The sequence below is a fragment of the Eubalaena glacialis genome, chromosome 7 (assembly GCF_028564815.1).
Source record: "Eubalaena glacialis isolate mEubGla1 chromosome 7, mEubGla1.1.hap2.+ XY, whole genome shotgun sequence".
Lineage (NCBI taxonomy): Eukaryota > Metazoa > Chordata > Mammalia > Artiodactyla > Balaenidae > Eubalaena > Eubalaena glacialis.
The window spans coordinates 82,682,070-82,754,158 of NC_083722.1; the positions used below are offsets into that span (position 1 = coordinate 82,682,070).

General features: G+C 41.2%; 1 non-coding gene across 1 annotated transcript; it reads right to left on the reverse strand.

The window, feature by feature from the left end:
- Positions 1-18,539: 18,539 nt before the first annotated feature.
- Positions 18,540-18,749, reverse strand: LOC133095836 (small nucleolar RNA U3). The gene has a single exon (XR_009701695.1). It is a non-coding gene; the product is annotated as a small nucleolar RNA U3 (small nucleolar RNA).
- Between the last annotated feature and the right edge of the window lie 53,340 nt (positions 18,750-72,089).

Sequence of the window (72,089 nt, forward strand, 5' to 3'; positions counted from 1 at the left end):
AAGAAATGGATTCATGAAACTTAGTTTGGTGGAGCGGAAAGAAAAACACAGGAAAGAAATAGAGTGGTGCACATAGCTGTCACACCCATGTCAGAAATCTAGATGAGAAAGGTAAATGTCAGTGGCTCAAAGACTTTCCAGGGAAGAGCAAGGCTGCTGTAGTACGTCAAGCAGCTGACACAGGAGCAGAGCTTGACAAGTCATTTTGATGCTGGTCTGGAAAACTCCTTGGAAATAAACACATTGTTCAGAAAGGCCCCAAATCCAAACCAATACAGAGAAGAGAGGTGAGGGAATGAGTAAAAATAAGTCAGTGAGCGATAATGACTGCTCCTGCCCCCACTCCTGGTCATAACCAGGATCCCGGCAAGTACAGATATTTGATTTGGTCAGTTGACAGGCTGAGTGGTGCAGGGGAAATGTGGCCTGAAGAGTCAGGCAGACCTGAGATAAAACCCAGCGCTGTGGACTTAGGATCTTGGGCAAGTGACTTGTCTCTGCTCATAGGGAAATTCTCAGCTGGTTCCGTTCTGTAGCACTAACTCTGTGTTTGGGTTTATCTGTAATGTAGAGATAACAGTATCTTCCCTGTGATATCATTTGAGGGTTGAATGAGATAGTGCCTATGAAGTGCTAGTCCGCAGACAGTGTTTAATGAATGCTCGTTACTAATTCTCTGGAGCCTGTCCTCTGTCCCAAAGCTCTCAGAAGTAGAGCACTCTGGCACCTTACCTTGACCTCCCACGTCCTCCTGTTTCTCCTTTCCTCCTTCTTCTTCTTCTGTTCTGTAAGGATGGTGAAGCCCTGAGCTGGCAGATAAATTGGGTTCCAGCTTGGGTGAAGCAGAGAGAATTCTTGATGTATTTGTCCTGCACCTGAGGAAGCAAGCTGCATTTGTGCTCCTGGTTTCCATTACGGAGCTGGTCATATTTTATCTTCTCTTAAGTGGCAGCTAGATCTGTCCTGGTCAGGTCAACACAGACTCTGACTACAGGAGAGAGAAGCAGGTACTAAAGCCGGTCAGAGGTATTTATTTCTCCTATCTTACTGTGTTACCTGAAAGAGTCACTAAGATCTTCAAACCTGAGCTTGGGAGTTGCAGTTCTCCATTTGCGATGCCCTTCAATTTTGGGCCTGTTTTCACCCAGGTGTGTGATGCTGCCAGAAGTGTTCCTTTGCACAGCTTTCATCATGGTGCCCACCTTCTCAAAGGCATCATTAACTCCCTATTGCCCGTTAGATAAATCCCAAACTCCTTACCTTGGCATCTAGTGCCCTCTACTCTCTCACTCCAATTACTCTCCATTTTATTTCCCGCCGTTCCTAAGCATGAAAAGCAGTCCCAAACTAAAATATTCACTGTTTCCCTCACGCTCCCTGCATTTTCCTGCCTCTGCTCCTTTTTGATATTCTTTCTGTGCCTGGAATACTCCTTTCTCCTCCTCCTCCCTCCATGGTCAAGTCATATCTGTTACACAAAGCCCAGCTCAACTGCTGGCCCCTCCATAAAGCTTTACTTGTGCACCTTCTAGCTGGAGTCAATCTTGCCCTTCTCCAAACTCTTTTGGCTTTTTCTCCAAGCAGAGATGTCTGATGCTTAGAACGCTCGCTTCTGCAGTACAAGCCTTTTGAAGTAGTCTCCTTCCCTAATAGAATGTTGGCCCCTTGAAAGTAAAATTTATGCATAACCTCTATCTCTTTTTCCCACAGTGTCTAATACACATTAGGTGACTAGATGAATGAATTTGAAGGCAGTAGTTGAGCTGTTGTATGTATATATAATTGCTGATGATGTACAATTTGATACAGCAGCTATGGCAAATTCCTCTCATACATGCCCTCATTGTCCTTCTGGTGCCTGTGGCGAAATTCTACTCATATGCCAACCCCAATCAGCAAGTGGGTGTCTAGAGAAGTAGGTTGAAAAAGATTCTAAGGTCGTGTCTTGCGCCAATAGGATGGAGTGCTGTGATTGATTAGTGATGTCTCCCATTACCCTGTATCAGAATTGATAGAAAGGTGGAATCTTTGTCACATCACATCTAATGTTTCCATATTGGTAGAAAGTTGTAATAAATGGCATGGATGTACTTGCAATGAAAACTGACTCTCCTAAAATTATAATCACATCAATATATGAAGAATTTACAAAAATAACACAAGATTGGAGTCACCAGGCCTATCACTTTGGCCTCTTCCACTTGCAAGCTAGTAGCAAATTACTTAATCTCCCTTTATCCACATGTACGATGAGTTAGTAATACCCATTTTACCTATTTCACAGCCAAATAAGAGGATAATTTTCCTGCTTATGAGGACAAAATTTTATATGTATATGTAAAAGCATATATATAATATATGTATACATATATATTTATATAGTATATGTATTTATATATGTTTATAGGTAATGATTAAAATTCATAAATAACTTTTATTATTTCTCACTTTGAAAGTCTCTCAAGTTCTTCAAATTAAAAAAAAAATACAGAGAAGGAAAGAGAAACGCACTAATTCTTCTTGAACAGAGACAATCACTAGTAACAACTTAGTATTTATCCTTGCAGATCCTTTTCAATGAGGTGTATAGCCTTTAAAATTCTTTTGAGACTTGTATTCTTTTTTTTAATCAGTACAGAGTGAAAATTTTTGGATGCCACTAAATATTATTCTATAACATTGCTTGCATGTTAAATAGTATTTTATTATATTTTAATAACATGTTGTCCACTGTGAAGTACAACACAAATGCAATGTTGATTTGATATTTATATGATGAGCACAAGCAAGGGGGGACCCAGAAATAGACAAAACTTGTTGCCTTGTAGTTTGCTTGGAAGAGTGGGTTTTCAGGTAGTGCTGTGGTCTCTTATCCAGGAATCTCTATGGCAATGGTAATTGTGAGGTGTGTTGATCTGTAGTGAAGGTTAGTACATTGGATTTGATGGGGCTCAAAGGACAAATAAGGAGTTGAGGTTGAACTTTCCTCAAGCAGTGTTTACGTGCTCATTGGATTTAGAGTCAGTTTTGCAAATGTTCCTACAGGAATGGATTCATTTTTGAAAAGCTGTAATCAGCAAGAAACAAAGGGCAGGGATTTTTTGAACTCAAATTTTTGTAGGGCTCTTTGTTCCCCTTTTGTTAAAAAAAAGAAGCAGAAATTGAGTAAATTTAGAAAAGTACAACAAGCACTATGCTTGTTTCTACTGACTTAAAAGAAATACTCCTTCCTTGAATATAGGAGTCTTTTTTGATCTGGAGTACAGGACTAGATTTCTGAAAACATTAGAAACATGAGAAAATTTTCAAATTTAGGATTCTGTAGTGTTATTGTAAAATGTATATCCCTCTAAATGGCCACTCTATAAGGAACATTTTTGGGGCTTTTTAAAAGAATTCTAGGGACATGTGTTTGCAGTAGGGTGTAGTAAAGACACGTAGGCTTTGGAATTGTGAAAGATCTGACTTAAGGTTCATTTCTGCCATTTACTAGCAGCATGATCTTGAACAAATTACCCAACCTCTTTCAGCTCCAGTTAACTTGATGACAGTACCTGTATCACAGGATAGTTTTGAGAGTTAGATGAAATCATGTCTTTAAATTTCTTGGCATAGTATAGGTACTCACTGAGTGTTGATCACCCATCTGTATAGTAGGCTCTAAAGAGGTCATGGAGGTAGACAAGTTGGCTAACTCTCTCTCCTCAGGAACCTGATGGCTGAGCCACCAGAACACTTTATTTTCTTGGCTGCAAGAATTATTTGTTACAACATAAGTAAAAGAACTGATAAGCACAGTCTGTAAGAAGGTTCTGAGAAATTAGAATATTGATCAAAGCAAGAATGAAAAGAAAAGAACTTACACATTTTAAGATGTCCTTGGTTGCTTTCCAATATTTTCTCTTACTATCAGTTTATTTTATCTTAATTCTAATTACTTTCCTTTTGGCCTAGAGACTTCCTGATTCTCCATGTCCAGCCATGCCCATGCTTATCTCTTTTTGTGGCATCTCATCTCAGGCGTAGCTTTAAGCCATCTGGGATCAAAGCCTTCTGCTTAGGGGATGCTGCATTTAACTAAGGATAGATACTTTGCAGTGTTTTACCATACTTAGTTTAATACCCAACCCATTTGCTTTGACTTTTTTACCCAGTTAGAGAGGAAGAGGCTTATGAGGACAGAGCAAAGTCCTCAATTGTACATTACTTCTTCCCTCTGTTTACTCCTTAACCTATTACAAAAAAATTATTCCTCAAAAAGATCACCTTTTCTCTTAAACATCACAACATATCTCAATATAAATGAAATTATTTTGAAAAGTAACATTAGATTATGTACAGTTTCTGTCCAATGTGATTTCCAACACTGATATGTTGTTAAATTCTATGTACTGAAGAAGCTATTTGGAAATACACTACATATATCCACTTGGTTCATCACATTTATATCACTCTCTCCTTTAAGGCCTCAGAGATAACTCTAAATATTGACTCTTTTAAATATTAAACCTCTTTTATTGAATCAATCTCAGCTGCTTAAACTTTAAGTGAAAATCAAGGCACTAAAAATGAGCCCAACATTTAAATTCCATTATAATTACCCCTGGGTGGCCAAAGGAGTGGACCTTTAGGTATTGAGCTTTCATTACATGAAATCTAGTTGGGCTTTCCTGATCTGGACTGGGAAATCACCTCAGTGCTTTGGGCCTGAGGCTAAAATGGACTGTTTCCCACTAAGAAACATAAATTTAATCAAAAGATTGGCGTTCTGGAAAATTTCCTACCCTCTACCCCAACCCAAGGCCATAGAGGAAAATAAAATAGCAAGAGAAAAAACTTCATGAAATAGCAAGAATGCTAATGAACACTGGTTACCTAAGGTATTAAATGAAGGAAATCTGCATGGGGAAAGCAAGCTTCAGACATAAGAGAAATTTCAGGAGGCAGTGGATTTCCCAGTTATTTAAAGCCTGGGCCATTTTCACCAGCCAGGTGGTGTACCTGCTGGCAAGTTGCCTCATGCTGCTATGCAGAGAGGTTTGGTTGGCATTAAAGATTTCTGACAGGCATTTGTCACCATCAGAATATACACTACTTTGTGGTTTGGAAGAATTATTTGATTGGCTGCTTTAGTGATTATAATATTGATTTTTTCCTTATGTCACATTTGTTACCTCTGTGGTAGCATCCCAGGGAAAACAATGCAGTTTTGACTTGTTACCTATTTTTTGGCATAAAAACTAGCTAGTTTCACATTTGTTTGTTTGTTTATTTTTCCTTTACCAAGCAAAGCTGTTACCCAATAATTAACTAGACATTGGACTTAGGAAGGAAACAAAGCACTTGATTTTTTTTTTTTTTTTTTTGACTCCTGTACTATGTGAAAGAAATTCATGGGAGGGCAGGGAGAGAAGACATTTCAAGAAATTGCTATACAATATGGTTAAGAAATGTCTCTGTGATGATAAAATCATAAAAGAATAATTGGATGGAGATGCCACCTGATTTTCCTGGGGGACTCTAATGACATTTCTGAGAGCCGAGAAGGCCCTCTACATGAATCTCTGAAACATTCTGCAATTTTTTTCCTCTTCTCTCTTCAGCTCAATGGGTTCCTGGCCAACCCCCAGGACCAGGAGCTGAGGGAGGGGCTGAGCTGAGGCCCATCACTATCAAGATGAAGTGAAAGGCCAGACATGCTGAAACTCCTGTCTGAAATCTCCAGGGAAGTTTAAAAAACTTCAGAGCTGTCTACTCTGTGAACAAAATTCTAAATTAACCATTTCAGGGTAGTTTCTGACCAACTCTTCAGTCTTTTCCTCTTGTGACATGGTTGAGAAATCCAGTTCCAGCCCATGTGGGTTGAGTCGAGAAGGTACATGAGGGTTTTGGTGGGAGGGGAGTCACATTTCAACTGCAAAGCTGAAAATCTGCACAGCATGAAAAAGAGAGAACCATTGTCCACAGGAGAAGTGTCTTCATTAGTCTTAACTAAAATATTGACATTTCAATTGGATATTTGGTGGTAATTGCTCTGTTGCACCAATACGGAATGTCCAGCTTGGCCAGCACTTAGAACACCTGTCCTACATGCTTAAGAATAACTAACAAAAATTGGATGGCTTGAAACGTGGCGGAAAGTCAAACATTTGAGAGAAAAGAGGCAATGATGGTAGAGAAGCTCTTTTTCCTTTTGGTACCGTTGTTCCCTCTTTGTTTTTTTAACAATGGTTCTGAAATGGCTAGCATTCGTGAAGTCCATTGGGTATGTAAGGGCTTCCCATGCATTATGCCACTCAGTCCTGTGAGCTTACTTGTTTACAGGTGTCAGTTTGTAGATAAGGAGTCTGAAGTTCAGGAAGGCTTTGTGGTTTGCCCAAGGGAACGCATTTTGTAGGAGGTCAAATGCAAATGCTGACACATGATTTGTGAGCAACCTTCCTGGTATTCTTAATTCTGATTATATATACATCAGGATCTCCTGTGAAGTTTGTTAAAATGCAGATTCCTGGGTTTTACCTCAAAACCTCTAGGTAGGAGGTTGGGAAACACTGGCTTGTTACTTTGTATCTTCAGCTCTCTGCAAATTTCTGAGGTACAACTTTTGAGAGCCATGCCACAGTCCAGGATGAGTAGGCTATGCATGATGATGGGCTATGACTGAAGGCGAAAGCCAGGGAATCAGCGAAAGAGCCTCCATTTGGCGCTTGAGGTGAAGAGGGGCAATGTACGTGCACATGGTCAGCCCTGTCACCTCACCATCAACAAGGACACTGCACAGCCCCTGCTCTTTGCTTTTCAGGGATTTGTTTTTCAAGCTTTGTCCCTGCTTCTCGTCCCTAGCACAGTACCTCACATAGAGTAGATACTCCAACATGTTTGTGAAATGACCATGTAAACGCTTTATTCTTGACGTAGCACAGAACACAGCCTGGCTGGTTAGCTGCAGGTAAGGGGCAGAGCTTGAGGAGCAGACTGAAAAGGTGTAATGTCTGGATGGCGGGACTCTGTAGTTAATGGGAGGTGGGGAAGGCACAGCATGGGCTGAATGCCTTGGACACCTAAGGTCCTTTTGTGAGTCATTTCATTACTCCTCGTAACTTTCCTCGCAAGTAACTTCCATTACACACACTGAACAGATGAGCAGCTGAGCCTCAGAAAATTTAAGGATCCTGCTCGTGGCCATGTGGCTAGTGCCAGGAAGGCCAGAATCCCAACCTATCTATCTGACTCAGAACCTACGCCCTTTTCACTTTATCCTACATCTCCTAAGTAGAGAAGTGTCTTGGTGTAGAGCTGCACTGTTCAACAGAAATATAAGGAAAGCTATAAGTGTGAACCACATATGTCATTTAAAATTTTCCAGTACCCACATTTAAGCTGATTTTAATAATGTACTTTATTTAACCTAATGTATCTAAAATATTATCATTTTAACATGCAATGAATAAAAAAAATCTCAGTGAGGTATTTTATATTCTTTTCTTCATACTAAGTTTTCACAGTCTGTTGTGCATTTTATACTTACAACATATCTCAGTTAGAACTGGCCACATTTCCAGTACTCAGTATCCACATGTGGCTGATGGCTGCCATGTTGGATGGGGCAGATATAGACAATCAGTAGTGTTAACAGGACATTTAACTGGGTTGATGCGGGAGAACTCAGTATTGGGAAACCCAGGAGGAGATGATACTCTGAAGGGTAACTAGGTCAGGCAACTTGACATACAGGAAGTGTATCATTCACTCATTCATTCATTCAACATGTATTAGTGAGTACCTCCTAAGCATCAGATACTGTTCTAGGTGCTAAGCTAGAGAGGCAAACAAGATTAAGTGCTTTCACTAGTGGAATCTACACCCTAGGAGGTGAGATAGACAATAAGCAAATAAGCATATAATTTAAGTGATTTGAATAAAAGTACAGCCAGCAAGAAGATAGAGGGTAGCAGGGACTATTTTTGATGAGGTAATGAGGAGAGGCCTTTCTGAAGAAAAGTCATTTGAGCAGAGACTGAAGCCAGGCATAGGAAAGCCTGGCTAAACTGTGTTCTAAGCAGAGGGAATACTGAGATGGCAACATGCTGAACAGGGTCTGGGAATAGCAAGGCCAGTGTTTGGAGGGGAGGGGGTGTGGTAGGAAGTGAGGCCTGAGAGTGAGACTGCGGTCAGCTCGTGCAAGGCCTCATAGGGTGTGGTAAGGACTTCCCCAAGTGTGATGGGAAGTCTTCATAGGGTTTTGAGTCAGAGAGCAGAGTTCTCTGAACTCACATACCTTTATAAAGGATATGCTGGCTATGATATGGAGAAGACACTGGAGGTGGGGGAGTGAGTAGCAGATTGTTATTGCAGGTAGTGAGTAGAGCTATGAGGAATAAGTCTCACTTCATCGGGATGGGGATGAGCAAACACTGGATAGGATTCTATTCTCAGGCAATGGGTGTTACTAAATGCTATTTTATATATTGCATAAGCATATGTTGATTAAATTAGAGAGCATTTCTTCAAATTGCACAACTGAATGATATTAAATGGCTTACCCAGACAGGGACTCAGACAATTAGGTCATGATCTATTGCCAAAACTGGGGTAGGACGGATGAGTGTGGTTGACATTAGAGGGTAATTTGGTCAGGAACACCAGAAATGCCAGAATCTGCCTGAGCCCAGCCAATCCTCTTCTCTGAGAGGGTCCCAAGGAATACTGAATTACAAGAAATAATGACCCACACAAAATAAGAGTATCACTGTACTGTAAGCTGACCTTGTGTTTAAAACTCCAGTGTACAGTTACTCGGTTAAAAAATTTGCACAAGGGGCATGAAATGGACTCTAAAGGTGGGAGGGTTCCTCTCTTAGGTTCATGCTGAGATGTTGAAATCTTATCACTAGGGATGAGAGCACCCCCTCAATAGAATGTGAGCTTCTGTTGGGAATCCTATACCTGGGATCCTATTGACCTTCTACTGGGAATCCAATAGACTGGGGTCCTACCTTACTTACAGCCATATCCCAAGAGATAGAAGCTGGCATCTAATAAGTGCTCAATATTTGTTGCATCCATTCACCCACTCATCCTATGACTCCTTCATCTAATGAATATCTTTGCTGCGCACTGGGATATAGCAGGGAGGAGACATAGCCATTGCATTCTGCATTCACAGGCCACCATCAGAAACAGAACTCATCTCTGCCTTATGATGAGTTCTTTGGGGAGGAAGGACAGTTCACTATGGGAGCTCACGTGAGGGTTCGCAAATTCAGGGCAAGAGAGGGTGGAGAGCCTTCCTGGAGGCAATGGTGCCTGCAGAGATCCTTCTTGGGCTTAGAATGAGGATGTAAGCATTTGTAAACAGTAAAGATACACTCTGTTGGTGGACTTGCTAGTAGTATCAAGGTCGCTTGAATGCAGAACTGTATTTTCAGAATAATAGCCTGTAGTTGGCTGGCAAATTTAAATGATGATAGAGCCTTATTAATATGTATGACCTACACCTTTCCTAAATTTGGTAGAATGAAAAGCTGGAGTATATGATAATTTTTAAAAATCTACATTCATTCCATTCATTTGGGTAATCTGGCGTATAATACCTGATTATCATAATTTTACCTAAATAATGAATAAACTAGACAAAGGAAAATTAAAATCTTTCACATTAGATGTAATTATAATTTTTTTACAGTAACATTCACAGTTAAATTCTTAATTAAGTCTTTATGCCTCTTTTACAAAAGTGTATTTTGTTGATATAGTTAATTTTTTAACATCTGCATTAATGAGAGGAAAAACAGCATAGATAATTCCCCAAAACCAAAGCTTAAAATCCATCTTCACTGGGCTGTGCGATAAAGTCTGTCCTGTGCAATGCCTGATATTTGCTTTCCTGATGATGTACTTTGTGGAATAATATTAACATGCGTTTGCATTTCCTGAAAAGAAAAAAATGGCTGATATAAATCAGGGAAGAGAATATGGCAGGGACTGAGGGATGGGGAAGTCTGTTTGGAATTGACATTTTTCCAGTGACAATAGGTATATAGATAACTGACTAGCCCATATGTCATAAATTGAAAGAGAAGATGTTTCTTTCCTTCCTTCCTTCCTTCCTTCCTTCCTTCCTTCCTTCCTTCCTTCTTCCTTCCTTCCTTTCTTCCTCCCTCCCTCCACCCCCCTCCTTCTTTCCTTCCTCCCTTATCTAATCTCAATTCACTTATTATATTTTCAGAAGTATTCAATGCCAACAAAAACACACAAACCCATTCAAGTTCAGGTAAAACCTTAACAAGAAGCAACTTATCAACATGATCACCTCCATGGGAACTAACTACTTCTGCCCATTTCTAGCTTAAGACCCTCTAGGCACATGGTCGTAAACCTGAGAGGGATATACTGTGCATATGCTGTGCATATGTTGCTGCTCCTGCTGTGCATGTGTTGATACCCAATACGATATTTTCTGAAAAATCACAAAGAATTCAGCAAGCATCTTCAGTGGTAGGGCATTTTTCAGTATTTGTTGCTGCCATCGTAATAAAGATTACAAATGATCTCCCTGCTGCTCAGGGTACATCTTCTAGGGTCAGACATCAAAGCAAAGATGGCAGAAATGCATTCAGAGTCCCGCTTTGTGAATTTACTTTGCTTATTGCATTTCTTTTCTTGGGAATGTGATTGCTTTGGAATTACTGGGATCACGGAGAAAAGCACGCCATCAAGAGAGTAAGCTATAGAGTGGGGAAATGTGATAAAGTCAATTTAAGTTTAATAGAAATCTTGGGGGTTTTTGATCCACAACTTCGAGGTAACTGCTTCAACTTTTGCAAAGTCGGAGGAAATATTTTTATCCATTTCTGTTGTTGTTATTGTTGAACATGCTCACAAAAGGGCAGACCTGGGGTGCTACCTGAAGCTTGACAGCAGTTTGGAATACTATGCCGTCTCCAAAAGCATGTCCAATGATGCAATTATCACAGAAATGTAGTTGCGTTGATTTTTGGTTGTGAAAAAAAAGATAAGCAGAACAATGAAACAGTGTATCAAATACTAAATGGACATCAGATTAAGCCAAACTTCTCATTCATTTCAACAGGAGCAGTCTTAAACCCCTATTTAAATTCTCATGTAAAATTTTTTAGCATATTATTTTTAATAATTATACAAGGTGTCACGTACGAGAAATAAAAATTGCAAAGCATCTTCTTTCTTTTTTTTTTTAAAGCACAGCAGGATTATATTTTAATACACAACCAAAATACAAAACACCATAGTAAATTGATGGCAATAAAATATGGTATTTCATTTGCACTGCATGACAAATGGTTAACATCCTTAATCATAAATGAGTTTTTAGAAACCAGTAACAAAGACATTGATATATCAAGGGAATGGAAAAAAAACAAACAAAAGAAAATGAAATAACGCAAGTGACTAGTAAGGATTAAGCATATATGAAGATGACAGAGCTGAAGAATAACAGAAGAAAAGCAGTTTCTTTGTAATACCACATTACCAAAGATTGAAAATGTAACATTGGGACAGTTTTAGGAAATAATACCCACATAAACACTGGGGGACAAGATTGATGAGGTCCTGTCTATATAGTAGGGAAAACTAGTTTGGATTTGAAACTATAAATTTTGGATATCCTTAGTTCTAGCAGTTCCAATTCATTGGAATTATTTCAACAAATTAGTTGGATAAATTCACAAGTTATATATAAACCATGTTTACTGCATAGAAAATTTGTAGCTAGTATATAGACCCCCCCAAAAAATGACTTGCGTGTTAATTTATCAATACACCCAAAAGGATGTGCACAAAATTTCATTAATAGTAGATAACATAGATAGAGGTGGCAGAATTAGAGGAGGAAAAAAGGCATTTAAGAAGTAAAATATTATACTTCACAATTTCCATGTCCTTTGAAATCGTGAAAAAGATGGTTTTTTATGAGTCAATTTTAAATTTCCCTGTGATAAGTGAAAATTTTAAAAATGTGCACTTGATACTTACGGGAGCACTGTAATTAAGCCTTGAAATTACACCATCCTTAGCTTCTCTGTGTAATAATGCCTCCATCATTCATTTTCTCTTGGACATGTGATCTGAACTTTTAAGAGTAAGAGCACATTCATGTGCACACATGTGCACGTGCGCACACACACACACACACACACACACACTGGGACTCTCATCACTCATTCTTTGGGTACCAATGTACATGCAAAGACACAGACTTAGTTGGGTTTCAAGCTATGTTTTTTGGATTGCAAGTAACCAAAATGGATTTTGGCTAAGTTAACTAAGGAGAAATTTGTTGGAAGGGATGGGACTACTTATAAAATCAGTGGGAGGCTGAAGAAGCAAGCTTAGAGATGGACATGAACCAAGGCAGTCTACTTGGCAGGAATTGTTCTGTAGCACCAGAGTGCTGAGGCTCACTGAATAAGCCCCGACCTTTTTTCGTTCTGTTCTTCTCTTGGTTGAAATTGAGATTCCTGGAAGGGAACAGGCATTCGATTGGCCTATTTGCTCACATGCTCACCCTTGGAAGGAGAGAGTAGAGTACTTCCATCAACTGTCCCACGAGACTGTATCTAATGGGGGAAGGGTGGATGTTTAAAAGGATGGATGCTGGGCAGCCCAAAGCAGCAAGCAAACAGTCCAGGGTGTGAGGGTGAAGAGGTGTTACTCCTTGGAGAGATGTTCCTAACCCTGAGTAGAGACTGTCAGGGTTGGACCTGTCTCCTCTTGGACCATTTCAAAGCAGAGCACAGCATGGGACGATGTAGTGAGTTCCTGGTATGGAGTCTGAAGATCTGGGCCTCATACAGCTTAGTTCTGTGACTTCTTGCAATTTTCTTATCTTCTTTGCCTCCTAGTTTCCTCGTCTTGCCTATCTCACAGAGTTATTATGGACGTATAAGAACAGTGTACATTAATATATGTGAAAGCACTTTCTAAAACTGGTAAGTGGTTTCCAAATGTTCCTATAAGTTTGAGAATCTTCTGTTAGTGCCTGCAAGAGCCCAAAGAGCAGCACAAAGGCCCAGCAGCATGTGCTAGATCCTGCACGTGCCCTAGATACTGAGATCAGTGTCACTTCATGAATATGCCCTTGACAGGTTAGATGGGTGAAAAGACTATCATGAAACTTAATTTTAGATGAAGTCTGGCATCCACCAGACATAGGCTATACCTCGTAAAGCAAAATCTTCACTTTCTTCTTTCTAGAACAATCTGTTCCATGATGCTCGTTCCCAGAATCCTTAGGTTTCAGGCATCTGTCTGGATTTTGATTTCTTACATTATAAATAAAAAAACATACACAGAGAGGTTGTACTTCATTTGAAGGCTATGTCCCTGGAGTCCTTGCATAATTCAAAATTCACCTATTTCAAGGCAAATACCAACAAAAGGTAGGAGGGAGCTTTGTTTACCAAATAAAATGAGTATCCACATGAAGCCCTAGTATAAACTCAGTTTACAGTTCACTTGCCTCCTTCAGCTCTGAGATTAAATTGTGTGATTGTCAACAAACTTTATTTTGGGGGAGGGTTAGTGTTGCATTATTTTAAATTTTGCACATACAGAGAATCTCAACATATTTTATGTCACATTATACTGAATTCACATAACTCAAATCTGCACTCAATGTGGTGGCTCTATAATTTGGTACACTACTCTATAATGACTACACCTTCTGTAACGCTCCAAATTTCGGGAGCACATTTGGTTTAAATCAGTAACACATCCACTGTCGAATATATCCTATTTTGCGAATGCATAAGGAGAAGCCAAGTAAAACTAGAATACTGTAGTGTACATTTCTTCTTGACCCATCTATGGAAAATTCTGATTTTAAGAAACCTAGGCACTTGTGTCTGATGACTGTGTCTTGCTTTCCCATGGGCCAGCTTCAAGGAATTGCATGAAGAGTTTTATTTTCGTGCTAGGCCAATTTCTCAGTTGTGAAATGAGTTTCTCTGGTTTTGGTGAGGGGTGGGTGACCCAAGTCAAGGGAGTAAACCTCACCCCATCAAGAGATTGGTTTGCTTGTTAATTTCATGGAAGGCTTTGTATTGAGGTAAGCAAAAGGCCGATGGGGAAACCTTGCAACCACCTGTAAGAATTTGGGCCACTCACAGCAAACCTTTGAATTCCTCATGCTCACATTTGCCATTTAACAGATGCAGCAACTGAGGCCTCAGAAAGTCCACTCACCTTCCCAAAGTCACGTAGTGGTGAAGAGGTGAGGCCTGGCCAACTGTAGAGCTGAGTTCCCATCCACAAACAACCCACTTCTCCCTTCAAAGAGAAGCCTTTAAACTGTTTTGTAAAGGAGCCCCTGAAACCTCGCCTCTTGTTTTCTCTGATTCTCGTTCCCTACCCATAGCTTCTTTTTTTAAAGTTGTTTATTTATTTATTTATTCATTTTTGGCCACACTGTGTGACTTACAGGATCTTAGCTCCCCAACCAGGGACTGAACCCGGGTCTTCGGCAGTGAAAGCACGGAGTCCTAACCACTGGACCACCAGGGAATTCCCTCCTACCCATATCTTTTAATGTTGCTTTCAACAGTTTTCTGGGCTATACCTACGAAATTCATTTTTTAAAAAATTAATGATTAGGTATTTTGTCAAACAAACAAACCCATAGGCCTTTGAATGAGGTATAGGAAAGTGATACATTTCAAAAAGGTGGCTAAGCACAATAAACTAAAATTTTTAAAAAAGAACAATAGGAAAATTCTTGGATGAACTTACAGCTTTCAAGTGGAACACTTTCTAGTATGGAATTACATGAGCATGGCATAGATGAATCATGTAGTCATTTTCTAATTTCCCTGCCTGTATCTTTGGTTGTAGTTGGAATGTCTCCTCCAAGTTTGTTCACCTCTATTCTTTTTTTGTGTGTGTATAGGTTTCAGTGTCACTTTGCCTAACATGGCACTGGGGGTGCTTAATAAATGAAGCTACTGCTTCTTATTCTTGATTATTCATGATATTGCAGACCTGGGTCTTATCAATTCTTAAAATAAAAATCATCTCTTGCAACGGTCTGGAGCCTCATAGACTGCAAAGTACATTCTGCCTATCTGATTCCACTCAACCCTCACAGTTGTCTTCTGGCTTAGACAGATGGATAAGTAGCTTGAACTGCAAGCTACTTTGCAGCTTGCTAGGGCAGGAGAGCTGGAATCCATCCCACGTCACTTGATTCTCTGCTCTTTGTTCTTTCCCTTTGGCCGCACAGCTTCTCCCTAGGGTCACTCATCAGGCACCATGCACTTCTCCCTGCTTGGGGTCTGTACTGAGGGCCTTGCACATCCACATAAGGATGTGATCTGTAGTAGCCTTTCAGCAACTACCATCACAGGCAATGCCTGCTCTTCCCCTAACAGTGTAATTATTCATGCCTCAGTTATCTTCTCCGACCCAAGCCTAGTGTCTAAATGGTGACTCATTTAAATCTAGGCCTCAGGGACAGTCAGTAGGATGGGCACTATCTTGCCATAGTGCCTCCACCTCTTTCAACTTGTTAACTCACTGCTCTAGCAGAGCGGCCTTGTACCGCCTCCTTCCCAGAACCAACTGCCAGCAACACACGCAGGCTCTGCCGTAATTAAGTATTGATTTCACGTAATGTGTTTGTATGGCGGAAGCTCATCTCATTTGGGGGCTGCTGTTATCTGTCAGTAGAACAAAATGTGTGATTATCAGTGGGTATCCTATGGCTATCTATGACGAACTGTAGCCTCTAATCCATCTAACTGTAGTGACATTATGGTACGCCATGCAAGAGTGGATTGTTTTTCTTAACGTGACGTCTGCTGCTGTTGGCCTGCTTTTGTGCCCAGAAATAGCTGCACAGATTCTTCATTGCAGCTCCTTCTTAGTTCCAATTTGGTCCCGCTGGAAAGGAGACCAGCAAAGTCCATTTACTATAATGTAACGTAGCTGTGACTTCAAATAAATGGAGCACCAGGTATTATTTGTTTTCTGCTTTCTCTGTAGCAGTCATACCTCCTGGCATTTTTTTGGTAACCTTGCTATTCTCTGGAGAACAAGACAAGAAATTTTGGTTGGAAACAAACTTCACATCATTAACATCTTCAGGAGATGCTGTTGGGTTCTTGAGTCCCCCATCACCTTTACGTGGCACTCATGGACCCCGGGCTGAGTTGAGATTGCTCTGTTTTGTAAGTTTGATGAGGCAGGTATATTGCAGGGAGAACCCCTTATGCTCACTGCAGGAATGAGAGGCTGAAGAGCTAGGATCTAAGTCTCTCTTCATTGTGTGATTTCTCTTTCCATTTGACAGCTTCATCTCCACCGAGCCACTGGCTGTCTTGATTAGGAGTTTTTTCCCAACAGTGGAACAGAAGTTTCTAAATAAAGATATGAGCTGCTTGTGTAGGTGTCTTTGCCTGTTTGGAGTTTTCCATCATGAGGTGGGAGATTGGATGGAATAGCCTACGTAGGTAGTGACTTTGTTTTCCATCCTTGCTCAGAATATTGGCCTGGAGTATCAGGAGACGAGCCAATTAAAAATTGTTGTTTCTAGTGCTAGTCTTCTCTCCTTTAGCAGCAGTTTTATCTCCTGCCTTCTGCTACCTAAAGTTACTTCCATTAGGTGTTTCTTTCTTGCTGCCGTATAAAGCGATTATAAATAACATTGTAGACAGACTGGTGTTAGAGGGAAACGTTTCCAATCCTATGCACCATTGTGGGTTATGTCTTTGAAGCTCACACTGAGCTCCTCAAGCTCCATTTTAAGTGTCACATTATCACAGCCCAGTCGCCTGGGCAAGTTAAGAGTACTAAGCTAGGGAATGCACATAAATGCCAATCATGCTGTAGAGGTGTCAACTGCATCTTAAATATGTCACTCAGAAATCTGGTGAATGAGCCAGAAACAAAAGTATAAAATATGATAACTTTCTTTGAATGTCCTCCTCTCATACATTTCAGCATTTAGGGATCATATTGACAATAATATTGCACAAATCATGAATGCTACTTTTGGTAGTTTTAGGTAGGGAATGGAGGAGAAGATTTGGGCTTTGGGGTCAGAGGGATCTGGGTTCTGATTTCACAGCTTTTTGATACTGAACAAATATACCCTCAGAGCTTCCATCTTTTCATCTAAATAGGGTGAACATAACAAGGATCTTGCAGGTCATGGGGACTGAGTAGGCAGTACCACAAAATCAGCTAGCTCAGTGCCTGACGCGTAGTAGGCAGAGGCATCCTGCCATCCATCACGTCACCTAGTCCACTGGGCACATGTCATTCGGAGTTAATTATAGCTCTGACTATATAGACCTTTTTCCAAAGTTCAGTTGTGTTTCTTTCATACAACCATTTGAACTGTCTACAGAGTGTTTCTAAGACAATACTAGACCATACCTGGAGTATTAGAAAATGTCCTGAGTGATAGTTCGAAAGGGCCCATCCAGAGGTGAGTGATGAGGTTGGTGAGAAGGCTTAAGAATCATCTGGGCACACGCTAAATGTGGGCAGATTCTAGGGCCCCACTCCTTAGAATCTGATTCACTAGGTTTGAATGAGGGGTCCCTGCAATTTGCTTGGTTAATGTGCTCCTCAGACGATGATAATGTTTGGACCACACTTAAAGGAATACTTCTGCAAACATGTCAACAGAAGAACCAGTGGACATCTGAGATTGTCAGCTGGGAAAGGACCACTCAAGGGGGATGAGACAGCAGCCTTCCAATTGCCAAATATGTGTTATGGACGTGATGTGATTTGTTCTGGAGCCCCAAGGGTCACAACAGAACCTCATGGGTAGAAATTCCAGGGAAGAAAATTTCAGCTTAATATAGCTATTTTCTAAAGATTAAAGCTATGTAAGGGTGGAATATATAGCCTCCAGGAGTAATGAGCCCTCTAGCTCTGGAGGAATTCAAGTTTGTCTATCTGCATGGCCTCTGGGAATTTTACATAGAAGAAATTAGCTCATGCTCTTATTCTCAATGGTACTTAATTACTTGTATTGTAATTGTTTACCTGTGGGTCTAGTGCACTGAACTCTCACAAGTGTTTATTAACCATCTACCTGGTGCCTGATTCTGTGAAGATGAAGCACAAAAGTGCTGCATGAATCCAGGTGAAGGCGTCATCTTAGCAGATGCTATTGTCAGGAAAGGAGAAGGAGCTGGGTTTCCATTTTTGTATGGGAGAAGGTAATAGGCATACTGGCAATGAGAAGGCGGTGGTGAGGGTGAGATTACCCATTGGGAAAAGCGGGGAGGGGTAGTTTTGCTTTGAGAAGAAAGGTTCTTTCACACCAGCATTTAACACATTAATTAAGTAAAGCTTTCATTTTCTTCCAAATGGGTATCCATTTTTCTACCTTTCTCTTCAGAACTATGACGTTCCAGTTGTCTCCTGGAGATAAACAGAGTTGTTAAACACTTATTTTTCTTGGCTCCACGTGTGTCTTTCCTTCTCCCTTTAAATTTGTGGTCACCATTAATGTATATAAGATGCACTCCCCCTTTTTTTCAGAAACTGTTCAGACAATGTCCTCTTCCTCATACTCTCCCAAGAGGAGAAAAGAACGATCCTTAATGGCAAATGGCCGGTGCAGTGAAGTAACACCAAGAGCTGGCTTCACACTCAGGAGAGAACCCTGCCCCTCCTCCTTGTGGAATATGTCCCCCTTTTGATTTTCTACAAACTTGTATGAGGAACTGTTGGTTTTTTAAAAGTATATTTATTTATTTTCCTTATTTTTTTTGGCTGCGTCGGGTCTTAGTTGCGGCACACACGATTTTTGTTGAGGCATGCAGGATCTTTTCGTTATGGCGCGCGGTCTGCTCGGGTTTCTCTCTAGTTGTGGCGCGCAGGCTCCAGGGCGCGTGGGCTCTGTAGTTTGCAGCATGCGGGCTCTCTCGTTGAGGCGCGCGAGCTCAGTAGTTGTGGTGCACGGGCTTAGTTGCTCCGCGGCATGTGGGATCTTAGTTCCCCAACCAGGGATCGCACCCATGTCCCCTGCACTGGAAGGCAGATTCTTTACCACTGGACCACCAGGGAAGTCCCAGGAATTGTTGTTTGAATCAAGCAGGAGACACTGAATAGTTTCTCCCTTTCTAGGATTTCAAAATAATAGCACCATATTCTGGAGTCTAGACTCCGTTTCTATTTTAAAGCTAGGAGCCAATTACTGACACCAAGATGGCATTAGATGTTTTGAGAATCGGGTCATCTAGGTGACATTTTGTTAAAAGTGTATGTACATGGGCCAATTATTAGACCTACCGAGTTTTATGATTAGCTGCCCTTAGAAACCTTGTTAAACCACATGTGCAGGTTCATGTGAAGTGGTTACTCAATTTGATTGTTCTTTGTTGTACCTCCTGTCCCTCCTTCCTTGATAGCTGATATTTATTTGGTATTTTAAAATATTTCCTCTTTTTGACTTATAGATCCATCTACCAAAAAGTCATAACGATACCTTGATCTATAAATGTTCAGAGTTTCTTAAAATCCTAATACAGAATGAGACTGTCTAAAAGTTCTAGTTTTGGAAGTTACCATCAGCAGCAGATTTTGCTGACTAGTGCTCTATGTGTTTAATAATAAGGTTTTCTTTTTCTATAAACTACTTCTTGTGGAACTGTTCTCTCCGATGCTGAGGTTACAGAAAAATATCATTTTTCTGTCACTGTTGGTGTTCTTCAGGCCCTCACTTTAAAATGGATGTGCTTTTAGAAACCTAGGTGGTTATCTACATCAGAAAAACACCTTATCCTGGGCCCCATCGGGTGATTTGGACAAAGCAATGCAATTTAGATGGGGGAAATGGTATGTATTACATTTTATAAGAGCCAGCTTCCAGTAATAACCATCTGACCCTTGTGATCCTATGTTTTCAATTTTCCTGTTAAAGAATGCAACAAGCAAAGTTGCCAAAGCATATTTTTCTGTCAGGTGTTCACTGATTTGTGAGTTGCTGGGCAGATCTTCCATTTTCAGTGTTAGAAGACAGGAACATCAAACACTTACTTTTCTCTTAAAGTAACTTCTCATGCAACTGTCTCATAGCATATACTAAACTCTGGGTTTGTATTTGAAAAGAAAGCCCCTATGTATGAGTGCAGAGAAATAGGGGCATGATTTTAACCTTGATTCTAGGCTTTTGTTTTGCTTTGGTCTTTTTGATTTGGTTATGAGCTCAGTATCTTCTAATTAAAAGAATAAAAATAGCAACCTATTGCTAATACCAAAATACATTTATTGAGTGCCTACCTTGTATATATTCCTTTGCTAGGCTTTATTCTGGGACATCTTATACAACATATCTTATTTAAAAGACTGATTAATGAAGTAGCAGTTTGGAAATCCCTGGTGGGAAGTAGCTGTGGTGTTCAGTATAGCTTCCCCAACTGCCATGCATGGCATCAACCTGAGGATGTCTGTGTATTAAGATGAGTAATACAAAAATCATTTCTAGGAAATGCCCTGTATCTTTGTACAATTTCCTGGCCTCCAGGGAAAGAAGTCCAGATAACTTGAATGTTACTTGGCTTGGTAAAAATGTTGAAGTGAATCATGATCACTATTCCTGCCTTCTCTTCCTTTTCTTTTCTCTAAATCAAAAAGCAGTTTAACATTAGCATAGTTGTATTAGCTGTCTGTCGTTGCATAACAAGTTATCCCCAAACTTAGCAGCTTAAAACAACCAACATTTATTATCTCCTAGTTTCTGAGGGCCAGGGATTCAGGAGTGGCATGGCTTGGTAGTTCTGGCTCAGGGTCTCTCATCAGGTTATGGTTAGGAGGGCAGTAGGGCTGCAGTGATCTGAAGGCCAACAACTGGAAAGACTGAAAGACTTTGAAAGATCTGAAAGACTAGGACTAGAAGATGCCCTTCCAAGAAGGCTCACTTACTTGGCTCTTGGCAGGAGACCTCAGTTCCTTTCTATATGAGCCTTTCTACAATGTCCTTGGGATGAGGCAGCTGGCTGTCCCCAGAGTGAGTGATCTGAGAGTGAGAGCGAGAGAGAGAGCGAGAGAGCGAGAGAGAGAGAGAGAGAGAGAGAGAGAACAAACAGGAAACCACAGTGGTGGGTTTTTTTTAACATTTTATTTTATATTGGAGTATTGGAATATAGTTGATTAACAATGTTGTGTTAGTTTCAGGTGTACAGCAAAGTGATTCAGTTATACATATACATGTATCAATTCTTTTTCAAATTCTTTTCCCATTTAGGTTGTTACATAATATTGAGCAGAGTTCCCTGTGCTGTACAGTAGGTCCTTGTTGGATATGTCATTGTAGTTTGGATTTGCATTTCTCTAATAATCAGGGATGTTGAACATCTTTTCATGTGCCTCTTGGCCATCTTTATGTCTTCTTTGGAAAAATGTGTATTTAGGTCTTCTGCCCATTTTCGGATTGGGTTGTTTGTTTTTATGGTATTAAGGCACATGAGCTGTTTGTAAATTTTGGAGACTAATCCCTTGTTGGTTGCACTGTTTGCAAATATTTTCTCCCATTCTGTGGGTTGTCTTTTCGTTCTGTTTATGGTTTCCTTTGCTATGCAAAAGCTTTTGAGTTTAATTGGGTCCCATTTGCTTATTTTTGTTTTTGTTTCCATTATTCTGGGAGACAGATCGAAAAAGATATTGCTACGATTTATGTCAGAGTGTTCTGCCTATGTTTTCCTCTAAGAGTTTTATAGTGTCCAGTCTTACATTTAGGTATTTAATCAATTTTGAGTTTATTTTTGAGTATGGTGTTAGAGTGTTCTAATTTCATTTTTTTTACATGTAGCTGTCCAGTTTGCCCAGCACCATTTATTGAAGAGACTGTCTTTCCCCCGTTGTATAGTTTTGCCTCCTTTGTCATGGATTAATTGACCATAGGTGCGTGGGTTTACTTGTGAGCTTTCTGTACTGTTCCATTGATCTATAGTTTTGTTTTTGTGCCAGTACCATACTGTTTTAATGACTATACCTTTGTAGTATAGTCTGAAGTCAGGGAGCCTGATTCCTTTCTTTCTCAGGATTGCTTTGGCTATTCGGGGTCTTTTATGTCTCCATACAAATTTTAAGATTTTTTGTTCTAGTTCTGTGAAAAATGCCATTGGTAATTTGATAGGGATTGCATTGAATCTGTAGATTGCCTTGGGTAGTATAGTCATTTTGACAATATTGATTCTTTAAATCCAAGAACATGGTATATCTTTCCATCTGTTTGTGTCATCTTTGGTTTCTTTCATCAGCATCATATAGTTTTTGAAGTACATTCTATACACTAACAACAAAAGATCAGAAAGAAAAATTAAAGAAACAGTCCCATTTACCATCGCATCAAAAAGAATAAAATACCTAGGAATAAACCCACAGTGACTTTTATGAATTAGTCTCCAAAGTCACTCAACTGTCACTTTCTCTTTATTCTATCTGTTAGAAGTGAGTCACTAATTCCATCGCACATTCAAGGGGAGGAGAATTACACTCCAACTCTTAAAGGGAAGAGTATCAAAGAATTTGGGAAAATGCATTCAAACTACCACAGTTATACTTGTCATTTAAAGTTTACAAAGAGTTTCCAAACATTGTTCCTTCAAAAGAGTTCACAGTGGCAGTAGTGCCTTTCTCGCCTATCACTAAGGTGCAGGGCCTCTTGCTCTAGAAGAGCTGTAATATATTATCAGGCTTTTGCATAACTCTCTGCTTCTAACTACTATCCTATGGCATTCTGGCCAGAATTTGTATTAGCCAGTGGAGAAATGATAATGTGCTGAGACATTTTGCTGTGCTCAAACAGAGCACTTCCCTGTGGTTTTAAGATTTTCCATCATCCTATTTTCCTTATCATGAGGATGGTATCACTGAAGAGCCAGTATGAGTGGACTGACTGATTCATTTCATGAGCACTGAGGAGAGAGAGGAGCATCTCTCTTAATTTGTGGTTCTCCTTGGTAAGACAAATTTAAATAAATCACATGTTCATAAAGAAAGTTTAGAAAAGACCATCACAGTATACTGGAGTAGATTTTATATTTATTAATAGTAATAAAGCCATTTTTATATTCACCTCTTGAGAAACATTAAGTGTTCTAAGATACTAACTTAGGGACCTGTTAATGAGAAAGGTGCTGGTTTGGAAAGGTTTTTTGTTGTTGTTGTTGTTCTTTTTAATCTTTTATATTAACATAAAGTAAAATAACCAGTTTTGGTATGCATATCTATGAATTATAACACATGTATAAATCCTTATAACCACTACCACAATCAAAATGCCATACAATTCCATCACCCCCCCAAAATCTCCCTCTTGCTATCCCTTCATATTCATATCTAACTTCACCCATAAATTATTTCAATCTCTGACCTTTTCTCCGTCACCATAGTTTTGTCTGAAAGTGCCACGTAAATGGATTCATATAGTATCTGATCTTTGAGACTAAGTTCTTTCATTCAACACAGTGCTTTTGCAATTAATCCAAGGTGCTGTCTCAATAGTTTATTCCTTCTATTGTTAAGTGGTATTCCATGGTATGGATGTACCAGTTTGTTTATACATTCATCTGCTGAAGGACATTTGAGTTATTTCTGGCTTTTGGCAATTATGAATATGCATTTATGTACAAGTGTTTTAGTGGACATAAATTTTCATTTCCCTAGGGTAAATACGTAGGAGTGGGATTAGTGCATGACGTGATAATTGAATATGTAATTTTACAAAAACTGTCAAACTATTTTCAAGAGTAGTTGTACCATTTTGCATTCCCACCAGCAATGTATGAGAATTCCAGCTGCTTCACATGATCACCATCACTTGGAATTATCTGAATTTTTATTTTAGTCATTCTGTTAACTGTATAGTGGTATCTCATTAAGTTTTTTTTAATTTGCATTTCCCTAATGGCTAATGATAGTGAACATCTTTTCAATAAAAGATGTTTGTCCTCTGCATATCCTCTTGATGAAGTGTCTGTTCAAGTCTTGTTTATTTTTAAATGGGTTATTTTCTTACTGTTGAGTTTTGTGAGTTCTTTTTATATTGTATTCTTGTTATATCTAATAATCCTTCACCTAAATCCAGGTCAAGAATATTTTTCCTATGCTTTCTTTTAAAAGTTGTATATTTTGCATTTAGAACTATGATACATTTTAGTTAAATTTTGCATAATATGTGAGGTTTAGATTGGAGATTATCCTTATCTATCTATCTATCTATCTATCTTATGTATAATGAATTGTCCCAACACCATTTGTTGAAAAGACTATGCTTTCTCCATTGAACTGCCTGTGCACCTTTGCCAAAAATCAACTGGCCATATTTATGTTGGTCTATTTTTGGACTCTCAATTCCGTTGAGATTTTTTTCTGGTTCTTCATATGCTGAGTAATATTGTATCACATCCTGGGCATTTTGAATCTAATGTTATGAGACCATGGGTCTCGTTTAAACCCTATAAAGAATACTGATAGGTTTTATTCTAGCGGGCTTTTGAACTGGTTAGGTTCAGGTCACTCATTTCAACCAGCCTTCTAGATATTGTGGTTTCAATGCTGAGTGCATTTTTGAAGACTTTGTAATGATCTGGATGGAACCACCCAGCAGACCATTCGATACCTGGATGGTTGACTGTGATATATTGTCTAGGGTCAGATCTATGCATGAGCTGCTTGGGTAAGTCCGGAATTCAAAAACAGCTTCATGGGTTTATTCTCCCAAGCTCCTTTTCCGTACATGTTCTCCCAGTATTTTATTGTTCCATAAAACTTCCTCTCATCTGTGGTCAATCAGTGGTACAGATCATATAGGAAAGGCAAGATAAACATCTGAATCTTTCCCTTTATTTGCTAGTTTTCAAAATAATGGATTAGTCTACCAGTATCCTCCAATGATGACCTATTAGAGTTTTTCTTTCTTTTTAAAGAATCATTTTGATCTCATGGATTTAAACATATTTGATCTGTTTAGATCCATTGCAATTATTAACCTTATTGATGAGTACAAATTTAGTAGAGAACTCTTTTTGATCATTTGACTGCCTTGATAAACCATGCATTTGGCCAAGTCACTTGTCTGAATTATAGTGGGAACAGATGATGATAAATCAGTAAGACTCCCAGAAGACTGATCTTTCCCTTAAGGACCCATTACCATTACTGGCCAGCAAGTATTCAGGAATGAAGTACAATGTCATCCATCCATTCATCTTTAATTATTTGCTCACTCATTGAACCAACAAACATTTATTGAATGCATACCATGTGCCAGCCTCTGTGTTAGGCACAGCGATCTCAATAGCAAGTAGAAATAGGCATGTTCCCTGCCCTCAGGGAGATTACATTCTAGTCAGGGAAATAGAGACATTGGTGAAATAATTGCACAAACACACGTTAAATTGTAATGTGTCAGGAACTAAAAAAGATAACTTTGAAGAGGAGGTATGAAAGTGAGCAGTAGAGTCGGTCTCTTCTGGAAGGTCAGGGAAGGTCTCCCTTAGAGAAGATAACTTGTCTGACATCTGAGGGAGGGGAAGAGGCTGACCAAGCAAAAGGAGGAGGGGGTGACAGTAAATGTAATCTTGAATACTTATATATCATAATCTCTCCCTGTTGTTCCTGTTTATATGTTATAATCCGGCCCCATGCAAACTGTAATCCTCCTAAGCCTAGATTGAAAAAAACATATATTTTGAAGGCTTCCATTGCTGTTTAAACAAATTTTTGTCCCTCACTTACATTTCCCTTCTCCAACAAATCCCACTAACCTCTTCTGGTCATCAAGTTGAGCATACACAATAGGCTATTTGGACAAATAAACAAACATAGATTTTCTATTCACTCCCTATGAAAGAAAACTCCATCTAGAGGATCTTATAAAGATTCCTTGTCCTTTCCCTGATTTTTCTTTGGAAAACGGTTGATTTCCTTCAAGAAGAGTTCAGGAGCACTTAATTATCTGCAGGACAAGTTGAATCACATCTCCAAACTCAGTTTTGATTCTAGCTGAGCCCACTAAGCAGTGGGCCCCCATGGGGCTTGCTTCAGCTGCTTGCATCTGCATTGGTTACTGCTGGTAACCAGACCTTGACATAAAGGAAGAGAAAGCTTGGATGGTGGCTAAAGAAATTGCCCCATACCTGCCTGTTTACCCTGGGAATCATCCCCTTAGAGGTAGGCCTGGCCTTTACAGTGAGTGGAGAGGCTTGACACAGACAGAGGGCAAGGGAGAGCAAAAAAATGGATGAGCAGAGTGGCCTTCTACCTTCAATTAGGAGGTTTGATCCTGACAAGTGCTCTAGGCACCCCTCTGTTGCTCACAACAGTAAGGTGTACTCTGAGAGTGCTGTGAACCCAGCACTGCAATCTTTTCATTTTATTCCTTGTTTCCCAATCTCGTCTTTTGCCAGCTGCTTGCAGGTGAAGGGGGGTCCTGCCCCTGGGCCTGATACGAATGTGCTCTTAGCCAGAGTGGCAAGTTGCCATTCTATGGATGCTCATGGTTTACTGCAGGAGAAGAGCCTTATTAGGAGCAGAGCCCTCCCTCTGGTTCAAGGACTCTCCTCCCCAGGTCAGGCACTGTTGACCCCACAGTAGCAACCACCAAAAATCCTTGGTTTGCTGCCCAAGGCTCTCATGTTACAGTTAAAGACCTGCAAATGTCCATAGAGTCTTGGCCAGAAATATCTGGCTAGCATTACAATTTCAAGGAAGAAATATTTCATTGGTGACTCTTTTTCCAAACTCAAGTGAGCTAAAGCCAAAGAGGATTTTATTGCTCTTACAGCAGAATATTCCCTGGGAAGATATGGCTTTAGGCCTAAGATGTTTCTAACGATGTCAGGAGCCCTTGATGTCTTTCCTAAGCTATAAAAAAATTGGTGTACTGTTACCAAAAGAAGAAAAAATGTTGTTGGATTGCCACAAAATAACAAATATCCGTTTTAGTTATTTTAACATACATAGTATGCTTGGATAGGATTATATTTTTTTCTCTCTCCTCCCTTTTTCTGGAGCCTGGCACTTGTCATGGATAAAGAAATGGAGGGGGATGTTTGTAATGCAACTCCAAGAAAAGATGGAGATAACAAGGTATACAAGATAGTCTGTCAGGAAGTTTACATTTACAGGGCAAGATGGCAAATTATTTCTTTAAAATAATCCACCCAGAGCTCAGCCACTATAGAGGTGTCTTCTCCACCCACTATGCCTACTTTCATCCTCATGATTTGAAGCCCCCATCTTCTTAGAAGTAGAACTGGGTAGAAAATGGAATGACTGCCAACACACAAAGAGGAGGTGGTATCTGGGTGGAGGAAAGAAGGAGATGAAAGAGGGAGGGAGGTTGTGAGATGGGCAGGGAATGTGAAGGAGAAGGTCTGTAGCTAAAGTGCTGGCCCTGTGGGGATGCTCTAAAATCTCTAGTGAGGCTAAGAGCCATCTACAAAATTCATGGAGACAAGTTACAGAGCCTGGACATTACTGCCAAAGCCTGACCATCCTTTGAACTCAGTAGAGGTAGAAGCAAAGAATTTATGGAACACTCTTTGGGGTTCTGGTGTGCGCGCACGCGTGCGCGCGCGCGCGTGTGTGTGTGTGTGTGTGTGTGTGTGTGTGTGTATTAGCCTGGTTGAAGGAGGGAAGTACCAACAGGTGCCTGGATCTCCCCTCCCAGAAGTCGGGAGATGAGCAGAGCCCACAGGATGGACCAACCAGCTGATGAGTTTCTTCTTTCTTTGTAAATGATTGTCCTACTCACTCTCCTCCAAGATCAGCGTTACATATACCACTCAGTGGCTATCTTGTGAAGGGTTAATGTCTCTATAGAAAGGCAATGTACCCGAGTAGTTACACTCATAGCTTTGGGGTCAGACAATCCTGGGCTGAGTCCCTTCTCCACCATGTGCTACCCATGTGACCTTGTACTACCTGTGTGACCGTGAGCATGTTATTTCTTCTCACATTTAGTAAGCTCTCAATAATTGGGAGAGACAATGATGATGCAGATCCCTATTATCTTTACTGAGTTTGCCTGTGTGGGATTTTCAAACTTGAGCCTGAGGGTCAGATTGGAAAAAAAAAAACAAAACTTACTGAAATAGCGGTTTAAATGTTTGGGATGAGAGCCTCAGCTTTGCTATTGCCTGAGTATGAGACCGCAGGAGCCACTTCACTGGGCTGGGCTTTGCCTCCTATATCTACACAGCGTGTTTGTACGTGGAGGGGAGGAGTGATCAAAACAAGTGACGCTCCCCATCTCACGGGATTATGTTGGAACCTGGGTTGGATCTTGCTTTATAAATTTTTGCTGGGAAAAATGGAAGAGGTGGGGAGCCAGAGGACAGGGTGTGGCAGGGGGAAAGAGGGGGGAAGGGAGAAGGAGGGCTGGCTCCAACTACTAGGTGTTACGAGTAATGTTGCCTGTCCCTTTCCTGGGGCTGTTCAGGATGAGAGCCGAGGGGCATCTCAGCCTCCCCGTGTGGGACATCTATCCCGACCTCCGTGTTTTCCCTTGGGAGCTGAGACCTGCCAGCACAGCCAGCTTCTCTCCTCAGCCCAGCTCAGAACTTTATGCAGGCCAATGTATTTATATTCATCTGTTCCGATTCTGAGTAGTGAAAAATCATTTTATGTGCTCCAAGCTGAGAGGGAAGAAAAACTTTGTACATTGTTTCCTTGCGGTCTAGGGAGTCATGGGATGGCTTCTATAATTCTAGAAATTATGACAAGGCATCCATAAAGATGAGGCAGAATCCCCATGCAGCAGTTCCGGTAGCTCAATGGAACATTATTTAATACCCATTCGTGGCAGTGTGGCAGCATTGAAAGACTTCATTTAATTCCTTCATCACAGTTAGAGGATGAGCAGACAGCAGGCTGGGCATGTGGAGGCCCAGAAGCTCCTCTGGCTCCCCGAGACTGAGGCCCAGGGATTTGTGGCTGTTTGGGCTTTGTCCATTGTTATTTTGTGCACTTCTAAAAAGTGATTGTCTGTTTAATTTACATTTAGAGCTCTCTCAACTTAAAGCCAGGTCCTACCAAAAACATTCTGGGTTAATTCAGTTCCATTCCATTCAAATTAATTCAATCAAAGGAACATTTGTGGAGCAACTAGTTGCTGCTATGCTAGACCTGTGGGGGGCATAAAAATGAACCGGGCCAGGCCCCTGCTTCCCCAAAGCTAGGTGGATGTTCAGCAGTTGCTACTTAAAGCTCCATAAATTGTAGGATGAAGGCAGTATTGGAAATTGAACACAGTTCAAGCCTCTCACTGACCAGATTGGCCAGTTCTTTTCCATTTTCCATTGTTTTCACCCTCATGTGCTTCCTTTACCTAATAAAGAACACAACTATTAGTTCAGCAAATATTAAGGACCTAAGTGTATGCCCAGCATAGAGGCAGTGTGGGAGGAAAACTAATTGTTCTCATTCGTTTACCAGCTTATTGGATAGTATCAGGAACCCACACTAGAGAGCCAGTTGGTCAGGTTGTGAACAAGGGCAAGTTGACGACCTCTCTAAGCTCTATTTCCTCATCTGCACGTGGAAATGATAATAACACGCACCCTCATGGCTGTGAGAACTAAAGGAGCTAATGTGTATACAAAATTCAGCATATTTCCTAGTGCATGGTAGGTGCTCAAGAGCTGCTTTCTATCATCATCATCGTTGCCTATTTTAGAACAGAAATTCCTAAGGGTCAGTGATAGTTGCATTTTATGGATGACAAACAGCCTCCGGGACCTGTTAACAAGTGATCAATAATTAATAAATACTAATAAAATACTAAACGTTAAGTGTTTTAAATCTCTCCCCCATGCCTCTGTCAGTAACGAAGACTGTACTGAGTTAGCTCCAATAGTCTCATCCTTTGCAGCACTGAATCTGGGCCTGGTAAACGGGAAAATGAAGGAAGCGAGAGGCTAAGTGGGGTTACATGATAAGGAGCTGAGACAGAGCCAGCATGGAGAGAGACCAGGGAGGGTTCTGCAGACCTGGTTTGGGATAGAACATGGGGGAAACCTTGAGAGGGAGAGGCCAAAGACTTGGGGATAGGTCCCTTCTGTTTGAGAGAGAGAGAGATGAACGAATGGATGAATGGATGGATGGATGGATGAATGACTGAAAGAAAGAAAAGCCCTTAAGGCAACACAGGCCTCCACAGGTTTCAGAAGGGCTCTGCTGTCACCCTCTGGAAATGTTTAATAATTTGTCAACAAGGGGCCCCAGATTTTCATTTTGCACTGGGCTCTGCAAATTGTGTAGCTGGTCCTACCTTAGGGAAAAATTTGTTACAGTTTCACTGTGTGAAATGAATGGAATCCCTTTTTAGCGTTTTCTTGACATTTAAACAGCTTTCGGTTATTGGGGGTGGGGTGGGTCAATTGCGGATCCTTTGACTAAAACTCTGGACTAGGCTGGGCCTCAAGCTGGTTCCGCTTTACCCAGATTCCATAACAGAAGAGCACTCTTCCCTCTATTCTGCTGTAGGCATCCTCCTGCACCCGTCCCAGCCCAAATGCATTTGCAAGATCCTTGGGAAGTCTGCGGGCAGCCTCCAATGTGTGCTCACTCCATCAGCCCCTGGGGAAACCCAGTACAACACTCTACTCTCCATTCCATTATCCTGGCAAAATGCTGAAAGAACAGGCCGCAGGTGTTCCTTGGGGGGTTCAGATAAAGGAAGCAGTGTCCCTAGACGTGCTGTGTAGGACACGGGGAAGTTCTCACTCCTGGGGTTCAACCGGGAAGGTGCGCACTCCTGCTTCTGTGTGGATGTTGCGCGGGGCCGCTTTCTTGTCCTGCCTTACATTCTGACAGAAAGGCACCGTGTAGAGAGGATAAGGTACTGTGAGTTCAGCCCATTATCTACTGGTTTCAAGGGTCATTTTGATCTTGTCAGGATCAGCAGGCCTCCTTTCAGCCTACCTAGAAAGGCTGACAGAAACAATAAATGGACAATTTTGAAACTCTTTGTCTGAGTTATACTCTGGGGACAAATTCTGCTGTAAATACTGATCTCTAGCCCCCTCTCCACTTGCCAGCCCACCATTTTCAGAGATGATTGCCCCCGTCTCTGACCACCACGTGGTCGTCAGCTTATCTTGCCAGCATTGTGTCAGCGAGCGATTTGCTGTCGCTTCTCTGTCTGCCCAGTAGTGCTTACACCACAAAGAGCCCAACGTGATGTATACTGCACAGCACGCTTTCGTCTCTAATTTAGTGCCTACATAGCTGTAATAGCTGTATTGAACTGAAGCTGAGAAAAATCATCCTTGCCACCCTCCATCTTTAGGGAGTCTGTGATAGGTTGGAGGATTAACCTATTGATCACTAGTCGGAAATCTTTACCTCTCACCCCCTTCTGCCTCGTCAATAAATGGCACCGAATTTCAATTCCAGGAGACACATTCAAAGCAGGGGTGTCTAGAGCTGTGCATAGAACTATAAATAGGGTGGAATCTAAAGGAAAGCATTTAAACCCAAGAGACAGATTACAGGTTACACCACACCCTATAAAGGACTTAGACTTCTAAGAATATTAACATTTCTTCTGTAACAGATTGTTCCGCTCATGGAAATTACAATTACTGTCATTTTTTTGATACTGACAATGAAAACTACATATATTTTCTTCAGACATGGTATTGTAACTAAGTAGTGAAATAAAGAAGCAAGTAACTGTAAATGGATTTCAAAGACTGTATCACCTGAACTGTCTAGATCTGTATGTTTTTATGAAAAGTTTCTCATGCCTTGTTTAAGTGCCCCAACTCTAGAGATGAGCCAGATCTAGTTGGCCTGAAATACCATCAGACTCCTAAGAATAAGGTCAATTTGGCATGAAAAACTGGCTGTAAAGAGCACTTTATAAAACAGTAAAAATCTATCCTACAAATGTTATAGTGGGACCAACAAACGTCAAATTAAATTTGGTGGAGTGGACACAGAAATCCACGAAAAGTGGATGCTTCTCATTTGAACTAAAGACATTAGTGTGAGCCAGGGTTTCTATGTTTGGTAGAATGTTTGCTTCACAGAATCTTAATAGGAATTACGTTAAAAAGAAAAAAAAAAGAGCTCTGTGGTAAGGTAGACTTAAGATTCTCTGAGCTAAACAAAGCCCAGAGGGATTTCTTATTGTAAGAATTCTCACTGCTTTTAATTTGCTTTAACTGCCGTGTGAATGGGCAAGGGCGGAGGGAGAACCTGGGACAGAACACTCCCCAAACTTGCTGGAACTTAGAAAGTTTTTCTGAGAAATATTTCAAGGGATTAGAGTTCTGGGACCCCCTTGGGAAAACGTGTGTTTCGGTCCTGGGGGCACGTTTGGAGGGGAAGGTGTCGAGTGGGCCTGTGTGTAGGCCACAGTGTTGGAGTACTCAGTGATCTAGGGTCCTGTGGCCGCCTGGGCTGGCACCTGAGCGAACCACTACGTTCCCCTCTCCTCATAGGGCTCCTTTATGAAATTCAGATAACCATCCAGAGCGATTTGACAGGAGGAAACATAGGCTACAGCTCCAAAATATCAGGTTAATTTGCTTGTGTTCTTTGAAGTTTGAAATCTTTGAAGTTTTGTTTTCCCTTAAGAGGTGAAGATCAGAAAACAAATGCCAAAGGTGTTTATACACTGCGGAAAGAAAGTACAATTAAGAACCATTCAGTGCTCCCCAAATGCCTTGGCCAGAGTGCTGGAGCTCTAGTCTTCACAAACTTTGACTCTACTGGAGTTTTAATGGGGTGATAGTCCCCGGGGATCCAGGAATGCTGGAATCATGCCTTGCCAATCACTTTCCCTGTGCCCTCCCCTGTGAGGTTCTGAAGAGTGTATATACCTAAGGAACAAGAATATGCTTGAAGCTATCACTTTATTTACAGTGACTTGACTTTGAGCTCTGGTAAAGACATCTAAGTGGGGTCCTCTGGTTCTATTCTTTTTCACAGATCTGAATTTCAGTATCTACCACTGTCCAGCCACCAGGAGAAGTTGAGGAGGGAGGGGCTGCAAGGCAGCTGGAGAATAAGCCTGGCTCAGTGCTCTTACCAGCTGCCAGCCTGGGGAAGCTGGAAGAGCAGGAGGGGAGGTTGACAGTTCAGCATCAAACCTGTAAGGAATAGGCCCTGACAATAAGTCCCATCCCATCAGATGTACTAAGAGGAGGATTGTCTTAGTCCAGTCTGGCTGCTATAACACAATACCACACCCTGTGTAGCTTTAAACAACAAAAATGTATTTCTCACAGTTCTGGGTGCTGGAAGTCCAAGATCAGTGTGCCAGTATGGTCGGGTTCCGGTGAGAACGCTCTTCCAGGTCACGGACTGCTGACTTCTGTCTCTGTCTTCACTTGGTGGAAGGAGCCAAGGGAGCTCTGTTGGGCCTCTTTTATTTTATTTATATATATATATATTTTTTTTTAATTTTTTGAATTTTATTTTATTTATTTTTTATATAGCAGGTTGTTATTAGTCATCCATTTTATACACATCAGTGTATACATGTCAATCCCAATCTCCCAATTCATCCCACCACCACCACCCCCCACCCCCTGTGGCTTTCCCCCCTTGGTGTCCGTAACTTTGTTCTCTACATCTGTGTCTCTATTTCTGCCCTGCAAACCGGTTCATCTGTACCATTTTTCTAGGATCCACATATATGTGTTAATATATGATATTTGTTTTTCTCTTTCTGACTTACTTCACTCTGTATGACAGTCTCTAGATCCATCCATGTCTGTACAAATGACCCAACTTCATTCCGTTTTATGGCTGAGTAATATTCCATTGTATATATGTACCACTTCTTCTTTATCCATTCGTCTGTTGATGGGCATTTAGGTTGTTTCCATGACCTGTCTATTGTAAGTAGTGCTGCAATGAACATTGGGGTGCATATGTCTTTTTGAATTACGGTTTTCTCTGGGTATATGCCCAGTAGTGGGATTGCTGGGTCATATGGTAGTTCTATTTTTAGTTTTTTAAGGAACCTCCATACTGTTCTCCATAGTGGCTGTATCACTTTACATTCCCACCAACAGTGCAAGAGGGTTCTCTTTTCTCCACACCCTCTCCAGCATTTGTTATTTGTAGATTTTCTGATGATGCCCATTCTAACTGGTGTGAGGTGATACCTCATTGTAGTTTTGATTTGCATTTCTCTAATAATTAGTGATGTTGGGCAGCTTTTCATGTGCTTCATGGCCATCTGTATGTCTTCTTTGGAGAAATGTCTATTTAGGTCTTCTGCCCATTTTTGGATTGGGTTGTTTGCTTTTTTAATGTTGAGCTGCATGAGCTGTTTATATATTTTGGAGATTAATCCTTTGTCCATTGATTCATGTGCAAATATTTTCTCCCATTCTGAGGGTTGTCTTTTCATCTTGTTTATGGTTTCCTTTGCTGTGCAAAAGCTTTGAAATTTCATTAGGTCCCATTTGTTATTTTTGTTTTTATTTCCATTACTCTAGGAGGTGGATCATAAAAGATCTTGCTGTGATTTATGTAAAAGAGTGTTCTTCCTATGTTTTCGTCTAAGAGTTTTATAGTGTCCGGTCTTACATTTAGGTCTCTAATCCATTTTGAGTTTATTTTTGTGTATGGTGTTAGGGAGTGTTCTAATTTCATTCTTTTCCATGTAGCTGTCCAGTTTTCCCAGCACCACTTATTGAAGAGACTGTCTTTTCTCCATTGTATATCCTTGCCTCCTTTGTCACAAATTAGTTGACCATAGGTGCGTGGGTTTATCTCTGGGCTTTCAATCTTGTTCCATTGATCTATATTTCTGTTTTTGTGCCAGTACCATACTGTCTGGATTACTGTAGCTTTGTAGTACAGTCTGAAGTCAGGGAGTCTGATTCCTCCCGCTCCACTTTTTTTCCTCAAGACTGCTTTGGCTATCTAGGGTCTTTTGTGTCTCCATACAAATTTTAAGATTTTTTTGTTCTGGTTCTCTAAAAAATGCCATTGGTAATTTGATAGGGATTGCATTGAATCTGTAGATTGCTTTGGGTTCCAGTCATTTTCACAATGTTGATTCTTCCAATCCAAGAACATGGTATATCTCTCCATCTGTTGGTATCATCTTTAATTTCTTTCATCAGTGTCTTATAGTTTTCTGCATACAAGTCTTTGGTCTCCCTAGGTAGGTTTATTCCTAGGTATTTTATTCTTTTGTTGCAATGGTAAATGGGAGTGTTTCCTTAATTTCTCTTTCAGATTTTTCATCATTAGCATATAGGAATGCAAGAGATTTCTGTGCATTAATTTTGTATCCTGCAACACTACCAAATTCATTGATTAGCTCTAGCAGTTTTCTGGTGGCATCTTTAGGATTCTCTATGTACAGTGTCATGTCATCTGCAGACAGTGACAGTTTTACTTCTTCTTTTCTGATTTGTATTCCTTTTATTTTTTTTCTTCTCTGATTGCCATGCTAGGACTTCCAAAACTATGTTGAATAATAGTGGTGAGAGTGGGCATGCTTGTCTTGTTCCTGATCTTAGAGGAAATGCTTTCAGTTTTTCACCGTTGAGAATGATGTTTGCTGTGGGTTTGTCATATATGGCCTTTATTATTTTGAAGTAGGTTCCCTCTATGCCCACTTTCTGGAGAGTTTTTATCATAAATGGGTGTTGAATTTTGTCAAAAGCTTTTTTCTGCATCTATTGAGATGATCATATGGTTTTTATTCTTTAATTTGTTAATATGGTGTATCACATTGATTGATTTGTGTATGTTGAAGAATCCTTGCAGCCCTGGGATAAATCCCACTTGAGCATGGTGTATGATCCTTTCATTGTGTTGTTGGATTCTGTTTGCTAGTATTTTGTTGAGGATTATTGCATGTATGTTCATCAGTGATATTGGTCTGTAATTTTCTTTTTTTGCAGGATCTTTGTTTGGTTTTGGTATCAGGGTGATGGTGGGCTCGTAGAATGAGTTTGGGAGTTTTCCTTCCTCTGCAATTTTTGGAAGAGTTTGAGAAGGATGGGTATTAGCTATTCTCTAAATGTTTGATAGAATTCACCTGTGAAGCCATCTGGTCCTAGACTTTTGTTTGTTGGAAGATTTTTAATCACAGTTTCAATTTCATTACTTGTGATTGGTCTGTTCACGTATTCTGTTTCTTCCTGGTTCAGTCTTGGAAGGTTATACCTTTCTAAGAATTTGTCCATTTCTTCCAGGTTGTCCATTTTATTGGCATAGAGTTGCTTGCAGTAGTCTCTTAGGATGCTTTGTATTTCTGCGGGGTCCATTGTTAACTTCTCCTTTTTCATTTCTAATTTTATTGATTTGAGTCCTCGCCCTTTTTTTCTTGATGAGTCTGGCTAAAGGTTTATCAATTTTATCTTCTCAAAGAACCAGCTTTTAGTTTTATTGATCTTTGCTATTGTTTACTTTGTTTCTATTTCATTTATTTCTGCTCTGATCTTTATGATTTATTTCCTTCTACTAACTTTGGGTTTTGTTTGTTCTTCTTTCTCTAACCCCTTTATGTGTAAGGTTAGATTATTTATTTGATATTTTTCTTGTTTCTTGAGGTAGGCTTGTATTGCTATAAACTTCCCTCTTAGAACTGCTTTTGCTGCATCCCATAGGTTTTGGATCATCATGTTTTCATTGTCATTTGTCTCTAGGTATTTTTTTATTTCCTCTTTGATTTCTTCAGTGATCTCTTGGTTATTTAGTAACGTATTGTTTAGCATCCATGTGTTTGTGTTTTTTACGTTATTTTCCCTGTAATTGATTTCTAATCTCATGGCATTTTGGTCAGAAAAGATGCTTGATATGATTTCAATTTTCTTAAATTTACTGAGGCTTGATTTGTGACCTGAGATGTGATCTATCCTGGAGAATGTTCCATGTGCACTTGAGAAGAAAGTGTGATCTGCTGTTTTTGGATGGAATGTCCTATAAATATCAATTCAATCTATCTGGTCTATTGTGTCATTTACTGCTTGTGTTTCCTTATTAATTTTCTGTCTGGGTGATCTGTCCATTGGTGTAAGTGAGGTGTTAAAAGTCCCCACTATTATCGTGTTACCGTGGATTTCCTCTTTTATAGCTGTTAGTAGTTGCCTTATGTATTGAAGTGTGCCTATATTGGGTGCATATATATTTATAATTGTTATATCTCCTTCTTGGATTGATCCCTTGATCATTATGTAGTGTCCTTCCTTGTCTCTTTGTAACATTGTTTCTTTTAAAGTCTATTTTCTCTGATATGAGTATTGCTACTCCAGCTTTCTTTTGATTTCCATTTGCATGGAATCTCTTTTTCCATCCCCTCACTTTCAGTCTGTATGTGTCCCTAGGTCTGAAGTGGGTGTCTTGTAGACAGCATATATATGGGTCTTGTTTTTGTATTCATTCAGCAAGCCTGTGTCTTTTGGTTGGAGCATTTAATCCATTCATGTTTAAGGTAATTATCGATATGTATGTTCCTGTTACCATTTTATCAATTGTTTTGGGTTTGTTTTTGTAGGTCCTTTTCTTCTCTGTGTTTCCCACTTAGAGAAGTTCCTTTAGCATTTGTTGTAGAGCTGGTTTGGTGGTGCTGAATTCTCTTAGCTTTTGCTTGTCTGTAAAGCTTTTGATTTCTCCATAGAATCTGAATGAGATCCTTGCCGGGTAGAGTAATCTTGGTTGTAGGTTCTTCCCTTTCATCACTTTAAGTATATCATGCCACTCCCTTCTGGCTTGTAGAGTTTCTTCTGAGAAATCAGCTGTTAACCTTATGGGAGTTCCCTTTTATGTTATTTGTCATTTTTCCCTTGCTGCTTTCAATAATTTTTCTTTGTGTTATTTTTTGCCAATTTGATTACTATGTGTCTCAGCGTGTTTCTCCTTGGGTTTATCCTGCCTGGGACTCTCTGCACTTCCTGGACTTGGGTGACTATTTCCTTTACCATGTTAGGGAAGTTTTCAACCATAATCTCTTCAAATATTTTCTCGGGTCCTTTCTCTCTCTCTTCTCCTTCTGGGACCCCTATAATGTGAATGTTGGTGTGCTTAATGTTGTCCCAGAGGTCTCTTAGGCTGTCTTCATTTCTTTTCATTCTTTTTTCTTTATTCTGTTCCGCAGCAGTGAATTCCACCATTCTGTCTTCCAGGTCACTTATCCGTTCTTCTGCCTCAGTTATTCTGCTATTGATTCCTTCTAGTGTATTTTTCATTTCAGTTATTGTATTGTTCATCTCTCTTTGTTTGTTCTTTAATTCTTCTACGTCTTAAACTTTTCTTGCATCTTCTCGATCTTTGCCTCCATTCTTTTTCCGGGGTCCTGGATCATCTTCACTATCCTTATTCTGAATTCTTCTTCTGGAAGGTTGCCTATCTCCAATTCATTTAGTTGTTTTTCTGGGGTGTTATCTTGTTCCTTCATCTGGTACATAGCCCTTTACCTTTTCATCTTGTCTGTCTTTCTGTCAATGTGGTTTTTGTTCCACAGGCTGCAGGATTGTAGTTCTTCTTGCTTCTGCTGTCTGCCCTCTGGTGGATGAGGCTATCTAAGAGGCTTGTGCAAGTTTCCTGATGGGAGGGACTGGTGGTGGGTAGAGCTGGCTGTTGCTCTGGTGGGCAGAGGTCAGTAAAACTTTAATCCGCTTGACTGCTGATGGGTGGGGCTGGGTTCCCTCCCTGTTGGTTGTTTGGCCTGAGGCAACCCAACACTGGAGCCTACCTGGGCTTTTTGGTGGGACTCATGGCGGACTCTGGGAGGGCTCACGCCAAGGAGTACTTTCCAGAACTTCTGCTGCCAGTGTCTTTGTCTTCCTGGTGAGAGAGATCCACCCCCCGCCTCTGCAGGAGACCTTCCAACACTAGCAGGTAGGTCTGGTTCAGTCTCCTATGGCGTCACTGCTCCTTCCCCTGGGTCTCGATGTGCATGCTACTTTGTGTGTGCCCTCCAAGAGTGGGGTCTCTGTTTCCCCCAGTCCTGTTGAAGTCCTGCAATCAAATCCCTCTAACGTTCAAAATCTGATTCTCTAGGAATTCCTTCTCCCGTTGCCGTACCCCTAGGTTCAGAAGCCTGATGTGGGGCTCAGAACCTTCACTCCAGTGGGTGGACGTCTGTGGTATAAGTGTTCTCCAGTTTGTGAGTCACCCACCCAGCAGTTATGGGGTTTGATTTTATTGTGATTGCGCCCCGCCTACCATCTCATTGTGGCTTCTCCTCTGTCTTTGGATGTGTGGTATCTTTTTTGGTGTGTTCCAGTGTCTTCCTGTACATGGTTGTTCAGCAGTTAGTTGTGATTCCGGTGTTCTTGCAAGAGGGAGTGAGAGCACATCCTTCCACTTTGCCATCTTGAACCAATCTCTGGGCCTCTTTTATTAGGGCATTAATCTCATTCCTGAGGGCTCTGCCCTCATGACCTAATTACCTCCGAAAGGCCCACCTCCTAATACAATCACATTGGGCATTAGAATTTCAACATATGAATTTGGAGGCAGCAAAACATTCAGACCATGGTACAGGTTGGCCTCTGATGATGAAGAAAGAGAGAAATAAGAATCAGCAGATTTAGCCCTAGTCTTAGTCTGCTCGATTGGATTATTATTCAGACCTGATTCCACGCCTGGCTTCCCCTCTTCACGCAAGCACCTGAAGCCTTCGTAAGGTCCAAGCCAACATCCCGATGGTAACCATCAACATCACATCAATTACCAGGTTCCATCTGTGTGGACCATAAAAGCATCTTGCCTTGGGACCAAGACTGGGAGATGTGGAGGAGATGGGATTGGGGCCACTGCCACCTTCTTTGCTTATGAAATGACCCACATAGATATCTTGGTCCCCATCCTTTAAAGGAGTTGAGTATACAATTTGACCCCAGTAGATGGATCAGAGAAGATTAGAATGAACCATTTCCCTCACTTCTTTCCTTCTCTGGGTAACTTGAGTCCCATCTGGGTTTCTGTTTCTGAGCCTGGTTTGATTCTGATCCTGACCCTGGGATCATAGACTCCGTATTAAATAGCATTCTGAAAAGTCAGCTGGCCTACTTATGCATCCTCAGGCACATTGAGTCTGCCGCAGAGACACAGAGTTCTTCTATTTTTTAACAACTCTTTTGCTATTAAGAAATGTTTCCTTATATGTAACCTCATGCTCTTGTACTGCACTTTGTGGAGGCAAAAAAACAACTGGATATTATCTGTGGTTGAGTCTTCTGTGTGCTCAAAGATTCTTGGTCTTACTTGTTCTGGGTTGAAAAATCCAATCTTAACCTCTTTTTTATAATTCTTATTTTCCTTCTTTTCACCATATTGTGAATGTTCCAAGAAAAAGCTTCCTTAAATTTGTTAATCATTAGAATCAGCTGGAGACCTTTCTAAACATACCAAATTGCACATCATTCTCCAGGCTTCCTGTATAAGAATTACAGGGACTGGGGTGGTTTGGAGCTTGGGCAGGAATTACCATTCTTAAATAGGACAAATAAATTATTGGGATCTTTTTGAAGTGTGTGCCCAAATTACAGTTCTCCCTTTCTCAGGGAATGGCACCCATTCTTCAAATGTGGGTGCCTGGCATCCAGGTTGGCACTAGCATCATGGATGGAGGGACATCTGGTTCAAACAAGGCCAAAGAGTGTCTTTTTCCCAGAATTTGGAAATGGCACTTAGAGACAGGAGGTCAGTCTCTGAGGGCGATTAGAAGTATGACATGAAAAAAATGGAGAAACCAAATTATGACCTGAAGATAGAGAGCAGAGAAAGATGGTCTGCAGAGATGAAGTAGAGTGAAGCAGCTCTCTGAGATATTCAAGAGAAAAAAGCAAAGCATTCCAATGGCTCTGGGCTCTGGTTCCGGTCTCAGCACTCCTTCCCCAAGAGTTCCATGAGACGGTCTCCATCCTATGTGGGTGACCTTCCCTTCTTGCCTAACCTAGCTAAAGCAGATTTTCATTACCAGCCACCAAAAGGGGCCTATCAAATATGGAACTAATGGCTCCACCAGGATTGGTGATAAGCTCACAGCCTATGTCTTCTTTTCCTGTTGACTATGGAACTCTCTATTTTGCTTTCCTGAGAGGACACATGCCTCTTGACTTTGAAAGAATATTTCATTGACATTATCTGACTAGGCAATTTTAATACTCCCCAAACTTTGAATGATTACCATTGAACAATTTTCTCAATTTTTCTAATAGGAAAAAACCCACTAATATTTACTAACTGATGCATTCACCCTGAACCTGTAAAGGCAATACTATTATTGGCCCACTTTGCATGTGAGGATATTGAGGAATAGAAGGGGTAAATAACTTTCCTTAGGTCACAGAGCTGGTAAATGGTGGGTCCAGCGCTTGAACCCAGATGTGACCACAGACTCTAAAATTTCAACTGCTTTGATATACTTGGATTGAAACCAAAATTCAGTGGATGAGAGAAAAACTCTTTTTAAAAAAAAAAATTATTTATTTATTTATTTATTTTTGGCTGTGTTGGGTCTTCGTTTCTGTGCGAGGGCTTTCTCTAGTTGTGGCAAGCGGGGACCACTCTTCATCACAGTGCGCGGGTCTCTCACTGTCGCGGCCTCTCTTGTTGCAGAGCACAGGCTCCAGACGCGCAGGCTCAGTAATTGTGGCTCACGGGCCTAGTTGCTCCGCGGCATGTGGGATCTTCCCAGACCAGGGCTCGAACCCGTGTCCCCTGCATTGGCAGGCAGATTCTCAACCACTGCACCACCAGGGAAGCCCCGAGAAAAACTTTTGATGCTGCCTGAGAAGTAATGTGCAAATACTCGTTTCTGTACTAAGAGAACATTCCAGTTTGGACTCAATAGGAAGAAGCAAACAAGGTGGGTTAGGGGGCTCTGGTAGTTTTCATAGATGAGTCAGGACTTGAATTGAGGCCAGAGAGAGGTGGGGATAGAGAGTGTTGCCATCTTACCACCCATTTCCTCCTTTAAACAGATCTCTGATTTTATTCATATATCCATCCCTTGCGCAAGTGACCCATGTGCTAGGGATAGGCTGTCCTCCAGGAAAATGCCTTATTTTCTATGGGTAAACCCATCCCCCTTGCCAGTAATTGGGCATGTGACCCAACTTAGGCCAGTGAGAAGCTGAGAGAGGTTTTCTGGGGAGTTTATGAGACAACTTTGTCTGAATCTTATGGGAAAAATTTCAGAAGAGATTCTCTCTTCTGATCTGGGTGTTATTCTATCAGTTAGCTATTGCCACAAAAATATGCATGGCAAAATCCCATACAATCTCAGTACCAGAGAGCGATAAGCATCTATTTAGTGACCTAGGCCTTGCTTGTTGCAATTCAGTTCTCCTGACACTGGCTGGGCTCACTAATTAGAGTCTGGGGATCAGTTGAGCTAGCTTGTGTTCTACACCAAAGTCTCCCATTCCATCCCAGGACCGGTAAGCTAGCCTACACGTGTTCTTCTCAAGACAGTGGCACCGGTGTAAGAGCACCAGTGGAAATACACAAGCATGTCTCAAGCCTAGGCTCCATCACATCTACCAACGTTTCACTGGCTAAAGAAAATCACATGGTTAAGCTTAGTATCAAGTCCACCCTTCCTGGGAGTGATGGGGAGGGTGTTATATATTTCTGAGAAACAGTTTAATCTACCACAGGGCCGTGCATGGATATGAGACCCAGGAGAATGACAGCCCCCCTCCTTTTCAGCCTGAAGATAAAGCCAACACACATGGAGAAAAGGGGATCCGAGAGAACCCCAGGAAAGCAGAGCTGGAAGCACTAGATCAAATCAACCTGAAGTTTTAGTCGACATCTGGACTTTTGGTAATGTTGGCCAAGTTTGACATTATTTAAGCAAGTTTGAGGTAGATTTTCTGTTACTTGCAGCTGAAACTCTCCCAATTCAGAGTTTTCCTTGCAACGTTTAGAAACAAAGGCCCAGAGATGTGAATAAACAGCACATAGGGAAAAAGCAATGCAAAGAGCCTGGAGAGACTATATATATGCACACACACCTATATATTGGCCAAGTGTTTTGTCCTTGAAAACCCAACCATACTTTTCTTTTATCACCCACACAACTTGCAGCAGATCTATTCCTTCTTGATTTTGTGTAATTTGATTCATTCACAGATGTTTGTTCATCTGGCCTTCCAGTTGGTATGGTAACAACCTGACTGAACTGTGGCATTTATTATTCACTACATGCTCTTGTCAAGTCAGTAAGAAGCAGGTTTGCTTTTTTTCAAGCAATCCAGGGGACTGAGTCATTTAGGAGAAAATGTGGCCCTATACCTCCTCTGATGCTGATGCTTGAAATTCTCCTGTTAAAACTCTACCACTTTCCTCTGCTCACATTGACTGAGGTGCTTCCTTCCTTTTGGTAGAGCTCTTGTTTCCTAGCTATGGAAGGCAACATTTATTTCCACCTTCCACCCCCATCATGTTACAGTAATAACAGGACATAAATTGAGTGGGCAGTTAGTCAAAGGATTTGTAAAAGTCACATTAAAAAAATACTGGAAAGGAGCGAAGGGTAATATCTCAGAGTAAGAATCAATCATTTAAAATAATACTTATCAAGGCTTACTGTGTGCTTATAACTCAACTAAGAATTTCTTGGCACCCTAGAAGGTAAAACATTGAGTAAGAACATGGCTAGTTTTCACTGGAAACCTACTATGTGCTGGGCACTATATGGGGCCCACCATACACATTATTCGTTCAGTCTTCACAATGACCCTGGAAAATAACTATGCCTTTCCCCATTTTAGGAAGAAAATGATTAACTTTTCCAAGGTCGCACAGTTAGCATGTGGGGGAGTTAGAATTTGAATTTGGACTTGTGAGTCCATTTTATTTACACTACACTGTACTTCCTTGAACAAAAGAGACATAGTTCAGTGATTACGGTTATAGATTTGCCTATGGGAATAGTAAAATCTGGCCCAGCTGTCTGCTAGTTGTATGACTTTGGCCAAAACATTTAACCTTTCTGTGCCTCGGTTTCCTCATTTAAAATGGGGATAATCCTATTATTACCGTCTGAGTATAGTTCTCAGAATTAAATGAGATAATGTACATAAAACACTTGGCACAATGCATCTCAAACGAAGTTTAATTTTATTATGTAGTGAATGCCTGGCACAGTGCTGTCCATTAGAAGGTTCTGTGATGATGAAAATGTTCTGTATCTGCATTATCTAATGCTGTAGCCTCTAGCCACCTGTGGCTACTGAGAACTTAAAATGTGGCTACTGCAAGTGAGGAACTGAATTTTTATTTCATTTCATTTTTTTTTACATTTTAAAATTATTTAATTATTTATTTTTTAACATCTTTATTGGAGTATAATTGCTTTACAATGGTGTGTTAGTTTCTGCTTTATAACAAAGTGAATCAGTTATACATATACATATGTTCCCATATCTCTTCCCTCTTGCGTCTCCCTCCCTCCCACCCTCCCTATCCCACCCCTCTAGGTGGTCACAAAGCACCGAGCTGATCTCCCTGTGCTATGCGGCTGCTTCCCACTAGCTACCTATTTTACATTTGGTAGTGTATATATGTGCATGCCACTCTCTCACTTCGTCCCAGCTTACCCTTCCCCCTCCCCATATCCTCAAGTCCATTCTCTACGTCTGCGTCTTTATTCCTGTCCTGCCCCTAGGCTCTTCAGAACCATTTTTTTTTTTTTTTTTAGATTCCATATATATGTGTTAGCATACGGTATTTGTTTTTCTCTTTCTGTCTTACTTCACTCTGTCTGACAGACTCTAGGTCCATCCCATTTCATTTTCATTAACAACAATTTAAATAGCCACACATATCTAGTGACTACCATATTGGACAGCTCAGGTGTAGCATGTGCCAGATACAATATGTACAAAAAAGAATAAGATGCAATTCTCATTCATGGGAAGCTTATGGTTTAATGGAAGCTGATAAGCAAATGATGAGTAGGCATGGTGATAAGTATTACAGTGCAGCTATAGACAAAATACTATGGAATTCAAAGGAGCTTTTCCTGGGGGTCAGGAAAAGCTTTTAAGAGGTAATGACAGTTGAGCAAGGCCTTGAAGGGTGAGTAAAGATTCAGTTCATTCATTCCGCAGATATATGTTGAGTGCCTTCTCTGAGTCAGGCACCAAAGTTTGAGAGAGTATGTGATTGTCAAGGGAGAGATAAAGGTAAGGGTTCAGAGGTGACATCTGTATTGATTAGACTGTTCAGGAAGGTCTTGTAAAAGGTAGAACTTGAACTGACCCTTGAATCACAGGTAAAATTTGGATGATGCCGGGAGCTAAGGGGGAACATTCCAGGTAAAGAGAACAGCATGAGTAAAGGCGGGAAGTTGAGAAGAAGTGACAACCATTAGACCATCCTAACTGAAGCAGAGAATATGATTTGAGGAGAGCTATGGTGCAGTCCTTCTGGGGATGTGCATAAAGTGGGGAGGGCATGAAGCAAGCTTTGAATGGTGGTTAACGCAGTTTTACCTTTATACCACTGGAGCCACCTGTTGTAAGGCCTGTAAAGTCGTCTGACAGGTGGGCTCAAAGTGCACTTGAAAAACAAAGGCAGAAGTTTCATTTGGAAAGAGTGGCCCACACAGGGGAAGTTCAGTGTTTAAAACATTTCCTGGTATTCTGACTGCCAGCACCCACTCCCTTCCCATAGCCTTCCCCCTCTTGCCCATATCCCTATGAGAAAGGGTCACCGCTCCATTGAATGTCTGGTTCTGGCGATCTCTCTAGTGTCTACTTCCCACTGCACTGCCTCAAACGTTCGGTGCCAGGGAGGGGACAGCTGGAGGTTAGAGCGTCACCTTTGCAGTGTGGCAGGAACAGCAGTGCAGGGGCAGCATGTCCTGACCAGACTGTGGCAGCATGACTGTAGCCCTGGTTGTCAAGTCTCCTTTGACTCCTGCCTGTTCTCAGAGGCTGACCTTTCTCCTCCTGCAATTCTGAGATACTTGCATGAAATCTCCTTTCACTTAAGATCATTAGGGTCAGTTTCTGTGGCTAACAGTCAAGAACCTTGGCTGATACATTTGAAAATAATAAACTTGGGAGTGAAAATGCTTGGTAGTGGCCCTAACTCTGCTCTAACCTGTCATCTCAGGAAAGTCTTCCATCCCACGGGCCTCACTTTTCCTGTATCTCTAACAAGGGATCGGCACTAGTGATTTCTAAGGGAGCTTTTGAGAAAATGTGGGCTTCAGGCCATGGCTTGATTTCAGCACAAGGCAGTGGAAACAGAAGGAAAGGGTGGCTGTAGGAAATATTTTACAAACACGTAAGACATGGTGGCTGATTGCACAGAGAAGGCAAAGAAGTAGAGTGAATAAAAGATGGTTCAGATGGAATATTTGTCTTAAAATCACCCAAAACTACTTTTGCCATTCTGTTAGTTATTGTCTCCATTTGGCCAAAGAATCAGGGTTTGCAAACACCCCTCAACCCACCCTCCTTTACGATTCCCCTGTGAACAAGCTTTGTCCATAACCATCTAAATCCATCAGAAGATTTGTAACTCACTGGTAATGGAGTCATTACTGTAATCTGGACTTTAAAGCTGAAGTAAAGGGCACCTGGTGACAAACAGTCCCTGTAGGGCTTGGGAATGTGTCTGGATAGATGCAGCCAGTGACGGTCTACTCCAGTCTGCTACTTCTCTATTCCTCACATACAACAAACCTTGGCTCAGCTGAGGACTAATCCATCCTGTAAATACAAGTTCACACTGCTCACTGAGTAAACGTGCGTTGAGCCGGGCTCCCTGCTAGGTACCAGGGGTGCAAAGGTGGAAAGACACGGTGCCCAGTCTCAAGGGACTCCCAGCAGCTGGGCCTTGAGTGTTGTCCCCAGACTCCCACCTTGTCATTCATTTTGCCTATAGATGCACTGTGGGCCATTTCTTGACAACGGGCACTTTTTCTGCATTCTTCACGATGACTGTGTGCCCAGAGTGGGTGTTCAGGTGAATTCACTGAGAACCCCTCTTTGCTTTGTTTGGAGTAAAAGCCTTACTGTATAGTAGCTAAGAGAGCAGGCCATGGGGTTATACAGATTGGGTTCAAATTCCCCCTCCAAACCTGGCTCTGGATTTATTAAGAGGGTGACTGAGGCAAGCTATTTACCTCTGTGGCCCGGCCTCAGTTTTCTCATCTGTAAAATGGAGCATAGTAATATGCTCCATTATTTGGAGTTTAAGCAATACGCTGCAAGTGGCATATAGAATGGCCTCACCGTACGTGGCTGCTGTGTCGTTTTAACTATTGGAGAGCTTCAGTGATGCCGTGTATAATTCAGAGCGACGGGGACAGCGGCCTGCCTGCCTCCTTTCTTTCCCTTGTTCTTTCTTTTATCTGTCCTTTCTCACTCTTCCTTTCCTTCATTTTTTTCTTTTTCTCTCTACATCTCTCTATGCCTCTGTCTCTCCCATTCTCTTTCTCTCTTTCTCCCCTCCCTCTCTATCAGAATAAGGGAAGCTATTAGTTATAAATTATATTTAAATGCCAAAAAAAATATTAAGCAGACAGGCTCGGTGAATTAAATTCAGATTGTGTCCTGTTTCCTAAGAAGACAGACCTTATTTTTTTCTTCTCATGATGATGCGGCCCAAGCATCTCTTGTGCAGCCAATTTACTCAAAATTCCCCACCACTACAGACACACTTAGGAAACGACCCAGTAGGAAAGGAAAGACTGCAAAGCACAAATACCTTTTCTTTTCTTTTCTCCAGAATTGCTAACTGATTTTCTGACAGTAGCATGCTGGTTTTCCGGAAAAAAAAAAAAAGCCTCAAGTGCTTGCCACTTTCTGTGGCGTAATTACTCCTACCATGGTCGAATTCAAGCTTTCAGCATAAACTCACAGAACACAGAGTTGGGCGAGGTGTGCACGGCACGCTTCAAGAGCTGCCCTGTGTGTGCCAGCTCAGTCAGGAAACACTGCTCAGGAACGCGCACACTCGCTGACTCTCGGCCCCCCTGCTCACCCCCGGCCCCCAGGGCGCTGGGCCCAGCGCCACTGCCCCAGGCAGGTTCCCTCCCTCCACCTGCCAGAATAATCCTCTGAAACCCAGATCAGAATACTTACTTCCACGCTATATACTCCCCAGTGGCTCATCTTTGCCACCCAGGCCCTGCGCCACTGCCTTCACCCTGGGGCTATTCCAGGCCTCTCATCTTGATGCAAACCCTGTGACACCTCCGCTCACATCAAGCAGGCTGCCTGGAGCCCTTCCCGGAGCTCCCACCCCTGCTCCTTCGTCTGCCTGGTGAACCCCAGTCATCTCCAAGGCCTCACTCAAATGCCTTGTCCCTGGTAGCTGTTCTGACCCTCTCTTGTACTCTAGATGGTATCATTTACTCCCTCATCTGGGTCACCTTGAAATCTTTCTCTCATATTCCATGGTAAGATGTATCTCCAGATCCTAAGATAGTAAGAAGACCGTGGGTCCAGGACTGAGCTTTCATTCACTCACTCATATGTGCATTCAGCAAATATTTATGGGTGCCCTTCATGTGCCAAGCATTGTACTGGGTAGGCCTGGAAGTAGAATAGAGAGTAAGACACACCCTCCTCTTCTCTGGTAGAATTCATAGTGTACTGAGGGGTGTAAGCATTGAACAAACAGACAAAGATAAATATGTAATTGCAAATTTGTCTGATGAAGGAAAAGAACAGGATGGTGTGAGAGAAGGTCCCATCAGTGAAAGGTTTTTAAGTTTTTAAGAAACCTGGAATATAACGTTTTAAGGGATGGGGGCCTCAGTCAGGGAACTGAACATGGTGACATGAATTGTATTGTGTGGCAGGCACCCTGCCTTGCCAGCTTATAAATGAGAGCAAGAATCATGCAGTGTTTGCGTCTGTGACACGCTGGACTAGATTTCCAAGCCAGCTCTGGTGTAAGGGGCTTGGACCGAGATAGCCAAAATAAGGGAAGCGGAAAACAAAATGTAGAACACAGGCTTATGAGATAGAAGATTGAGAAAGCAGAGAGAAGTGCATGAGAGAGCTAGGCAAGTTGCAGAGCAAGCTCATTGCTTGTGTAATGCTCTGGTTCTATCCTCAAACCCATATCCCAATCATCTACCAAGATGATTGGGAGAAGACTGCCTGAGGTGTAAATAGACGATTTAGATGAGGGCTGTTATTTATTGAAATTGATAAGGTAAGGGGAGATGGTTGAGCTCTGTTTTATATTTTTGTATCTCTATTAATTTATTTTTTTAATCTCAAGTGGCAGAAAATTCAAATAAAGTAGACTTAAGGGAAGAAAAAGAAGGTTGGATGAATTGGCTCACGTAATTAAAAAATCCATAGCTACACCCAATGCCCAGATTTTTGTTTCTAATATCATGCTCTAATAAAAGAAACCAGAGCTCCTTGAAGAAATGACTAATTCTAGAACTGAGGCAGAGAATGTACAATAATGAGCCTGGAACATCTTATGGTACCAGAAAGTAAGACATAAGACGAGACACACAAACCCACACACGTTCTGAGGTATATCAAAGGGACACAGGAGGCAACTGAAGAAGTCACAATGATCAAAAATGGAACAATTTGAGCTACAAAATAAATAAAGTATTGAATTAAAAACCAAAAGAAAAAAAGAAAGCATCACAGTCCTTTGCTTTCTGGATGGCACCAACACTCGTAATATTCTCTGTAGTAGCCAAGAAAGAATTCCTTAGACAGGACAACCATGGAAGTTAGCACATGCCCCAAATCCAAAGGAAATCATTCTGTGAGAAGTTAAAAATGAAAATGGAAAGTTTTCCATGGAAATAAGACTGGTACTCAGTTTCTTCAGATGGTTTTCTTTTTAAATTATAAAATAATACATGTCATTATAAATCAACTCATGGAGAAGTGTATAAAGTAAAGCTGGTCTTTCCTTGCTCCCTCAAACATCACTTCTACTCTCCAATATTTTGGTGTGTATTTCCCAGAGCTCTGTTCATGCAATTACAGACACTTATATAAGAGTATATTATATGGCCTAGGTAGAGTATGTTTATCAAACTGCTAGCATATAGTTAGTGTTCCATAATATATACCCAAACAGATAATTTTGAAAATGAGATTATACTATACAAAAAACAAAAACAAAACAAAAAAAGTCAAAGTATAAAATGAGTCCCTACTAACATAAAGAAGTGATTAAATAAATAAATAAATTAGGCAGAATAGACAAGTCTCTTATGCAGAATAATTCCAAATAATTTATGTAGCTACTCTGTCCACAAGAGGTGGAACATAACATCCCATGCAATAAGTGTGAGCTGCACAAAATGACTGTCTTCCAAAGAGTGCAGTATGGAAAAGGAAAAAAGAGTAACTGTTTTTTGGAGAAATCTAAAAATACTACTTCAGCGAGGTGATTAAGATTAGCGTCAATAATGATAAGTCAACAAAGATAAGTTGATAGCATGTACCCTTGATATGATGTGATGAAAATAGCACTTTACCATGTGGTCTTTCTCCTGCAAACCCATATCCCAGTCTAATCATGAGATAAATATCAGAAACCCCAACTGTGGAACATTCTACAGAATATCTGACCAGTAATCCCCACAACTGTCAAGGTGACCAAAACCAAGGCAAGTCTGAGAAACAGTCATACTTTAGAGGACCCTAAGGAAACATGATGACTAAATGTAATATGGTATCCTGGATAGGATGCTGGAAGAGAAAAAAAGGAACATTAAATAAAAACTAAGGAAATCTAGATAAAGCATGGACTTCAGTTAATAACATATTAATATTGGCTTATTAGTGTAATGTATTATACTACTGTGAGATGTTAATAATAGGAGAAACTGGGTGTGGGGTATAAAGGAATTCTCTGTATAACCCTTACAACTTATCTGTAAATCTATTATAAAATTAAAAGTTTGTTTAAAATCCATAGCTCTGGGCTTCCCTGGTGGCACAGTGGTTAAGAACGTGCCTGCCAATGCAGGGGATATGGGTTCGAGCCCTGGTCCAGGAAGATTGCACATGCTGCGGAGCAGCTAAGCCCGTGAGCCACAACTACCGAGCCTGCGCTCTAGAGCCCATGAGCCACAAGTACTGAAGCCCGCGTGCCTAGAGCCCATGCTCTGCAACAAGAGAAGCCACCGCAATGAGAAGCCCGCGCACCGCAACAAAGAGTAACCCCCTCTCGCCGCAACTAGAGAAAACCCGTGCACAGCGACAAAGACCGAATGCAACCAAAATAATAAATAATAAATAAATTATTTAATTAAAAAAAAATAAAGTCCATAGCTCTGTAAGCTTCAGAAATGGTTAGATCCGGATCTCAAATGACGTTAACCAGAATCTACCTCTCCATATTTCATCTGTGTTGGCTTAGTGCTTAGGCAGGCTCCCTTCACTCACTGAAACCCTGAAAACCCCAGATGTACATTATCCTAGTGGAAGAGAAGTTCTTTTCCTAATAGTTTTAACCAAAGCTTCAGACTTGGGTCACGTGTCCATCTGGAACCAATCAGTATGGCCAGAGGGATGTGGGACTCTTACTGGCCAGGACTAGATCACATGCCCACCTCTGGAGCAAGGATACAGTGAGCCTGACCAAAAGACTGAGAGTGAAGAAGGGTTGTTACTTAAACAAAGTGCGTCTTCAGTCTGGTACTCTGCTGCTGAGGGAACCAGCAGCTTCCCCTCCACTCACCACCCACTCTCCAAGTCTCTAAGAATTTTCCAGTTTCTACTGAGAAAGGAGACAACCTCTTGGCTAACAGGCAGATCCCATTGTACCAGGCCATCTTGATGGTCTCCGGCCAGGATGTAAATGGGCCCACCTTGGGTTGGTGGCCACCTCTGCTCCAACCAGTAGCCCTCAGGGGCTGGTACTGCTTGGGCTATGGACAGGGTAGTTCCAGCAAGAGAAGAAAGTTGGGGCTGACAAATGCTGTGATTGGAAAGTCCTAGATATTGCCTCACATGAATTTTTCCCCTGTGTTCTGATTTGCACCTACTTGAGGAACATCTGATTCATCTCATCATTTTATTCTAATGAGAATGCCATTGTCCTTCCATTACTCTGGTATAAAAGTGTTGCCTTAAGCTGGTTGCTGCTTTCCATGAGTTCTCTCATTCAATTTTAGGCTCCATGCTTTAACCAGAGTATACATGAGGTAGGGCACGAAAGCTTTCTTTTGCAAAGCATTGTCATGAATGTGTCAGCCCAGTGTCAAACTGGCTCCAGGGAGAAAGATGGACATAGACTGGTTCCATCAATGAGTGCTAGAAGCATACATGAAAACTCCCCATTATTAATCTCTTTGTAAAATATTTTTTCAAGAAGTTGTGTATTGCAAAATACAATATAACATTCATATCAAGTGATATAGGGATTGCTTTAAGCAAAACTCGTTGTACTCTGTATAATGAATACTGCAGTAAAAATACATATTCATTTCCTGATCACAAATTATAGCAATTTAAGGCATATTCCCTCTAGCTCTAGTATTTGGAGGGGAAAATGTATGTGCGAGCCTCCTCCCCCTTGAACAGAGATGCACTCTTCTCTGGAAGGAAGCCTCTCTGCATGCCATGTTGCTTGGGGCTGGTTTATCTCCAAGGCTTTTTCTCATCAGAGCTTTGGGGGTGGAGGCAAGGCCATCATCTGAAACACCACCAAGGGAGTACTGCAGTGATCACAGCACAGCAGGCAATTAGTCTGATTTTGAAATGCGAGTCTGTACAAATTCTCTCGAAACATGTTACCCTGAATACATCATTTCAGCCCTGAGTTGAAAGGATAGACAAATCCAGGTTGTTTTGATTTTCTTAAGTGAGAAAGATCACTCTTTGGATATTGTTGAAACTATTTTGGTGACATGATGGTGGGTTTCAAATAAAAGGATTTCTAGGATCACTCCAGAGTTAGGGGAGCAGTGAGGAACACTGAATCTTTTTCTTTTTACCAAGGGAGCAAATAAATGCCAGTGGCCTCCATCTGTGACCACTGTGCCTTCTGGCCATGACCTCTGAAGATACGGAAAATCCTTGAATCTTCACGATCGTTAACATGAGAGGTGTTCAAAGCTCGTCTTCCTGGTCACCAGAGGTTCCCATTCACCTGGTGTCCTAGAGGGGTCTGTCCCCTGCTTTTCTCTCCCTGGACCTGTGAGAAACTCTGCTAGGCATGTGACACATGTTTGCTCTGTATCTTCTCTCCTGAGCTTTAGCACAGGGCCTGGTACATAGTCAGTGCTGAGAAATATGTGCTAACTGGGTGAGGTTAGGACTATTCCTTCTTTGCTGTACAGAGGGGTGGTCAGACCCACAAGGTTATGTCACTTCTAGGGAACCTGTTTAGTTCTAGAGCCCTAGCTCCCATATCCTCCCCTCTGCTGCCTCTAGCACATTCTCTCATTTGGCTCTCATGTGTCCTGGAAGTAGTTTTCAGGATAAGACTTAGAATGCAGAGACTTTGAAGTGTGATTCAGAACACACTGAATTTCATAACAGCTATTGCCCCATTACCATCAGCAGCTTGGGGTTGTGAGCAGTTCAATGCTCTGAGTTGAAATTCAACCTGAGAAGTGAGGTTTCTGAGAGTCATAGTGTATACTTAGAATACCTGTTTGCCCAGGAGAGTTAGGATCTTTACTCTTTAGGGAACCAAGAGATGAACTAGGTGTGAACTGGCCACAATTTGTCCCCAAACTTGCCCCAATTTGTCCCCAAACTTGCCCCAATTGTGGCAATTGTCCCCCAACTTGCCACAATTTGTCCCCAAACTGCCTCCAGAATTATTCCTAAAATGTGGGTCTTTGCCTGTTGTCCCCAGTGTGAACTCCAAACTCTAAAGCATGGCCTAAAAGTGTTCCGGAATGAATCATGTGGTCGACATTTCTACATCCATCCCATTTCTCCCCCTTAGTGTAGCAGCCACATGGTTTACAAAGACTGGCTGTCCAGTTTCAAAAGTGGCCCTGATTAGTCTAAGCCAAAAGGAGGACCTCATACCTGCTATCACAGTGATTGGTTGAGATGTCCCAGACCTAAGTCAATTGGCCCACGTCCTTCTATAGCCATAGAGATTGGTTCTAGTGTGGGTTGGTCATCATAAAGCCCAGGACTCTTGTTGGATGGTCTCAGAAGCAGGCTTTCTTTCTTCCTTAGATGTTACTTGGGAAGCATGTAACCTTGGTAGTTGGCATCTGCTCTGTGACCATGAGGGGCATCTAGTGTTAGGATGAATAAAATAACTACAAAAGAGAGAGGAGTAGAAATGTAAAGGAACAAAAAACTCCTTGCTGATATGATTGAGTCACATTCCCTGCATGTATCAATAATTTAGCCTTAAAACATTACTGTTCATTCTCTGTGAATTTTCACATATGGCCCCCTCTGCCCTCACTATCCTACTTCCCTTTCTGTGTTGTAAAATTCTACTTATCCTACAAAATCCACCTCAGCATCACGTCCTCTGAAATTCTCCTGCCCTCTTCCAGTCTATCCCAGAAGGACTTAATGGCTCCCTTCTTAGTGTTCCTCAAGCATCACTTATGTAGCTATATTAGAGCAATTTAAACACATTTACCAATAATAACTTAGCAGCTCATATGGATTTTTCTGCCAGGCAGTGTGCTTGGTAGGTATTATCTTGTTTAACCTTTACAGTCATCTTATGATATTATATTAATATCCTCATTTTAAATATAAAGAAACAGTTTAGAGAGGTAAAGGAACTTATCAAAGTGTCCACAGCTCATAAGAGCGGGGAGCAGGGAATCTAATTTCAGAAATTGTGCTCTTAACCTCTCCACAGTATTCTCTTCCCTGATAATCAGTTCTTTGAAGCTGAACACTATCTTTCATTCAGGGATGCCTGAATGTTCTAGGCACTCAGGAAATACTAGCAGGATAAGTGGTTGGATGGATAGATGGATGGATGGATGGATGGATACATTTAATCCCTTCACGTCACAGATGAGGAAACCAGGTCTCAGATGGTGTAAGTGGCGTGTGTGGTAGGCTTAAGCACAGATGATCATTGGACTTTTTCTACAACATCTTGTCATCTTTGGAAGAAAATTATTATTTCCTCTAAGACAAACTCCCCAAACCAAGAAGATAAAAATAAAATCCAAAGATGCTTGGACTTCTCTCTCATCCTGGAACCAGTATATGTTCCACTTAGTTGAGTCCTGAATGAAGCAGACTTTCTCGGCCCTTTCTCCAGAATCCAGGTTGTATCTTCTTTTGTTAACTCTCTTTAAATTGTTATTGACACCTAAACTAATTTAGGGTAAAAAGAGAGTAGACCCAAATCTCATTCAAGTTCTGGCTTGGGAAGCCTATTTATAACTATGTAAACATCAGGTTTTGAAAGAGGAAGGGGAGCTTGAGCACAAAAATTAAAAGAAAAAAAAAACATTGAAAATAAGAAATAGAATCACACGTCATCCTAATTAGCCAGCAGTGGAGTAAAAATTCGACACTTCTGTCATGTTGCACCATGCAAGAGAAAACTGTGGCATTAGTTTAATTACATAAATTTATGAGATGAAAGGAACAACTTTTATAATCATTCAGACAAAATTCCTATTCAGATTGCTGTGCAATATCTCTATCTAGTTTTTATTTAAGTGTTTATTAAAGTGATTCGTTTTTCAAAAACCCTCAAACCTACCTGTATTTTAATGCCTTGAGGGACACTTTTAATTTCCCTTTTCTAATTTCTTTAAATGCATGTCCTCATCAAATGCCCATGTTCCACAAGCCTGTCAACCCGTGTACATTTAATATCTGCTCTCAACGCTTACTGGTGCCATTAAATCACTCAGAGAAAGAGCAGCAGAAAAGTCCTCCGGAAGGAGGTGATTCTCTAGGGGTCGCCCCACGTCCTGAGTAATGATAATTCTTCTTCATCGTCATCGTAGCTTATTGACCACCTACTCGGTTCCAGCATTGCATTTACAAGGCAGTTTCCATCAGTCGTCTCTAAGCTTCCTGGACTGGATGTGAGGGTCACCGTGCCTGCCCTGCTCACAGCTCTTTCTAAGGGAAATTGCCCCACTCCCAGGTCACAGGACTTGACTTCACCCTTACCCCCATCATGGTTGATTCCAAGCCAAGTCTGAGAGCCTGACCTAAGGACAACTAATCCATGGAGACTGGGATTTGTGTGTCCTAATTAAAAATATTAATTTAGCCAATAACATTCTCTTGGGAATTTAATCTAAGCACAGAAAGGCTCTACCTATTTCAGTGGGAACTGAAGCAGAAAGGATAGAATATTGAACCAAGATTCTTAGCTTGGGGTTCATGAACTCATTTAGATGATGTGTGAAATTTTGGATTTATGTGTGTAGATGGTATGAGCTGCTTCACACATTTAAGGTGCAAGATCATGTCTCTTATTTACTGATTAATTGCTCTGTTACTCATATATCTCCTTGGCTGAAGTTTCACTATCATCCTCTGAAGGTTCCCTCACCTCCTGAGTAATCCAAGAACCCCAAGGTGGCCCCGTCCTAAAGGGCTCTGTCCAGTTCTCATGCCCCAGTCAGCAGAACTCTGGAAACTGGTCAGCCCACGGCTTCTGATGCTCCTCACAGCCGTGCAGTCTTGGTGGAACCCAGTACCCGCAGTAAACAGCAGACACCGTTGCTGTCCTGCTGCGATGACACCTGTGTAGCTCCAGGAGGGGCACCTGAGCAGAATCTTAGAGCCAGGCTCTCACCCTCAGGGCTCTGCCACCACCAGAGGGCCAGGTCAGTGGGCTGTCCTCGTATCTATGAGGGGACCCATACACCTGGGTAAGGTCCTCAGAACACAAAGTATCCTGTTCCACTGCCTCTGTCCCCACCACAGGGGTACATGTCCTATACCTACCTGTTCAGGTGAAGCTAAAAGTAATAACAAGGTCTTCTCTCCCACCCCTCCTTTTTCTAAGAAAGCCAGATCTTCATGAATCCAAGGTGTGTTTCTGACATCTCTTTCACTGACACAGGGAGGAAACAGGTAAAAAAAACCCAACAACAAATTTTAATATTTAGTTAAGCATTTTACTACCTGTGCATTTATCTGAGAAGAGGGTCCCCAGGTCCAATCAGATTTGCAATGGTATTCTTGCTTCAGAAATAGATGAGAGAGAGACAGAGAGACAGAAGGACCACCACTGTGGAGAGAGGGCTCTGAGCACCACTGGGGGCCCCGTGGAGCCAGCATCTGGGGGACAGCCTGACAGGCTCTTCTGTCAGTGAGGGGTGCCAGCCTGTTGTGTGGGACAGAGTGAAGGATGCCTGGAACGTAACTGTCCCATTAATGGTGATGCTTGGGAGTGAAAGTGCCTCAAAACATGGGTGAGTCTCACACACAATGTTGAGTGAATAAAAACTGTAGTATTCCACTCATATGAAGTTCAAAAGAGACAAACTTAACCTACAGTAACATCGGCCAAAAGAGTGGTTATCTTGGAGGGAAATCAATAGGGCAGGGACATAGGGCCGGGACATAGGGCAGGCTCTATGTCAGCGGTCAGCCAATTTTCTCTTAAAGGGTCACCTAGTAAAGGTTTTAGGCTTTGAAGCCACAGGGCCTCTGTGGCAACTACTCAAATAGCCATAGACAAGACACAAACAGTAGTGGGGCATGTTCTGATAAAATTCTTTTCACAAAACTGTGGCAGATGGGGTTTGGCTCACAGGCCTGAGTTTGCTGACCCCCGATCTATATCTTGATGTGGGTGGTAGTTACATGGGTGTGTGTAGAAATTCACTGAGCCACACACTTATATTCTAGGTACTTTATTGTATGTCAATTATAGCTCAGCATTTTAAAAAAAAAAGAAAGAAGAAGAAATCCATTAAAAGTTTAAGCCAAAAGAAAGCAAAAGAAGAGTTCCATGGGCTCTGGGTAGGTAGGTCCTGGAATAAACAGGAATCTGGGATCCAGAACCAGTCAGAGCTTCTGCTCTCGGGTGTTGGGAGGCTCTGTGCATATCTTCGTATCAGCTGCATGGCCCTCTCTTGATTTGAGCCAGCGGCAGTGCACGTCGGTTCTTTGCTGCAGAGAAGCCTTCCCAGGACACCCCATCACACCTGTTGGCCAGGTATAACCACTGCGCTGGAGCTGATGAGACAGCCTCCTCTGGTTGAGTAACTGGTCCCAGATCACACAGCTCACAGACATGCCTGGCCTCACACCTCAGTCCTTAAAACTTTAAACCTGTGTACGTCTTTAAAACTCTCTGGAAACAAGTCCCTCTTCCCCTGGGTGGTTATAATAGAGCTGCGTTTCCTAGGACTCAGTTCAGCCTCACTTCAGAGTTGCTGTCTGCACTTTCCATTCTCATATTCCAGTTCATCAACAATTGTTTGTTCTTCGTGCTCAACTTGACAGGAGATGGAGGAAAGCACACAGCCAAGGTCAGAGAGCGGCAGACTCTCTCCTCCATTAAGTGCGTCTTCATCTTTAAACAGCACCCGATCAAAAAATCGTCTGAACTTTTTCTCTCAGTAGCCAGCCAGCCAGGTGAGTGTCCTCTGTGAACTCTGTCCTCCCGTGTCTTTAAGCCTGGGCTTCCTTCACCCAATCTCACTGGTCCCGGAGTGAGGACACAAGAAAGAAAAGGGATTCCACCATTAGCTATAACCCTGAGGGTTTTCCAAAAGCTGTCTACTAGGCAAAGGGAAAGAGGGAGAGAAACTTTTTCTGGGCACTTTAGGTCTCAAGAACTTCACCTACTTGAATCAGAAACAGGAGGTTTGTTGTTTTGGTTTTGTGTTAAATTGTCTCTATAATTTCAAGGGCTCAACCTGTGCAAAGAAATGTATTTTGTACCTTTTTATTTTGCACCTAAGCTGTGAGAAAGGCCTGCAAGCAGCAGGAAGGATGCTTGAGAGCAACACACACCTGGGTCTCTCTGTCGTACTCAGCCAGGAGAGTGAGCCCTGCAGATTGTCAACTTCCCAGGTAGGACATTCTCAGATCCCTGCCTCACCTCACTCCATGTTAGTTTCCTATTACCACTAGCTTAGTGGTTTAAAACAACACAAATTTATTTTCTTACAGTTTTAGAGTGCAACATGGGTCTCACTGGACTGGGCTAACATCCAGATGTTGGCAGAGCTACCTTCCTTTCTAGAGAATCTGTTTCCTTACACTTTCCGGCTTCTAGAGGCTGCCTGTGTTCCTTGGCTTGTGGCTCCTTCCTCCGTCTTCAAAGTCAGCAATGTTGCATCTCTCTGTACTTTTCTTCCGTAGTCACATCTTCCTCTGACTGACTTTCCTGCCTCCCTCTGCCCCTTTTAACGACCCTGTGATTACCCTGGGCTCATATGGATAATGCAGGATAATAACCAATTCACAACTTTAATTACATCTGCAACCTAATTCCCTTTGCCAGTAGCCTAACATAGTCACAGGATCCACGAATTAGGACGAAGATATCTTTGGAGGCCATCATTCTGCTTGCCATTCCCCCCATACCCCCTCCCTGTGAGTATGCATGGCATACTCATTTTCCCTGAACGTATGCACCTGGGTACATGGTTGTGCGTTTCCTTCCTATTTCTGAATCAAGATTGACTAAAACATTTGCTTATTATCATTCAAAGAACAAAACACTGCCGGTGTTTAAGGGGTTCAGCATTACCACATGGCTTTTATTAGAGCAAGCCAACTACTACCTTTGCCTGTGGTCCATCTCACAGTATCTTCTTGTGTCTCACCTAGAAGGCTGGTTTTACCAACCACAAATTGTCCCGAAACACATTTAAGAATTTGTTCAAATCCTGTATCTGAATGTATGGTTCACTAGAGGGGAATGTGTAAAACACATATGAAAGATTAAAATTGCTTACCAAGAGCAATTAATATAGCCCATTCTGTGCAAATAACAAGTTAGATCACTTGCTGTTATCTCTAATGACTGTTGGAGAATTTGCTGACTACCTACAGGTGTACAGAGCTACGCACATTTCTCTCTCTAGTCCAGGAGGCATTCTGTCATGGTTTAGATTTGAGTTGAATGATTTACACAAAGAAGTCATAAGTAAATGGATAGGTCAACATGTGCGAGCAGCCATAGCATATTGAGCAAGTTAGTGAAGTGATTAGGAGTAAGCATTTAAACTCAAACTGCCTGGGTTCAACTTTTAGCTCTTTCCCTTACTAGCTGTGTGCCTTAAGCAAGTTTATTTACTTACCTCTCTGTGCTTCACTTTTCTCCTCTGTAGAATGAAGACAGTAATAATACCTATCTCACAGGGTTGTTGTAAAAACGAAATTAGTTAATACATCTAAAATGCTTAGACCCAAGTTTGACCCATAGTAATTGCTCAGTGCATGTTAATTCTTACTAGGCTCCGCATCATTACTGTGCTTGCTACGTGACAGACTCTGGAAACCTCACTTGGTTCAGTCTCCTATCCTCCATGAGCTTATCACCTCCAGGAGGGAACAGATAAATAGGGAGGGAGGAAAGAGTCAAGGGAGGAAAGAGGGGCATAAAAATAGGAATGAGAAACAGGGAAGGTTTCTTAGAAGCAGCAGCATTTAAGGTGAGACTTTAAGAAGACTAAGAACTTAACCTGAGTAGCTGGAGCTGGTGGTGGGGTTGCGAGTGTTGCAGGAATTGGGCACAAGATCTAGAGGCCAAGCTGAATGCTGTAGGTGAGTTCCTGCCACGAGGACCAGTACTGCTACTGTTATGGCCACATGGCCCAGAGGGAGGCCCTGCAGTGGCAGCTGCCTCTTCCGTTTCTTCCTTCCTCGTGGTTCCTCACCTTCTCTTTGCCTTTTTTCTCTGTCTTCTCCTTTTGTAAAGTCTTGGCCCCAACAGCACTCTCAGGTGGGACAGGTTGATGGGCCCTGGTTTAGATACAGTGCCTTCGAGGTGGGGGTGTGCCCGGGCCATATGTGTCATCCTTCTGGTCTGGGGACTCTATGATTCCAGGTTTTAGTGAGGAGAGCACCAGACTCATCTCTCTTTGTCATGTGGTTTCCTGGAGAACAGATCTGAACCATCAGTCACACAGAGGCTGTGCTGGTCCCTCTCCCATGCTTACCATGTTCCTGAGACCACCTGTCTCAGATTTTTAATAAGAATGAAATTCCATGAGTCCTGGAAACTGGGGCCTCAGCTTACAAGTAGAGGGCATGTAAGAGAATTTCAGGAGAATTGTATTGATAGATGGCACTAGCATTTCTCTGGTCTTGCTGATGAAGACCACAACTCCATTGCTTTCCCATTTCTACTCCAGTTTTAATCTGGCTCTGGCCATTTACTGGGTTGGGGCTGTCTGGAGGTCTGGAGGCAGATGAGCTGGAATCTCGTTTCCACCACTTGTATAGGTTGAACAAATCATAGCCAGTTACGTAAACCCTCAGAGCCTCCCTCTTCTCATCTGGAAAATGAGGATGAAATACTGCTCTCAGAGCATTGTGAAGAGGATCAAATGGGATGAATTTAAAGCCTGAGTCCAGTGCCCAGACAGTGGTGGTGGAGTCCTGTCCTTCAGGATATCTGCCCTTCCTTCTGCCCTTCTTTCTCCCCCTCCCTCTCTTCACCACTAGCAGAGCCCTCTCAGCTGAGCTGGGGCTCACGTTTCCTGCTTTCTGTTAGGCTGCAGCTGTCTCATCTCTACCTGGGACAATCTTGCTTAGAGAGTGTTTGTACAATTGGAAAACCACTGAGCAGTGAGCATAGCACTACAGCACAGGACTTTGAGCCCAAAAATCTCTGTGTGTTTGGTCAAGCAGTTATACTCCTCAATCTTCTCTTCTCTAAATTGGGAGAGGACCCAACTCACAGGATTTTTGTGAAGATTAAAGTGATGTTGTGTGAAAGCCCCATATGCACTGTATTGTTATTGCCATCATCACTGATAAACACTGGCTGGTTTCCAGACGTTGTTGAGGAAATAGTACTTCACAACTGCTTCACCCTGGAGGCACCTATGAATGTGAAGCAACTCTGTCAGAAATCCACATCCTCTGATGCTCTAGACCCGAATGGTCTACTATAGTAGTGCCTCCCCACCCCCACCCAGCCACTTGTAATGTGGCCACTTAAATGTAAAACTACATTTAATTTAAAATATACTTCCTTGAGGGCAGACAGCAGAAGCAAGAAGAACTACAGTTCTGCAGCCTGTGGAAGGAAAACCACATTCACAGAAAGATAGACAAAATGAAAAGCCAGAGGACTTTGTACCAGGTGAAGGAACAAGATAAAACCCCAGGAAAATGGCTAAATGAAGTGGAGATAGGCAACCTTCCAGAAAAAGAATTCAGAATAAAGATACTGAAGATGATCCAGGACATTGGAAAAAGAATGGAGGCAAAGATCGAGAAGATGCAAGAAATGTTTAACAAAGACCTAGAAGAATTAAAGAACAAACACCTACAAGAATTAAAGAACAAACAAACAGAGATGAACAATACAATAACTGAAATGAAAACTACACTAGAAGGAATCAATAGCAGAATAACTGAGGCAGAACGGATAAGTGACCTGGAAGACAGAATGGTGGAATTCACTGCTGCGGAACAGAATAAAGAAAAAAGAATGAAAAGAAATGAAGACAGCCTAAGAGACCTCTGGGACAACGTTAAACGCAACAACATTCGCATTATGGGGGTCCCAGAAGGAGAAGAGAGAGAGAAAGGACCCGAGAAAATATTTGAAGAGATTATAGTCGAAAACTTCCCTAACATGGGAAAGGAAATAGCCACCCAAGTCCAGGAAGCGCAGAGAGTCCCATTCAGGATAAACCCAAGGAGAAACACGCCGAGACACATAGTAATCAAATTGGCAAAAATTAAAGACAAAGAAAAATTACTGAAAGCAACAAGGGAAAAACAACAAATAACATACAAGGGAGCTCCCGTAAGGATAACAGCTGATTTCTCAGCAGAAACTCTACAAGCCAGAAGGGAGTGGCATGATACACTTAAAGTGATGAAAGGGAAGACCTACAACCAAGTTTACTCTAGCCGGCAAGGATCTCATTCATATTCGATGGAGAAATCAAAAGCTTTACAGACAAGCAAAAGCTAAGAGAATTCAGCACCACCAAACCAGCTCTACAACAAACGCTAAAGGAACTTCTCTAAGTGGGAAACACAAGAGAAGAAAAGGACCTACAAAAACAGACCCAAAACAATTAAGAAAATGGTAATAGGAACATACATATCAATAATTACCTTAAACATGAATGGATTAAATGCTCCAACCAAAAGACACAGGCTCGCTGAATGGATACAAAAACAAGACCCATGAATATGCTGTCTACAAGAGACCCACTTCAGACCTAGGGACACATACAGACTGAAAGTGAGGGGATGGAAAAAGATATTCTTGGCAAATGGAAATCAAAAGAAAGCTGGAGTAACAATACTCATTTCAGATAAAATAGACTTTAAAATAAAGAATGTTACAAGAGACAAGGAAGGACACTACATAATGATCAAGGGATCAATCCAAGAAGGAGATATAGCAATTATAAATATAGATGCACCCAACATAGGAGCACCTCAATACCTAAAGCAGCTACTAACAGCTATAAAAGAGGAAATCCACGGTAACACGATAATAGTGGGGAAGTTTAACACCTCACTTACACCAATGGACAGATCATCCAGAAAGAAAATTAATAAGGAAACACAAGCTTTAAATGACACAAGAGGCCAGATAGAATGAATTGATATTTATAGGACATTCCATCCAAAAGCAGATTACACTTTCTTCTTAAGTGCACATGGAACATTCTCCAGGATAGATCACATCTTGGGTCACAAATCAAGCCTCAGTAAATTTAAGAAAATTGAAATCATATCAAACATCTTTTCTGACCAAAACGCTATGAGATTAGAAATCAATTACAGGGAAAAAAAATGTAAAAACCACAAACACATGGAGGCTAAACAATACGTTACTAAATAACCAAGAGATCACTGAAGACGTCAAAGAGGAAATCAAAGAATACCTAGAGACAAATGACAATGAAAACACGACGATCCAAAACCTATGGGATGCAGCAAAAGCAGTTCTAAGAGAGAAGTTTATAGCAATACAAGCCTACCTCAAGAAACAAGAAAAATCTCAAGTAAACAATCTAACCTTACACCTAAAGGAACTAGAGAAAGAAGAACAAACAAAACCCAAAGTTAGTAGAAGGAAAGAAATCATAAAGATCAGAGCAGAAATAAATGAAATAGAAACAAAGAAAACAATAGCAAAGATCAATAAAACTAAAAGCTGGTTCTTTGAGAAGATAAACAAAATTGATAAACCTTTAGCTAGACTCATCAAGGAAAAAAGGGCAAGGACTCAAATCAATAAAATTAGAAATGAAAAAGGAGAAGTTACAATGGACCCCACAGAAATACAAAGCATCATAAGAGACTACTGCAAGCAACTCCATGCTAATAAAATGGACAACCTGGAAGAAATGGAAAAATTCTTAGAAAGGTATAACCTTCCAAGACTGAACCAGGAAGAAATAAAAAATATGAACAGACCAATCACAAGTAATGGAATTGAAACTGTGATTAAAAATCTTCCAACAAACAAAAGACCAGGACCAGATGGCTTCACAGGTGAATTCTATCAAACATTTAGAGAAGAGCTAACACCCATCCTTCTCAAACTCTTCCAAAAATTTGCAGAGGAAGGAAAACTCCCAAACTCATTCTACGAGCCCACCATCACCCTGATACCAAAACCAAACAAAGATACTACAAAAAAAGAAAATTACAGACCAATATCACTGATGAATATAGATGCAAAAATCCTCAATAAAATACTAGCAGACAGAATCCAACAACACAATAAAAGGATCATACACCACGATCAAGTGGGATTTATCCCAGGACTGCAAGGATTCTTCAGTGTATGCAAATCAATCAATCTGATACACCGTATTAACAAATTGAAGAATAAAAACCATATGATCATCTCAACAGATGCAGAAAAAGCTTTTGACAAAATTCAACACCCCTTTATGATAAAAACTCTCCAGAAAGTGGGCATAGAGGGAACCTACCTCAACATAATTAAGGTCATATACGACAAACCCACAGCAAACATAATTCTCAATGGTGAAAAACTGGAAGCATTTCCTCTAAGATCAGGAACAAGACAAGGATGTCCACTCTCGTCACTATTATTCAACATAGTTTTAGAAGTCCTAGCCATGGCAATCATACAAGAAAAAGAAATAAAAGGAATGCAAATTGGAAAAGAAGAAGTAAAACTGTCACTGTTTGCAGATGACATGATACTATACATAGAGAATCCTAAAGATGCCAGCAGAAAACTACTAGAGCTAATCAATGAATTTGGTAAAGTTGCAGTATACAAAATTAATGCACAGAAATTTCTTGCATTCCTATACACTAATGATGAAAAATCTGAAAGAGAAATTAAGGAAACACTCCCATTTACCATTGCCACAAAAAGAATAAAGTACCTAAGAATAAACCTACCTAGGGAGACAAACGACCTGTATGCAGAAAGCTATAAGACACTGCTGAAAGAAATTAAAGATGATACCAGCAGATGGAGAGTTATACCATGTTCTTGGATTGGAAGAATCAATATTGTAAATATGACTATACTACCCAAAGCAATCTACAGATTCAATGCAATCCCTATCAAATTACCAATGGCATTATTTACAGAACTAGAACAAAAAAATCTTAAAATTTGTATGGAGACACAAGAGACCCCGAATAGCCAAAGCAGTCTTGAGGGAAAAAAATGGAGCTGGAGGAATCAGACTCCCTGACTTCAGACTATACTATAAAGCTACAGTAATCAAGACAATACAGTACTTGCACAAAAACAAAAATATAGATCAATGGAACAGGATAGAAAGCCCAGAGATAAACCCACACACCTATGGTCAACTAATCTATGACAAAGGAGGCAAGGATATACAATGGAGAAAAGACAGTCTCTTCAATAAGTGGTGCTGGGAAAACTGGACAGCTACATGGAAAAGAATGAAATTAGAACACTCCCTAACACCATACACAAAAATAAACTCAAAATGGATTAGAGACCTAAATGTAAGGCTGGACACTATGAAACTCTTAGAGGAAAACGTAGGAAGAACACTCTTTGACATAAATCATAGCAAGATCTTTTTTGATCCACCTCCTAGAGTAATGGAAATAAAAACAAAAATAAACAAATGAGGCCTAATGAAACTTCAAAGCTTTTGCAAAGCAAAGGAAACTGCAAAGAAGATGAAAAGACAACCCTCAGAATGGGAGAAAATATTTGCAAATGAATCAATGGACAAAGGATTAATCCCCAAAATATATAAACAGCTCATGCAGCTCAATATTAAAAAAACAAACAACCCAATCCAAAAATGGGCAGAAGACCTAAATAGACATTTCCCCAAAGAAGACATACAGATGACCAAGAGGCACAAGAAAAGCTGCTCAACATCATTAATTATTAGAGAAATGCAAATCAAAAGTACAATGAGGTATCACCTCACACCAGTTAGAATGGGCATCATTCAGAAAATCTACAAATAACAAATGCTGGAGAGAGTGTGGAGAAAAGGGAACCCTCTTGCCCTGTTGGTAGGAATGTAAATTGATACAGCCACTATAGAGAAAAGTATGGAGGTTCCTTAAAAAACTAAATTACCATATGACCCAGCAATCCCACTACTGGGCATAGGCCCAGAGAAAACCGTAATTCAAAAAGACACATGCACCCCAATGTTCATTGCAGCACTATTTACAATAGCCAGGTCATGGAAGCAACCTAAATGCCCATCGACAGACGAATGGATAAAGAAGAAGTGGTACATATATACAATGGAATATTACTCAGCCATAAAAAGGAACGAAATTGGGTCATTAGTAGAGACGTGGATGGATCTAGAGACTGTCATACAGAGTGAAATAAGTCAGAAAGAGAAAAACAAGTATCATATATTAACGCATATATGTGGAACCTAGAAAAATGGTACAGATGAACCAGTTTGCAGGGCAGAAATAGAGACACAGATGTAGAGAGGAAACGTATGGACACCAAGCGGGGAAAGTGGTGGAGTGGGTGGTGGTGGTTGGATGTTTTGGGAGATTGGGATTGACATATATACACTAATATGTATAAAATAGATAACTAATAAGATCCTGCTGTATAAAAAATAAATAAAATTAAATTAAAAAAAAAGAAATAGCCCACTCAGATAAAAAGAACAGATGAACTTAAGAGGAAACATTACCAAACAAAATATTTTATCTAAGTCACTATATCTCATAAAAATTACAAAGTTGAGACATAGTGAGAGTAACATATCTTATTTTTTCCTCTTAAAAAACACCAGTTCAGGGGGTCTTCCGTGGTGGCGCAGTGGATAAGACTCCATGCTCCCAATGCAGGGTGCCCAGGTTTGACCCCTGGTCAGGGAACTAGATCCCACACGTATGCCGCAACTAAGGAGCCCACGTGCCACACCTAAGGCGCCGGTGAGCCACAACTAAGGAGCCTGTGAGCCACAACTAAGACTCAGTGCAACCAAATAAATAAATAAATAAATAAATAAATAAAACAAAACCAGTTCAACCCCACCCCCCCAAAAAAAATATATGTATATACTTCCTTAGTCACACTAGCCACTTTTCAATGGCTCATAGCTACTTATGGCTGGTGGCTACTGTATTGTTCAGTGCAAATATAGAACATTTTCATCATCCAGAAAGTTCTGTTGACAGCGCCAGACTAAAATATGTCCCCTTCCCCATCTCTTTGAAGAGTTCCAGGAACCGCTAAAGTGAATTTTGAGGATGCCATAGAGCCCACAGGACGTATCTTTTAAGTTAATCATCCTAAATACACTCTTCAGACTTACTGTTGATAAAAGGACATAGAAATGATCATTGTTGCTATGAAAATAGTAGTTAGAATTACAGAGAGTCTTGACCTAGGGGAATGCACATTAATTATTACATACATGCCCTTTCTGGGATACTCCTCAGGAATTTGGCATGGGGAGTTGGTGTCATAGAAAATTATTAGGTTTAAAGCAGAGATCCTCCAGAAACCAAGATGTAACTTTTTGGGGAAAACAGTCGAGTTAACCAACATCCCAGAAGCTGACAAAAGGGAGAAGGTAATTGGCCAGCTCTTAGAGAAGTTATCAAAAGATAGCAGGAGATTTGCTACAGCCTGTCTGCATAACTCTAGGACCCAGAGAGGAACTAGGAAATTACCATGTGTCACCACAGAGCCTCCCTGAGAAGGAAAGGGCAGGCATCAAGTCAGATGCAATAACCAGCATTACTTGCCCCGGTAGATTGGGTTTGAAATGTCTCCCTGGTGAGTGTGCTCTCTGCTGGAATTTCCTTCTGCGGGCAGGTGAGGATGAGGACTGGGACAAAACCACTGTGGTTCAGTGCAGTTTCCCACTAGAAAGGTCCCGGGGCAGAACAGTGAGTCCAGTTTAAGTTTGTTGGTTTTTAAAAATGTCTATTGTTATTACCTTATTGTCCTTGCTTGTACTAGTAGTATAGATGGTAATGAAGAAAATGGAAGTAGGCAGTCTTCTGTGATGTAACACTGTTACAAAGATTAACTGAGGGACCTGTGATAAGCTCTGGCCCTGAGTATGGCATGTGCTAAACACTTACGGAAATGTTAGCTTGAATAATGAACAGTATATATATTTATTAGAAGTCAACATTAATATTTCTTAGTAATTTTATAAATATTACTAACATTTAATGCTATGAAATATCAGTTAAAACAGTAGTGTTTTTTTTTTTAAGATTTATTTATTGATTGATTGATTGCTATGTTGGGTCTTCGTTTCTGTGCTAGGGCTTTCTCTAGTTGCGGCAAGCGGGGGCCACTCCTCATCGTGGTGCGCGGGCCTCTCACTATCGTGGCCTCTCACTATCGTGGCCTCTCTTGTTGCGGAGCACAGGCTCCAGACGCGCAGGCTCAGTAATTGTGGCTCACGGGCCTAGTTGCTCTGCGGCATGTGGGATCTTCCCAGACCAGGGCTCGAACCCGTGTCCCCTGCATTAGCAGGCAGATTCTCAACCACTGCGCCACCAGGGAAGCCCAGTAGTATTTTTTTATTCATTCCACAAATACTTATTGAGCGCCTACTTGGTGTCAAACTCTGTTCTAAGAGCCCAGGCAAATCTCAGGAAACTTATACTTGAGTGAGGGGAGATTGCCTAGTAAGATAATTACAGATGGTGATACAGGCTGAGAAGAGTGACTGAGGGGTTGGGGTGAGACATCACAGGCTACTGCCTCAGGGTGGCTGGGAAAGGACTTTCTGAGGAGGGGGCATGTGTCCTGACCCCTCTATGATGAGAAGGAGCCATGAGATGCTCCAAGGTGATAGCAATTAGAATGTGCTGGACAATAAGTAGCATAAAACTTTGATTTGAATGGTTGAAGTAATAAGAATATTTACTGTTTCACATAACAAGAAGTCCCAGGTAGGACGGTTCTAGGGCGGGCTAACTCAGGGCTCCACCACAGCACAAGGACCCACGTTCTTCCGTTCGCAAGAGTTGGCTTGGTCCTCAGACTAGCTCCCCTCACGGCTACCACTGTTCCCAGTACCACATCTGAAATAACATCCAGAGAAAGAAGATAGTATTTCCAGAAGTGTTCCCAGCAGATTTCCTCTTGCATCTTATTGGTCAGAACTGGGCCAAATGCTTACCCTTAAAATCATTCACCAGCAAAGGAACAGAATCACCATGATTGCCGAACTTTTTCTGTAACGAGTTAGGAAATATTTTAGGCTTGTGGGTCAAGAGGCAAAACTGAGGATATTATGTAGGTACTTATATAACAAGATAAAAAAAATTTCCACAAAATTTTTATGGATTGATGAAATTCAAAATAGAATAATAATTAAATCCATTTTAAAAATATAGGTCTACTAATGAGAAGAATGGACTTCTTTTGGGAGTGATATCATTTTGATTATTTGAGACTCAAAGATAGTGTTTCCTATCACCAAATAAATTGCAAATGTTCATCTGTGAATGCTGATAGGAGATTTTACATATTTCATCTTTGAAAATGTCTTTACATGGATAGGTGATACATGTGGCCTCAAAATGCTTTCAAGTCATAATTCTGTCACTGTGATTTATAGTGTGCCACTACTCAATTTTGCCTTTGTTGTGTGAAAGCAGCTACACACAAAAAGTAAACAAATGGACATAACTGTGTTTCAATAAAACTTTATTTATAGGCACTCAAATTTGCAGTTCATGTACTTTTCATGTTTAATGAAGTATTCTTTTCAATTATTCAAAAGTATAAAAACAGTTCTCACCCTGTGGGCTGTACAAACACGTGCAGTGTGACGAATTTGGCCCACGGGCTTTAGTTTTCTGACTTCTGCTCTAAAGTAATGAGGATTTTCTTTGTGTCGTGAGGGGAAGGGACTCTGCCCGCAGGGATCCAGGTGGAAACCACACTTGGGTAGAGATGCAGCAGTGTTCGCTTCAAGGGAGAACTTTCCAGGCTGAGGGAACAGTAAGTGCAGAGATCCAGCTGCAGGGATAAGCCCTGCGTATATGCTCCTCATCCAGGAGCAGAGAGGAGGAGGGGAAGGGAGGCCCAAGGTGAAGGTGGAGGGGGAGACAACTTCCAGAATGGTGATGTGATGAGCCTCATGGACCCTCTCCGCAGCAAAACAACCATAACTCGTGAAATTTTTTTTTAAAAAAACAAAAACTAACCATTTAAACTACCTGAAAACTCCTTGATTGTCCTAGGGGCACACAGCAAATAAATACTTATTCAAGAAAATCTATGAAATCTTGGTAAGAACAGTGAGAGTCTGAGGCACTGGAGCCAGGACTCATTCCCTCCTTCCCCTTCCCCACAGCTGCATGTTGCAGAGGCTAAATTCCAGGTGAGTATTGCCAAGGTGTTGGAGCTCCCTTACTCCCTCAGCACCCCCCATTGGGAAGAGGTGTTACTCCAGCTGTGGAGAATACTGGGGACCCCTTACCTTCGCCTAGTTTGCTCATAGGGTGGAGGTTCCACACTAGGAAGGTAAGGGGGGAAGATCAGAGGATGCCATCCCAGCCTGGCACCCAGCATCTAAAGCAGGGGTGTCACTCTGAAAGAAGCAGACCACTACCCCTGACCTAGCTGTGGGGAAGGGACTCAAGGATTTTGTCTAAGAGGAGAGGCAGGCCTAAGAAGAGAGCTCCAGGATGGCTTTAACCAAAAAGAGAGATGGTAACTAATGTAGGTGAGGACGTGGAGAAATCAGAACCCTCATATGCTGCTGATGAGAATGTAAAGTGGTGCAGCCGCCCTGGAAAACAGTCCTTATCACTGTCCTGATGGTATCCTTGAGGAAAAAACTTTTCATTGTGATGAAATCCAAGTTATTTATATGTATGCATTTGGAAGTACCAGAGGAAAAGAGAGAGAAAAAAGGGCAGAAAAAATATATGAACAAACAATGGATGAAAATTTCCCCAAATTGATAAGAAGTTTAAACATTGAATTACCATGTGACCCAGCAATACCACTCCTAGGTACATATCCAAGAAAAATGAAAACATATATCCACACGTAACCTTATTCATAAATGTTCACAACAGCACTATTCATAATGCCCCCAAAAATAGAAACAACCCAAATGTCATCAGCTGATGAATGAATAAACAAAACATGGTATATCCCTACAATGGAATATTATTCAACCATGAAGAGGAATGAAGTATTCATACATACTACAATATTGAGGAACCTTAGAAACATCATGCTAAATGAAAGAAACCAGTCACGCAAGACCATATATTGTCCATTTATATGAAATGTCCACCATAGGCAAATCTATAGAGACAAAGTAGGTCAGTGGTTATCAGGGTCTGTGAGGTCAGGAGAAGTGAAGAGTGACTGCTGATAGGTACAGTGTTATTTTTTAGCATGATAGAAATGATCTAAAATTGCAATGATGGTTTCATACATTTGTGAACATACTAAAGACCACTGAATTGTATACTATCCAAAAAAGAGGGGATATATTTATACGTATAGCTGATTCACTTTGCTGTACAGTAGAAACTAAGACAACATAGTAAAGCAACTATACTCCAATAAAAATTTAAAAAAATAAATAGATGAATTGGATG